The 72,089-nt window shown below is 43.9% G+C and overlaps 1 long non-coding RNA gene and 1 gene segment (V, D, J or C); one reads left to right on the forward strand and one right to left on the reverse strand.

Annotated features, from left to right (window-relative positions):
* Positions 1–5,383: 5,383 nt before the first annotated feature.
* Positions 5,384–36,313, forward strand: LOC308571275 (Ig kappa chain V region Mem5-like). The segment is given in 4 exons: positions 5,384–5,490; positions 5,838–6,135; positions 30,755–30,789; positions 35,756–36,313.
* Positions 36,314–57,659: 21,346 nt separating this feature from the next.
* Positions 57,660–61,775, reverse strand: LOC308571379. Its single transcript, XR_014001351.1, has 2 exons — positions 61,543–61,775; positions 57,660–58,791 (listed from the first exon to the last, which is right to left on the reverse strand). It is a non-coding gene; the product is annotated as an uncharacterized lncRNA (long non-coding RNA).
* Between the last annotated feature and the right edge of the window lie 10,314 nt (positions 61,776–72,089).

Genomic DNA, 72,089 nt, shown 5'->3' on the forward strand with positions numbered 1-72,089 from the left:
ACAGTGCCCTGGCTCTCTGAGTATCAATTCAAGAGAGGAGATACAGCTCTAATGGAGAAATCCACACATTATTTGAGATTTCAACAAGAACTGGACAAAAAAAATTATCAATTAATGAAAGACCTAAGCTGAGAACTAAGGACCTGAAAAGACAGGAGAGGGGTAACTTTGTGAGATGCTTGGGTTGCCAAGACAGCTCACTGCTTCTCTCAAGGGCACCAGAGGGGATTACAGAGGATTACAGTTCATCATAGGGATGCGGGTGGCGCTGTGGGTTAAATCACAGAGCCTAGGACTTCCCGATCAGAAGGTCGGCGGTTCGAATCCCCGCGACGTGGTGAGCTCCTGCTGCTCAGTCCCAGCTCCTGCCAACCTAGAAGTTCGAAAGCACGTCAAAGTGCAAGTAGATAAATAGGTATTTCTCCGGCGGGGAGGCAAACGGTGTTTCTGTGCTTTGCTCTGGTTCGCCAGAAGGGGCTTAGTCATGCTGGCCACATGACCCGGAAGCTGTACGCCGGCTACCTCAGCCAATAAAGCGAGATGAGCGCCGCAACCCCAGAGTCGGTCACGACTGGACCTAATGGTCAGGGGGTCCCTTTACCCTTTACCTTTGTAGGTATCATGTTTGAACAAGCAACAACCTTTAATCAAGATCCACTGAACTGAGAGGAGAAAGCCATTCAGGGGTTAATGTACTCTCCACTACAGGACAGCGTTCCTGAACTGTGAATTTAGTTCCTCCTCCCCTTTATCTCCTTGCTTCTGCTATAACAACTGATGGCTGATACAGTGGTACCTTGGGGTACATACGCTTCAGGTTACAGACTCCACTAACCCATAAATATTACCTCGGGTTAAGAACATTGCTTCAGGATGAGAACAGAAATTGTGCTCTGGCGGTATGGCAGCAGGAGGAGGCCCCATTAGCTAAAGTGGTGCTTCAGGTTAAGAACAGTTTCAGGTTAAGAACGGACCTCCGGAACGAATTAAGTACTTAACCCGAGGCACCACTGTATTGTTAAGCAAAATATCTAGTTCAAACCTTAAACTACACCTGTCTTCCTTCTGGTGAGACAAAAACCATGCTCTGCCTCAAGTAATACTACCAACCCATATTTTCCTCCTGTAGTATTTCCATATAAATATGCTGCCTTTTATATACCAGGTGCAAATTTTCTCTATTCTGGCGTTCCTTTGCATTCATGTAAGTGAATTTGGGATTGTGTCCTTTACTTCTAATGGAGTGAGATATAAGGTGGAATATCTATTATGCAGGAAACTGGAGCAGAAAATGATCTCTGCGTAACGTTTTCTTTCCAGATAGGCAAAACTATTTTGTAATTCAGGATCTCAGATCTTCACATTCATGTTTCTCATTGATTGCTGTCTGTATCTTCCTTGGGTTCCTTCTGTCTTAAAGCACAATCCCCACGGGAAGGGACTCTCATCCCTTGAACCCCTTCAAGTCATTTGCATAGATTTCCATCCCTGACACTTAATAACTCCCCCAATTTTATCCCCGTCATTCTGAAGCTGGGCTGCCTGGTGGTGATAATATCTGGGAGCCAAGAAAGAGTGTCATCCACAGCAGCAGCAACATGTTACGGATTTGTTTGATTTGGCTGGCCTCCAGTTTCTTTGCGGGTAACTTTGAAGAGCTGCGTTTTTCTCTCTGAATTTTTAAGGCAAATGTTGCAGATCCACTAACTTGTTTTATGCCTCTCCTTCCAGAATCCAGTGGGCAGATCATCACTCAGACACCGGCTTCTTTACAGGCAAGTCCTGGGGACAGAGTGACAATCCAGTGCAAAGCTGCCTCTTCTGTCGGCCGTTATATGGCCTTATATCAGTTTAAATCAGGTCAGAACCCCAAGCTACTGATTCATTCGGGTTCAACCCGCTTTGAAGGGACCCCTGATTGCTTCAGTGGCAGCTACAGCGGCAACGACTTCTCCTTCACTATCAACGATGTCCAGGCTGAGGACATTGGGGTATATTACTGTGGCCAGCACATCACACCTCTCCACAGTGATACACTTCAGTACAAAAACCAGCTCGTGGCCTAAGACAGCAGGAAGGAATGGCAGTGGGTGTGTTGCAGCAGCACCGCCCTTGCAGTTTGCTGAATGCGAGGGGGCTGGAATGGAGTATGAGAAAGGGGGTGAGGACCAATGGCTCTGTAGATCAACCAATAGGAAGACAGCCTGGGCCTGACTGTTCCAGGTGATCACACCTTTTCCTCAGACTCCTCCTATTATTATTGTTATTATTATTATTATTAACTGAAATTATATGACATATAATTTTTATATGTCAGACCATGTCTGAGCCACAAGAAGATGGCCCATTTTTTTATTCTGATTTTGTCATAAAATTATTTCGGAAGGGGAAAAGAAGCAAGCAAAGACATTTTAAAGAGGGAGGGGGGAGAACTTGGTAAATCACCACAAGACCAGTGTTTTTTTCTAAAATAATGTTTAGGGGTACTCTCATTTTCCTACTCATATTGAAATACTGCCCTTCAATCTTCATTCACAAAATGTTTAGGGGTATGCGTCTGTCCCCCCAGAAAAAAGCACTGCGTGACAAGACTGTCCCAGGACAGATTATATTGTTTTCCAACTAATTTATGAAAACTGAAGAAACAAAGGATTATCAACCATAAACAAGTGTACCTTAGTTGATATTGGCCTATCATATTCCCAGCATGCATTGTTGTTTTATACTCAATATTGGAGCTTCCTGTAATTTCTGTTCAGTCTTACTTCAGACCTTTTCCTTCATGTCGAGCTTTTAGATCACAATATGCATGATGCCATGATTCTAAATTGTAAATATACATTCAGGGCATACTTGAGTCAAAGCAAGCCAACAAGCACTCTCACATCCAGATTATTTCCTGAACTCCCCCAATATTTCAAATATTTACATCTCATCCTTGTTGCATGGACTTTGCAAAGGAGAGTCCAGGGGTGACTATCTTATATTCATGTCATTGGCATGAAGAGCAATTCCCATCCTCTGGCGTGGCAACATGGGATGACACTTGGCTTTAATTTTGTGCATGTCACATAACCAGGATATTTAGGTTCTAGGCATATAGCTACAAGTATTATTACTCCCTATTCAAAGAATGATTTTTCCTATTTTTTTCTCTCATGCTGCCTACCAATGTGCTTGATATCTGAATTGGCAGGACTTTAGAGATTGCTAGCTGACACCTCAACCGTGTCTCATAGAAATCCCCTGTGGCCACCTGCTCAGATCGCAGCGTTTTCGTTGCCACTTTGGCAGGTGACAAAGCAGCTGTCAGTTTCTGAACTGATATCCAGTCCTCGTCGCACATCATCACGGCTACATGTTGCCATGTCTTGACAAGATGGCTTTCTTCCATTTCAACACTCACCACCTTTCCTCCAAAGAGTTCAGGCTAGCACACTTAATTCTCACTCTCCCCGTTGTATCTTCACAACAACCCTGTGAGGTCGTCCACTTTAGCTGAGTGGGATTTGAAGTCCAGTCCCCCAGCTCCTAGGCTGATATTGTAACTGCTACGCTGCACTGTCTCTCCGGACATCAGTTCAGGAACTGACAGCTGCTCTGCCAATCAGCCAAAGTGTCAACTAAAACACTGGACTCTGAATATGTTGTGGGCGAAAACCTACTTACTACAGATACATTCACAGTACAGCCAACACCAACAATGGGAAGCTGTCTGAGCAATGCAACCTAGGACAGTTATCACTCAGAAAACAGCAGTTATGTTCTCTCACCTATTATGCCACCGAAAGGTCTTTGACAGAACCTTATTCAAAATTTGTATTCTCAGCATGCTTCCTTATTGCCTTGGCTGAGGGTTCCTATGGGCTTTTTGGCCATGACAATGCCTGCCATACCTTCCAACATTTCTCCGATCAAAATAGGGACATCCTATTCCATAGCAGTAGTCGTCGTTGCTGGAATATTTATATCCCCGCCATCTGACTGTGTTGCCACAGCCACCCTGGGTGACTTCCAACAGTGGAACCTCGGTTTTCAAAAGTCTTGGCTGTTGAACGTCTTGGAAGCTGAATGCCGAAAACCCGGAAGTGAATGCTTCGGTTTTCAAACACACCTCAGAAGTCAAGCAGCTTCCAAGGCACATTTCTCTATTTTTTCAATTGAATTCTCCAACCGCCCATTGAGCGTCGGTGGTTGAACGTTTTGGAAGTCGAACTGTCTTCTGGAATGGATTATGTTCGACAACTGAGGTTCCACTGTGTATAAAAACATAATAAGACATTAAAAATTTAAAACCTTTCCTATACAGTGGTACCTCAGGTTAAGTACTTAATTCATTCCGGAAGTCCATACTTAACCTGAAACTGTTCTTAACCTGAAGCACCACTTTAGCAAATGGGGCTTCCTGCTGCTGCTGCCGCCGCACCACCAGAGCACGATTTCTGTTCTCATCCTGAAGCAAAGTTCTTAACCTGAAGCACTATTTCTGGGTTAGCGGAGTCTGTAACCTGAAGCGTATGTTAACCCGAGGTACGGTAGTACCATTAAATTATTAAATTCAGAATATATACAGAGGTACCTCGGGTTACATACGCTTCAGGTTGCAGACGATGAGAACAGAAATCGCACGGCGGTGCAGCGGCAGCAGGAGGCCCCATTAGCTAAAGTGGTACAGGGCTGCCTTCAGGTGTCTTCTAAGCTTGTATAGTTACTTATGTCCTTGACTCTGGGGATCACATAACTGCCAAAATTCCTCTGATGGAAACAGGGACATCCTAAGGAAAAGCGGGATATGCCAGCATCAAATCAGAAACTGGGATGGTTTCTGGAAATCCAGGACTGTCCCTGGAAAGCAAGGGACCCTTGGAGGGTCTGTGTTCCCTCACCTTTCTGGTTCCCCAGGCCTGTTCTAGACTTCACAATGGTTCATATTTGCAGAGCACATATGAGAAAGCTAATCTCTTGGCATGCACATAGAACAAAGTTGTGCATATTTACAATGCATGCACTTAATGGACGGCAAAATGGGGAAACATGAAAGAATGAAGAGAGGCTATGTAGACTAAGTGTGGTTTTGGCATGATCAATCCTACATATGAGTATAAGTATGCTATAGACAGTGCTAGACAATTGTTAGACCAAAAATTATCCATTAATGAAGATGATTGTATCTGAGGAGGTGAGACCCTCTCTGCATATAATTAAGTTTGCTTGAAATCTCCCTTGCTTTTCTTCTGCTTCATGCGTTGCAACATCCACCACAGACATTTATTCTGCCCTGAAGCACAATCCCACAGGGAGGGACATTCTTCTACTCGTTTGCATAGATTTCCATCCTTGACACTTCATAACTCCCCCAGTTTTATCCCCGTCGTTCTGGAGGGGTTGTCTGGCGGTGAGAATATCCCAGAGGGAAAGGGAAAGGTTTCATGAACAGCAGCATCATGTTTCAGATTTGTTTGATTTGGCTGGTCTCAAGTTTCTTTGAGGGTAGGTTTTATGGCCGGGGTAGGCAACCTAAAGCCGTTGGGCCGGATGTGGCCCAATCGACTTCTCAATCTGGCCTGCGGAAGGTCAAGGAATCAGCGTGTTTTTACATGAGTAGAATGTGTGCTTTTATTTAAAATGCATCTCTGGGTTATTTGTGGGGCATAGGAATTCGTTCATCCCCCCCCCCAAAAAAAATATATAGTCTGGTCCACCACATGGTCTGAGGGACGGTGGACTAGCCCACAGCTGAAAAAGGTTGCTGACCCCTGTTTTAAGGGAAGTGTTGTACTTCCTGAGTTTCTCTGGGAAATGGGCTGCCTTCACCATCTTCTTTTCTCTCCTCCTAGAATCCAGAGGGCAGATTGTCATCACTCAGACACCAGCCTCCCTACAGGCAAGTCCTGGGGACAGAGTCACCATCCTGTGTAGGGCTTCCTCTTCTGTCAACAGCAATATGGACTTCTATCAGTTTAAACCAGGGCAGAAACCCAAGGTGCTGATTTATTCAGGTTCAAGCCGTTTTGGAGAGACTCCGGATCGTTTCAGTGGCAGCCACAGCAACACTGACTTCTCCTTCACAATCAACGGTGTCCATGCTGAGGACGAGGCAGAATACCACTGTTTCCAGCGCCAGAAGTTCCCACTCCACAGTGATACACTTCAGTACAAAAACCAGCTTGGTGGCCTAAGACGGCAGGAAGGAATGACAGTGGGTGTTCTGCATCAGCGGCATTCATTGGCCGAGCATCTTTTTTGAAGTCAGTAGGTGTGGCGATCACACAGGGTCCCCGGACGTTTGACGGTCTATTGATCCCTGTGCCACAACTGTGCTCACTTCCCCGCTGCCACCAACCTGTTACTCTTGGGTACAACACTGAGTCCAGACAGTTGTTAAAAGTGAACAAACAAAAAAAAAACAAGTTTATTTTACAAACATTAACAAGTTTATGGTTTCTCAGACAATATTCCTGTCAGTATCTTAACTTTAGTTTCTTTACCGGCCTATACCTTCCCAATACCTTCTGACTGATTATCTCAATGGTTTGACTGGCTCCTCTTAACAAATTCTCTTACTCTCTCACAGCAAACTAGTCCAACCCACAGACTTATCTTCTCTTTCTCTTCTAACTCCAGACTGTCTTCTCAACAACTCTAGTAAAGGGACCCCTGACCGTTAGGTCCAGTCGTGACCGACACTGGGGTTGCAGCGCTCATTTCGCTTTATTGGCCGAGGGAGCCGGCGTACAGCTTCCGGGTCATGTGGCCAGCATGACTAAGCCGCTTCTGGCGAACCAAAGGAGTGCACGGAAACGCCGTTTACCTTCCCGCCTGAGTGGTACCTATTTATCTACTTGCACTTTGACGTGCTTTCAAACTGCTAGGTTAGCAGGAGCAGGGACCGAGCAACGGGAGCTCACCCTGTCATGGGGATTCGAACCGCCAATCTTCTGATCGGAAGTTCAAGAGACTCAACAACTCTAACTCCCTAAAAACCTCTGTGCTTAAAACTTATACACAGTTAACTCTGCCCCCTGGGTTCCCATTGGTTAGTCATTTTACAATTAGTTAACCCTTTCCCTATGAACCCAGTATGATGTCATACACATAGGAGGGCAAACGCCACAGAAGGTTCCAGGTTAAATCCCTGATATTTCCAGCTACAGCACAAGGATGTGATCCCTGATCTAAAATGCTGGAGAGTCCTCTCAGACTTGGAGTACATGGACGGGGTGTGTGTGTGTGTTAAAAACTTCACCTGCCGGATCCAGTTCCTTACTCCTAACCTAGTTTGAAGAACATTTCTGGAGCACTCAAAAGCTTGCTTGCATGTTATGTGTTGACATTTGGGGTTGCCTATCTGCCCCAATTCATATTCAGAAAGCTATTTTTCATCTACTGTGTATATTGTTATGCTGCCTGCTAACATGATTTTTTTAAAAAACCATACTGATGGTACTTCTGAGCTTTCCAGCTGACATTTCAAGCATGTCTCACAGAAATCCCCTGTGGCCAGTTGTTCAGATTTCAGCGTGTTCGCTGCCACTTTGACAGGTGGCAAAGCAGGTGTCAGTTTCTGAACTGGTTCCCAGTCATTGCCACGGGGCAGGAGGGGGCATACATTAGATTTGGTTCATATTTAAAGGTGAACCTACCAGATTAGCACTTTCCCAAACTACATGAGAACCGAAACACAAGTATGCTTAAGAATCTGCACTTACCTGAATTTTCCATAAATTTCTCCCACCAAACCACGTATACAAAAAAAGTATATATTGGGGGAAAGTAAGCACCAAATCAACATACTAGTGAGAATAACATACAAAAGCACATTCTGCTTAGGGGAAGTTGCCAGAAAAACAATGTACATTAGTCAAAACTCTTTAACGGCTTTACCACACTGGCTCTGAGAATATTAGTTCAGAAACTGACATCTTCTCTGCCAATCTCAACTCAATGCCACAAACTGAATTGTATTTGGAAGAGAAGGCGCAGTTGCACTCAGAGTATACAGTTGTACCCTGGTTGCTGAACCCCTTGGAACTTGTACGTTTTGGCTCCCGAATGATCAAAAACCGAAAGTGAGTGTTCCGGTATCCAAACGATTTTTGGAAGCTGAACATCCGGCACAGCTTCCGATTGGCTGCAGGAGCTCACTGCAGCCAATCAGAGGATGTGCTTTGGTTTCCAAATATTTTGGAAGCCGATCTGACTTCCAGAACGGATTCCGTTCGACTTCCAAGGTATGACTGTACTAGAAGACTGTATTGACTGCACTTTAGAGATTGCTGGTTGACACCTCAACCACGTCCCATAGAAATCCCCTGTGGCCGGCTGCTCAGACTGCAGCTTTTCATTGATACTTGGGCAGGTGCCAGAGCAGCTGTCAGTTTCTGAGGTGATATCCAGTCCTTGTCACAGGTTACCATAGCTACCTGTTGCCATGTCTTGACAACACTCGCGTAGTTCCAACAGTCGCTCCAACCTACCATAGCTTCAGTGCCATCTTGAAGAGCTATCCAAGATGGATTTATTCTATTCTAACACCCACACACCACGTTTCCTCCAAAGAGATGAGGCTAGCATGCTTAATTCTCCATCTCCCCATTATATCTTCACAACAATCTTGCGAGGTTGGCCAGGGTGAGAGAGTGTGATTAGCCCAAGCTCACCCAGTCCACTCCTTAGTTGAGTGGATTTGAACCCTGGTTCCCCAACACCCTAGGCTGATATTGTCACTGCTTCAGGCACAAAACTGGAGCTGGCCTGAAAATATATCAAGGCAATATATTATTTCTGGAAAGATGAATTATTTTGTAATTCAACAGGTCAGATCTCACTGTCTTGTATTTCAGAAAGTGAGGCCTTCTCATTTACTGCTGTCTGTGGGTCAGCAATGGGGCAGTGTGCCTTTGGGGCTGAAGTTAAACTGTTGGAAGGTTGCAGTGCCTCGTGGTTCCCTCTGCTTCATGAGCTGGAACCTCGACCACAGACATTTCTTGTGCCCTGAAGCACAATCCCCACGGGAAGGGACTCTCATCCCTTGAACCCCTTCAAGTCATTTGCATAGATTTCCATCCCTGACACTTAATAACTCCTCCAATTTTATCCCCGTCATTCTGAAGCTGGGCTGCCTGGTGGTGATAATATCTGGAAGCCAAGAAAGAGTGTCATCCACAGCAGCAGCAACATGTTCCGGATCTGTTTAATTTGGCTGGTCTCCAGTTTCTTTGCGGGTAACTTTGAAGAGCTGCGTTCTTCTCTCTGAATTTTTAAGGCAAATGTTGCAGATCCACTAACTTGTTTTATGCCTCTCCTTCCAGAATCCAGTGGGCAGATTGTCATCACTCAGACACCGCCTTCTTTACAGGCAAGTCCTGGGGACAGAGTGACAATCCAGTGCAAAGCTGCCTCTTCTGTCAGTAACTATATGGCCTTATATCAGTTTAAATCAGGTCAGAACCCCAAGCTACTGATTTATGGGGGTTCAACCCGTTTTGAAGGGACCCCTGATCGCTTCAGTGGCAGCCAAAGCGGCAACGACTTCTCCTTCACTATCAACGGTGTACGTGCCGAGGACGAAGGGGAATACTACTGTGGCCAATACAACAGCTATCCTCTCCACAGTGATACACTTCAGTACAAAAACCAGCTCAGTGGCCTAAGACAGAAGGAAGGAAGGAATTACTGTGGGTGCTCTGCAGCAACAGCAGCATTCTGCGGTAGAGCATCTTTTTCCAAGTCAGATTGTTCCAGGTTACATCCCTGGCACTATCAGCAACAGCAAAAGCGAGGAACCCCTGGCAAATACCCTTTTGAGCCCTGTCAGACTTGGATTACATTGACAGAGAGTGATATGGATGAATCCAGTACCTCTCTCCTAACCTAAATCCGAAGAAGAGTTCTGGAGCACTCAAAAGCTTCCATGTTCTGTGTTGCATGTCATGTGTTGATATTTGGGGTTGCATAATTGCCCCAATTCATATTGGGCATCAGTTTCTGAACTGAGACTCAGTTTTTCTCGCAGGTTAGGATGGGGGATAAATTAGATTCAGTTCTTATTTAAAGGCGAATTTACCAGATTTGCACTTTCCTGAACTATGTGAAAACAGTGACACAAGCAGAAATTCACGCAGAATTTCCCCCGTGAATTTCTCCCACCAAAACAAAGCATATATTAGGGGAAAGTGAGAATAAAATTAACATAAAAGTGAAAACAACATGCAAAAATGCATTTTGGTCAGGAAAAATTGCTAGCAAAAGTGTGTACATTAGTCAAAACTGTATGCAAAAATATATTAATGGGGAGAAATTTACAACAAAAAGCTGAGGAATTTCCATTTCCTTTTTCTTAAAAAAAAAAAGGAAGGTTCTCATATTGCTTCAGGTCATCCTCTCCCTCCCCCCCTTCTAATGTCTCACAACAAATGTAACTGATTTGTGAGAACAAATGTACAACCTGAAAAGAGAGACAAGGCGTGTACTTTTGTAAATTGAGAAAATCTTCAATAATTATTATTTTTTAATTGCTTCAGCAGCGTGAAGAACTGAATTCATGGTTGGAAAACTGAGAAGCAGAGAGAGAAGAAATTGAAAATACCTTCCATTTCTAATCACAGGTCATCCTGGCTTTGTGGCACATATTTTCAAAAGTCTAATGATCACGCCAACCAATCAGTGGTTGGTGCCATCTTGTTTGTTAATCCAAGAGGCTTATTCAATTTTAGTGCGTATACACACACAGAGAGAGAGAGAGATGTTGGGGTGGTATATTGTCAGGCATGAACAAGCTGGCAGTAAATCACACCACGTGAGTTGGCGTTAACTCTTTATTAGCAAAAACCCAATCTGCACAGACCTCGCAGAGTGTCAGGCCGAAAGAGCACAGCCACCTATCCTTGGAAGGTCTTGCTCCCATGAAGCAGCTGCTGAGACTGAAGGTCCCCAACTCTCTGCAGCTGTTTAAGTCTCCTCCTCTCCAAGGTTTTCCCCAAGCCACTGGAGACTGCTTCTGCACATAGCCAATATCTCTGTTCCACCCTTTTCATGCCTCTCCTGCTTCTGGGAGACTGCAAAGAGGGGAGCTTGCATCAGCAGGAGACACCTTGGCTTCTTCACCAGCCTCACTCTTGGCCTCTTTCCTCCCATCCTGCTTCATTTTCTGCCTTTGAGTCTGATTCTGGACTTCTGTCTGCCACAGACTCTCCCAGCTCACTCAGCCCTGTTGCCACCTCCACATCCGACACCTCCTCTTTCCAGTCCTCCCCGTCTTCTCCATCTGACCACTCGTCATTGTCTCCTCACCACTCCCCAGGCTCTAAGCCTTCTTCCTTTGAACCCTCTTCTTTTGGTGGTTCCCCAGCTTACCTTGGCGTGATGCTGTATAATATTGGCATGGTCACGTAGCCTTGGCAGTGTCTTCGGAGGCTTAGCGTTGTTATCACTGAAGCCAAGGAGCCTGCATTCGCTCCATAGGACGCACACACATTTCCCCTCAATTTTTGAGGGGAATTTTTGAGGGGAAATGTGTGTGCGTCCTATGGAGCAAAAAATAAGGGTAAGTTCTTAACCTGAGGTACCACTGTAATTGTTATGTTGTCAGCAATGGGAGTTGCAGTGTCACTATAACATGGTGTCAAAGACAGGAATAGGTTCAAGTCTGGCTGGCAGACAGCAGGTCTGAATACTCTCCAGAAACTGGGCTTTGCTCCTCAAGCCCTTCTAAACTTGGGCCTGGGCCAAGCAAGATCTGTGGTCAGGCAAAGAATCACGGACACAGAGACACAACAGGACGAGAGGTATGTTGTGGCCCTGGCAGCATACCTCTATTTTCTTGTATCAAGAAACATAAGAAGGGTCTTTACTCTAGCCAGAAGCTTGGCCTTGCCCTCGCCGGTTTTGGAAGGAGCATTTGGAAAAGTCCCGTATGCTCGGAGACTTTGCACCTGCCCATTAGGGGAAATAGGAGGCCCCGAACATTTATTTTTTTAGATGTCCTTTTTATGACGTGGTACGCAGAGATACCATTGACCCCCTGCTGGTGAGGCTTGCTGACCTTCCAGATAAGTCCAAACTCAATTTTCTCCCCTTAGGCAAAGACCACAAGACGACCTGGATGGTCGCCAGATTCTGCACGCAGATTTGCAGGCGCAGACCACCCCCGGAAACAAATTAGTTCGCCGGGAAAACAGTCGAAGTCGCCCTCCAGGGTGTCAGGGCCAATTTGTATTGCACAAATTTTTAGGTCTTTATGTGTATATGCGAAGACAGGAGTGTCTGGCGTGCTCTGGTCCATGGGGTCACGAAGAGTCAGACACAACTAAATGACTAAACAACAACATGTGTATATGTGCTTATCTTAGGTTTTAATTTTTAAGCTGTTGTTGTACACTCTTTTACATGTCTATTTTATTTTTGTGAAAGCTGTCCCAGTTGTGCTTTTCGATGCTGGTCTTTGACCGTAATAAATTATGATGATGACAGGAATATAGGACACTGGTTTATCCTGAATCAGACCATTGGGCCCATCTAGTTTAGTATCACCTGCACTGGGGGGCAGCAGCTCTCCGAAGCTTCAGTTGGGAGGTTTTCCCAGCCATACGTGGTGTCAGGGAACTGACATCAGAGCTAGAGGCGGAGGGAAGGCTCTCAAATGATGCTGGAGAAGGGCCCAGCAGGGAGAGAGGCAGCTCCGCAGATGGGGAAGCCAATCAGCGCAACACCAGGGATATAGAGGGGCTGATGGGGGAATCGGAGAGAGGGCTCCAGGACTCTTCACCAGACACCAGCGGGGAGAGCACGGGTCCTCCGCTACCCACGCCCACCCTGCGCAGAAGACTTCCGCGCAGAGAGAGTAGGAGGAGACTGGGTGTCAAACAACTTTTATGTTGGAAAAGGTTTAAGAAACGCCCACTGACGCATTCTGCTAGCGACTGAGGCAGCCACGAAGTGAAGGGCTGTCCAGACTGAAAGGTTTAACAAGGCAACATAACCAGGAGAGGCAGCAACTTACGCACGAGCAACCCCATACCCATTACACGTGGAGATGTAGAGTAGATGCGTCTGAGGGTGCACTGAGCAATCTGTTGGGCAATCTGTTTTCCAGTGCCTATCATGGACTTCAGGTTAAGCTGCCGATTGTCATGGATAGCGTAGAATGAAATTCCCTTCCTCATTTCTCTTTACAACATGAAATGCTGGCTCAGCAGCAAGACCAGCACACAAGAAGAAGAGTTTGGATTTGATATCCCGCTTTATCACTACCCGAAGGAGTCTCAAAGCGGCTAACATTCTCCTTTCCCTTCCTCCCCCCACAACAAACACTCTGTGAGGTGAGTGGGGCTGAGAGACTTCAGAGAAGTGTGACTGGCCCAAGGTCACCCAGCAGCTGCATGTGGAGGAGCGGAGACGCGAACCCGGTTCACCAGATTATGAGTCCACCGCTAAGAAGAAGAAGAGGAGGAGGAGGAGTTTGGACTTGATATCCCGCTTTATCACTACCCAAAGGAGTCTCAAAGCGGCTAACATTCTCCTTTCCCTTCTTCAGCCCACAACAAATACTCTGTGAGGTGAGTGAGGCTGAGAGAATTCAAAGAGGTGTGACTAGCCCAAGGTCACCCAGCAGCTGCATGTGGAGGAGCAGGGAATCAAACCCAGTTCACCAGATTATGAGTCTACCTAGAAGAAGAAGAAGAAGAAGAAGAAGAAGAAGAAGAAGAAGAAGAAGAAGGAGGAGGAGGAGGAGGAGGAGGAGGAGGAGGAGGAGGATAGTAGTGGTTTGGACTTGATATCCCGCTTTATCACTACCCAAAGGATTCTCAAAGCGGCTAACATTCTCCTTTCCCTTCTTCCCCCACAAGAAACACTCTGTGAGCTGAGTGGGGCTGAGAGACTTCAGAGAAGTGTGACTAGCCCAAGGTCACCCAGCAGCTGCATGTGGAGGAGCGGGGAAGCGAACCCGGTTCACCAGATTAAGAGACTACCGCTCTTAACCACTACACCACACACAAACATCTGCACTTAGCTTGCTTGTAAATGGGTCTTGACTCAAGGAAAGGAAGGGTGGTTGGTTGGGTTGGGTTTTTGTTTTTGTTGTTGTTTGCATGGATCAAGGCCTCAGGACTGTGAAAAGACCCAGCCCCTCTGAAATACCAGGACAGGACAATAATGCAAGCGAAGACCACCAGGCACCCTTTCCTTGAAGTGTGAGGTTTGAAGAAGCAGAAGTAATAAAGTGTTTCGCAATGCAAATAATATGCTGCCCTCATTTGCTTTGCTCCACCCATATTCCATTCCTATCAGCTCTGGACAGTGATAATAAATCCTTGGGTGCCATTCTGGGGCTTCATTGGCTAGGACCTTGAAGGCTAGGCAGTGAACACCATGCAGATTTCAATGCTTTTCCCCATAAGTCTCTTTCTCTGGATCCAAGGTAAGAGGAACAGTTAAAATGGATTTGATTATTTTTAATGCATCTGGTATTTGATATTTGTCAAAGATTTCTTGTTGGCCTTAATTTCTCTGAAAGACTGTTCCAGTGCTAACTGTTATCATGTGGGGAGTCATATAGATTTTTCTCCCTATATCTAGATGCCAGAGGAGACGTTGTGGTGCTGACTCAGTCTCCAGAATCACTCTCCCTATCCATTGGAGATATGGTTACAATTAAATGCCAGACCGTTCTCAACATCGATGATGATATCAACTGGTACCAGCAGAAACCAGGACAACCTCCAAAACTCCTCATCGCCGAAGAGCATAAACGCCAAAGTGGGGTTCCGGATCGGTTTAGCAGCAGTGGCTACGATACATATTTCACCTTCACCATTAGTAACTTTGAAGCTGATGATGCTGGAGATTATTACTGCCAGCAAAGCGACCGCCTTCCTCTGCACAGTGATTCAAAGCAATACATAAACCCTTCCTCAGAAGCTTGCATCTGATATATCAGCCACTTGTTAAGCAGGGGGCAGGTAGGCTCTTCTTAGCTCTGTCACGTGCGAATGAACCACAAAACTCTCTGAACAGTAACTTCTCCGGATGTCCTTGCAGCTGCCAATGAGGCATGAATCCCTTCAACACCCCCCCCCCCCCGTTCTACCTTAAAACATTTCACAGGGCACTTGTGAACTTTTGAGAAGAGCACTGTTCTCACACCAAGGATCGCTGCCTGAGAACATGCACACATGAAGCAATGTACCCAGGTTAATACATTGGCAGGGTTTTAAGATTACTGGTAATTTTATTATGATTCAAATGGTTAAAACTTTACAATGGACATGTAGTACATTGATACACAATGGAACCAAAGAAGTCAATCTGCTTAGTCTTGTTTTTGTTTTTATTGCTGTTTGTTTTATTCTTATTATTGTTGGGAAATTAATAAAATGTTATGAAAGAAAGAGAGAGTGAGAGTATGCACACATGAGCATATGCATTTTTATTTTCATTTTTAAAAAGTTAATTGTCCAGCTCAATTTCAAGCATGTGTTGCACTCACCCCAATCTCTGAGCAGGGAGAGACTCCAGGAGTGTCAGTGCTAACTTCCGGGTTTGGTTTCCTTGAAATGAAGGTCAAACAGGAATGCTGTGCTGTTATGACATTGATACATACCATCTCAATATCCATGAGAGGTGCGAGATGCCAGGGATCTCAGGCGTGCGTTACCCAGGACGTGTGTTATCTTTTGAACACATGAGGCACAGCAGAGACTGTGGTGTCTTTATCATATATGGTTTACTTACACCTGAGCCTTGAAGGAAGAGAATCCCAGCATTAGATGCCAAGAAGGTCATTTGCTCTCTCATAAGCACAGCAGGCTTGGGTCTGCAAGCAGAGAAATGACCGCTCCCCGCATTAAATGGGGGGCGCCCTTTGCGTGGACGCGTGCAGCCCCTGGACCCGGTGTGGCTCCATCAGCACAGGCTTGGCTTCACCTTCCCCCAGGTGGGATACCTGGAGGTCTCCGCCTATCTCAGTCAGTTGTCCAATCCCGCCTGGGGGAAGCGTTGCCAGGGAGACCAGGCCAGGTAGGGGAGGAATTACCTGCCCACACAATAGAGGGAGGATCTTACCTGGGAATCCTCAGTTGGCTCCAGAGCTTCTCCCACCCTACCCACCCTCAGTTAATGTCTTATTTTGCAGGTTAACCTTTTCTTCACAGGTATGCGGGCACTGCTACGTCAAGGTCGCTGTTGAAGGGCCAGAAAGGAATTCCCCTGCATTGGCAGGTTTTGCCTTTCCCGTAGCAAAACGTCACAACTTTGGCGGTATCAGGCCTTGGGCAGAATCCTTTAGGCTATCATCCTGAATGGGGGGAGGGGACGTGCAGCGGTGACCCACGCCCCCTTCCTCTTTGCAGCGGCGATACCAGGGTTCCCCGTTAAAGGTGTTTCTGAGGGGAGGCTTTGACCGTACGCCGAGAGGTCGTCATTGCTCTCCCCTGTGACGGCGGTGTAGCAGGGGCAGCTATCTCTGCTTGAACATATGTTCTCCAGAGCTGGCCTATCCCCCCCCCCCGGATAACCCTGATGTTCCCTACATCCCCGGGGAGGGATAACGCCCAGTGCCTGAGTCAAGGTCTACCCACATCTGAAATATAATAACATTGTGGCCAATTTAATCCCATAGCATGTTGTCTTGAGTCGTTATTCCACATGGGGGGGGTGCCCAGGGTTTGGGGGACTCCACCTGCCCACGCAATGAGCCATGGTCTCTGTGTCTTTGTCCCAGCCATCCCAAATAGTGTTTTCTTCCTCCACCTTCTCCTTGCTAACACTAATAACTAACTCTTCCCAGCCTACCTCGTCCAAAACTGAAATCCCAAACCTTTCTTGGCCCTGCCCACTAACACACAGCTGGAGGAGGAGGCAGCTGATCAAGGCTGAAAATGACATTTCAAAGGAGGAAAAATGTACGCTGTCATGGAAGGAGTAGTGATCAATTTTATGATTGTCAGATTAATGAAGTTTGCCAATGATTTCTGAATTGTTTTATCATTGTTATTGGCATATGAAATAAACAACACCTTATGGCAAAGAAAGTGCCCAGTTTTTCTTTTCCTTTTAGGGCAGTGATAAGATATATAAGATGCTGTTATATTCTGAAACACACCCTGTGGATCATTTAAAATAATTGTGGGAGCATGAAGATGGAGATCGAAGACTCTTCCTTATCATCTGTGTGGGACAAACCACCATTTTGTTCTCTCCCAGCAAGAAACAAGGGGCTTAAAATTGATTCGTAAGTGATTCAGATTTGGATCATAAATAAACTTGGATCGCCTTTTTATTTATAATTTAAAAGGTCAGAAAACAGGAAATTATTTATGCAGAAACAGGTGCTGAAAACAATCTCCATGTAATATTTACTTTCTGGAATGACTGAACTATTTGTTAATTTGAGAGAGCAAATCTTTGCATTAATTGGCTTCTTGGGTTCCTCCTGCTCCATGAGCTGGAACGTCCACCACAGGTGGCGGTTCTGCCTTGAAACACAATCCTCGCAAGAAGTGACAGTCACCCCTTGCAACCCCACTATTCATTTGCATATATTTGCATCCCCGGCACTTGATAACTCTCCCAGTTTTACCCCTGTCATTCTGAAGCCGGGCTGCCTGGTGGCGATAGTACCTGGGAGGCAACAGAAAGAGTTACATTAACAGCAGCATCATGTTACCGATTTGTTTGATTTGGCTCATCTTGAGTTTCTTTGAGGGTAAGTCATACGAGGTGTGGGGTTCTGTCTGAGTTTCTCAGGCCAATGTTGTGGATTTTACAGTGCGCTTTTTGTTCCTCTCCTTCCAGGATCCAGGGGACAGATTGTCATCACTCAAACACCAGCTTCCATACAGGCAAGTCCTGGAGACAGAGTCAGCATCCAGTGCCAAGCTTCCTCTTCCATGAGTAATGATATGGCCTTATATCAGTTTAAACCAGGACAGAAACCCAAGCTTCTTATTCATGATGCTACGAGCCGTTTTGAAGGGACCCCAGATCGCTTCAGTGGTACCTACAGTAACACTGACTTCTCCTTCACCATCAGCAGCGTCCATGTCGAGGATGAAGCAGACTATTACTGTGGCCAAGACTACAGCACTCCTCTCCACAGTGATACACTTCAGTACAAAAACCAGCTCGGCAGCCTAAGACAGAAGGAAGAAATGGAAGTTTGTGTCTTGCATCAGCACCCACCTTTCAGCTTGCAGAATGGGAACAGGTGGGATGGAGATGGGAACTGGGCTGAGGGTCATGGGCATCTGTCAACCAACAGAAGGGTAGCTTGGACATGACCTTCTCTGAGGCAAGCCAGAGCCACCACTGTGAGGGAACAGGAGAAAGAAAACTGGACACCAACGTCTGTGGAGCAGCTCAATCCAAGATGGCTCCTGATCTGAAGACGCTCCTTCCCCAAAGTTTTTAGGTCGCTGTTTCCTCCTGGCATTCTGGGCCACATCATGTACAGAAATAGGCCAATCCCATACAACTGAGTTGAAAGAGGTCATGGCTTCAAGTTCTCTTCAGACTTCAGAAATGCTTCCAAATCATCATTGCCCCTTTTCTGAGCATTGACAGATTGAAGTCCACTGATGAGATTCGCCTCATTGGCATGGGATGAAGTCCCCATCCTCTCCCATCACTGACTTGCGATGATGCTTTAGGCCTGTCTGTGTGAAACAGCAGAATGTTTATTTAGGTTCTTTGTATATTGTTGCAAGTATCACTTCACTTAAAAAAAAAAAACTAACACACACAAACACACACACACACACACACACACACACACACACACACACACACATGCTTCCTACTAACTGGCTAGAAACCCAGATTGCTGGTACTCTTGAGATTTGCAGCTGACCCTTCAAGCATATGTCACAGGAATCCCCCGTGACAAACAGTTCAGACTGCTGCATTTTCGCGCCGCCTTTGCGGGTGGCAAAGCAGCTGTCAGGTTTTGAACTGTGACCCAGCCATTGTCACAGCTTGGGTTGGGGAAGAGTTTAGGTTCAGTTCACGCGAAGTTGATTCTGCAAAGCAGTTCTCCAGCCCAAAAATGTATACCAGGGGTCAGCAAACTTTTTCAGCAGGGGGCTGGTCCACTATCCCTCAGACCTTGTGGGGGGCCGGATTACATTTTTTTGGGGGGAATGAACAAATTCCTATGCCCAACAAATAACTCAGAGATGTGTTTTAAATAAAAGGACACATTCTACTCATGTAAGAACACGCTGATTCCCGGGCCGTCCACGGGCCAGATTTAGAAGGTGATTGGGCCACATTTGGCCCTGGCCTTAGTTTGCCTACCCATGATGTATACAAAGGTGCATGTATTATGAGAAAGTGTGAATAAAATGTGTGGATGACGTACATTGCATTACATTATTCAAAGCTGTACAGTGGTACCTCGGGTTACAAACATCTTGGGTTACAAACACTTTGGGTTACAGACTTCGCTAACCTGGAAGTAGTACCTCGGGTTAAGAATTTTACCTCAGGATGAGAACAGAAATCATGTGCCAGTGGCACGGCAGCAGTGGGAGGCCCCATTAGCTAAAGTGGTACTTCAGGCTAAAAATGGTTTCAGGTTAAGAACGGACCTCCAGAACAAATTAAGTATGTAACCAGAGGTACCACTGTATTCTAAAATGAATTTATAATGAGAAATTAGCACAAAAGTCTAGTGGATTATCATGAGGATTAAAAAAAAAAAAAAGCTTAACCAATTGGAGAAGAAGTTTGGCAAACTGAATTCAAGATGGAAAAATAGGGAAACAGAGAAAAGCAAAAGCAGTAGAACCACCATTCCCTAACCACAAGTCACCATGGCTTCATATTGCCACATTTGGACAAAATTCCTACAGTCCCATAAGGTCATAAATTAAGTGCCATTTTGTAGGGCTAACAAAGATGCTTTCTTCAGTTCTCTCTCTCTCTCTCTCTCTCTCTCTCTCTCTCTCTCTCTCCCCCCCCCTCTCTCTCTCACACACACACACTGCTCTCTCCATTCTCCAACCATGCCTATTCCTCTGCATTTTTTCCGCACCTGACCAAACGCCTCTCTCTCGTGAGATCCAATTGGCTGAGCTGGAGCAACCAGCTCAAACCTCCTCCCACGCTGAGTTTCTCAGGTAGAATGGTGCAACTGGAACAACTCGGGGCAGTTTAGGCATTGGGTAGGCATAGTTTTGGAGGGAGGGGAGGTCTGCTGCTCCAGAGAAGCGGACACGGAGCAATGGATCCAAACTACAAGAAAGAAGATTCCACCTAAACATTAGGAAGAACTTCCTGACAGTAAGAGCTGTTCGACAGTGGAATTTGCTGCCAAGGAGTGTGGTGGAGTCTCCTACTTTGGAGGTCTTTAAGCAGAGGCTTGACAACCATATGTCAGGAGTGCTCTGATGGTGTTTCCTGCTTGGCAGGGGGTTGGACTCGATGGCCCTTGTGGTCTCTTCCAACTCTATGATTCTATGATTCTATGTAGCCTCTGCCTGCCCCTCCGGAAAGTAGGCGATCCCATTAAAGGGATCCAGGTGAGATGCCTCTGTCTGGACACCCAGACTCTCCAAGTACAACCCAGAAGGTTAACGACTCTTTGATGTAGGTAGATAACTCCCTCTCTTCCGGTTGACCCCATATTAGGTACTTCTGTTGGGGGGACCAGAAGGGGTGAGGTCTACCTAATGCCTGTGCCAAACCTCTTACATCTGTAGTCAATAAAGTTGTGTCCTGATTTGACCCAAAATAGAACTTGTCGTGCTTCGTTATTTGTGGTTTAAGACAGTCCGTCGGGTGGGGGACGCCTGGGTGCGCAATGAGGAAACCAACAAATGCCTATAACTTTTTAATGCTTTGGCAAAATCGATTAAAAATCTTAAGCACAGTAAAACCTTCTATGAGAACGACTCTTTACATGAATTGACTCCCAGGTGTTTCTCCTGGTTTGTGAGCTGGAACCATGAGGTGAAGATGGCATCATTTCTGTTGCCATTTTGGCGGGTGGCAAAGCAGCTGCCAGTTTCTGAACTGACACTCAGCCGTTGCCACAGGTCCGCATGGCATGATATCACCAGCTCTTGACAAAACTCCCATAGTTTAATGTTGTATCAGTCCAAGACGTTTTGGCACGTGAGACGAACCACAAAGTGGTCCCCCTCTGCTTGCTCTAGCTTTAGGGACATGGTACTGTTGCTGTGAACCAATGCATGATTCTAAAATAAGTAAATACCATTTTTAAACTTACTTTACAAGTTCTTGCCCGATCCTTTGTGAAGTGGGAGAAGAAAGGGAGAGCCAACTTACTTCAGAGCTGGATTTGTTCAAAACAAGGTTTTGCAGCCTAATTCCTGTGCTTTTAATTTTGCACTGTGGATGGGATTTTGAAACTGTGGTCAACCCAAACACAGGGGCACCTGGAGGGGCAAATTGCAATTTTTGTATCCTCTTTTCCCCATTAAAACCCATCCTGCAGAAAGCCACTAAGGGGTTAATGTACCTGGGGGTAAGGGGCTGGTTGGCTTTCCTGAGATCTGAGTTTGGCTTCTGTTTACTATCCTAACCAATATTTTCTCCAAAAGTGTTTCAGTATAAAGATATTATCTTTTATGTTGCAGAGTGCAATTTTTCTCTGTTCTGGTGTTCTTTTACCTTTGCTTCAGCGAACTCGGGGTTATCTCTTGATTTCTAATTCTGAGAGCCAGAAGAGGGGATATTTTTCACCCAGAAAACTGTAGCACAAAATCTCTTCCTATTATTATCTTTCTTTTTGGAAAGATCAAACTACAGTGGTACCTCAGGTTACATACGCTTCAGGTTACAGACTCCACTAACCCAGAAATAGTACCTCAGGTTAATAACTTTGCTGCAGGATGAGAACAGAAACCATGCTCCGGCGGCGCGGTGGCAGCAGGAGGCCCCATTAGCTAAAGTGGTGCTTCAGGTTAAGAACAGTTTCAGGTTAAGTACGCACCTCCGGAACGAATTAAGTACTTAACCCGAGGTACCACTGTTATCTTACAATTCAGGATGGGAGAACTTCTCTTGAATTGTTCTCCTTCAGATTACTGCACATCTTCCTGAGCTTCCTTCTGCTTCGTGACCTGGAACTTCACCCACAAGCGTTTTTTCTGCCTTGAAGCACAACCATGAAGCAACACTTATCCCTTGCACCCCTTCTCTTCATTTGCATAGATTTCCATGCTGAACACTTAATAACTCCTCCACAGTTACCCCTTTCATTACCAAGCTGGACTGCCTGGTGGTGAAACCATCTGGGACACAGGAGAAAGTTTCATAAACAGCAGCATCATGTTACAGATTCCTTTGATTTGGCTCATCTTGTGTTTCTTGGACGGTAAGAGAGGTGTTGTTCTGTCCGAGATTCATTCTCTCTCTCTCTCTCTCTCTCTCTATATATATATATATATATATTGATTTTGACATATAAATCATAAAATGTACCACAAAACTTATCACTTATACAATCTTTTTAGACTTCCATCAGCACCTCTGATGATCCACCGTTTTAACCACTTCTTATGCATTTCTTAACTTTATATTGCCTTTACATCTCTTAACAAATCATCCTTCCCCTTCTCCATTTTTGCAATACTTCCAATAATACTCCCCACAAAACTTTTTGCAAACCTACAAACGTCGTCTGATCTTCACAAATACTTTTCAAGTAGTCCGTAAATTTACTCCAGTCTTCCGTGAATTTATGGTCCCGCCGGTTTCAAATCCTTCCTGTTAGTTTATCTAGTTCTGCATAGTCCATTAACTTCATTCTCCATTCTTCAATCGTCGGTAATTCTTCTTGCTTCCATTTTTGGGCCAGTAATATTCTTGCTGCTGTTATTGCATATAAAAAGAGCTTACATTCCTTGTTCTGTCCGAGTTTCTCAGGCAAATGTTGTGGACTCACCTGTGTGCTTTATTCCTTTCCTTCCAGAATCCAGGGGGCAGATTGTCATCACTCAGACACCAGCTTCTATACAGGCAAGTCCTGGGGACACAGTCACCATCCAGTGCCAAGCTTCCTCTTCTGTCACTAAATACACAGCCTTGTATCAGTTTAAATCAGGACAGAAACCCAAGCTACTGATTTATGATGCTACAAACCGTTTTGAAGGGACCCCAGATTGCTTCAGTGGCAGCTACGGCACCACTGACTTCTCGTTCACCATCAATGGTGTCCACGTCGAGGATGAAGCAGAATATTACTGTGGACAACGCCAAAGCTTTCCTTTACACAGTGATACACTTCAGTACAAAAACAAGCTCAGTAGTCTCAGATACCAAAAAGAGACAGCAGTCAGTGTTTTGCAGCAGCAGCACTTAGTGGCAGAACATCTACTTTGCAATCAGAAGGTTGCAGATTAGATGCCTGGCATCTTCAGGTCCAAGCCCTCCAACAATTCACCGATGAAAATAGGGACATCTTAAGGAAAAGCTTGGGCTCCATGATCACTGCAGATGGTGACAGCAGTCACGAAATTAAAAGACACCTGCTTCTTGGAAGAAAAGCGATGACAAACCTAGACAGCATCTTAAAAAGCAGAGACACCACCTTGCCAACAAAGGTCTGTATAGTTAAAGCTATGGTTTTCCCAGTAGTGATGTATGGAAGTGAGAGCTGGACCATAAAGAAGGCTGATCACCAAAGAATTGATGCTTTTGAATTCTGGTGCTGGAGGAGACTCTTGGGAGTCCCATGGACTGCAAGAAGATCAAACTGATCCATTCTTAAGGAAATCAGCCCTGAATGCTCACTGAAAGGACAGGTCCTGAAGCTGAGGCTCCAATACTTTGGCCACCTTTTGAGAAGAGAAGACTCCCTGGAAAAGACCCTGATCTTGGGAAAGATGGAGGGCACAAGGAGAAGGGGACGACAGAGGACGAGATGGTTGGACAGTGTTTTCGAAGCTACCAGCATGAGTCTGACCAAACTGTGGGAGGCAGTGGAAGACAGGAGTGCCTAGCATGCTCTGCTCCATGGGGTCACGAAGAGTCAGACACGACTAAATGACTAAACAATAACAAAGGAAAAACAGGACATTCTTGGACCAAATCAAAAACCTGGATGGCTTCTTTAAATCAGGCACGCCCCTGGAAAATAGGGACACTTGGAGGGTCTGGTTGTGACATCTAGGGTTGCCTAAATTGCCCTAATGCAGATTTTGAAAACTAATCAAGCCTCTAAGAGTCCTAAAAGGAGTTCAGGGAAGCATGGATGGAGGCATCAGATAAATGATGTGTTTAATGAGGACAAAAAAGAATAAGAGTTTTGAAACAACAAGATCCAGGCTGGAGAAAGATTTATTGGGGGATAAAAGAAAAATATTATCAAAAATGTATAAATTTCTGTTGGAATGGCATACTAAAGATGAAGAGGTTAAAGTGGTAATGATAAAGTGGGCTAAAGATTTGGGTTATAATATCCAGTTAGAATCATGGGAAAGTCTATGGAATGAAAGTATTAAATTCACCGCATGTAGTGCCTTAAAAGAAAATGTTATGAAAATGATGTACAGATGGTATTTAACACCAACCAAACTTGCACAAATGTATAGGTCAAGAGCTAAGGAGTGTTGAAAATGTAAAGAAAAGGAAGGGAATTTTTTCATATGTGGTGGACATGTACAAAGGTAAAAACCATTTGGGAAATGATATATAATGTGTTAAAGAAAATATTTTAAAATACATTTGTCAAAAAACCAGAAACATTCTTTCTGGGTATTGTTGGTGAAGAGATATCAGTTAGAGATAAGAAACTGTTTATGTATGCAACAACTGCAGCAATAACTCTTTTAGCCCCAAAATGGAAGGAACAAGAAATTCCAATGAAAGAGGAGTGGCAGATGAAGATGATGGACTTTGCGAGATTGGCAAAGCTGACTGGGAAAATCCGAAACCAATGAGATCAAGCATTCCAAAAAGATGGGAGTAAATTTATACAATACTTGAAGGATCATTGTAAACATTTAAAAACACTGGCAGTGTTGTAAGAAGATTTGCAATGTTAACTATACTTAGCTTTCTATATTTATTTAAAATTTTGACATATCAGATGAGAGAATGTAAATTGGAAAATGCACAAATGCTATGATATAGAGGTTAACTTTGAAAACCATGAGGCAGGCAGGAGGGGAATCAATAGGCTCTTAAGAGCGGTGAATAATGATGATGTGATTAAATGTTATAAAATGGAAAATGAATAAAAATATTATTTTTAAAAAGGGAGGCACAGATGGCTCATTCCTCCCATTGCTTATTTCTCTAAGCATGGTGCTGTATATTATTGGCATGGTCACATGACCTGGGCCATGTCTTGTGCCCAAACATGGGGTTGGGTGTGATTCTGAGCCAAAACTCTGTGGGGTCCACAACCCTATCTCATCCTCTTATTTATTTTTTCACACACTGGGCTAGCATGTTCCCAAGCATTCTCCCACAAGTGGGGCTGTCTGATTTGGGGTGTCCCAAAACAAAACACCCCTAATTCTTGACTTCCCATCTAGGGCTCCCAGAGATTTAAAAAGCGTTGTGCAAAACCAACACTTTTGCGCAATACAATGACGGAAAATAAATATTCTCTTTGAGAAGAAAAATTGTGAATCTCAAAAGGGACAATCTCCCCCCAAAAGAAGATATATGAGATCCTCTTATTGTGGACTACAGGGACATAGTGACAGCAGTTCCTTATTAAGTTTACTGGCCGAGCTCATTTTCAAACCTTAAAGGAAGTAAGGAACTTGGAATAAGTAACCTACCGTATTTTTCTGTGTATAAGATGCCCCCATGTATAAGACGACCCCTATTTTTTTGAGCCCAAAATTAAGAAATAAATATTTTAAACATTCCGTGTATAAGACGATCCCCAATTTTAAACTTTAAAAATTTGGGGGGAAATATAGTTTTACACATGGGAAATACAGTACTTTGTCCTTGTAATGTATAGAGATAGAGAGCAGATAGCAGTATCTTATTTGCATAGCCCAGAAGTCTTTCAAGAGAACAGCTGTGGGGGTGGGGTGGAATCAGCAAATGCAGTTAAAATTAAACTTTTTAAAAAAATTATAATTTTTTTGCTTGTTAAACAGGGGGCAGGTAGAGAACAGCAGACTCTTCTTAGCTCTGTCACATATGAGTGAACCACAAAACTCTCTGAACAATAACTTCTCAGGATGTCATGGCAAGCTGATGAAGCACAGATTACTTGAGCAACCTTCCAGCACTGCAATGGCTTTTAAACATTTCACTGGTGAAAATAGGGACGCTTGTGAACTTTTGATAAGGGCACTGTTTGCACGCCAAGGATCGCCACCTTAGATACATGCTTTAAAAAATAAAATAAAAACAGCCAACTCAATCTTATGCACATTTACTCAGACCTCAGTCTCACAATTTGATGGGATACCAATAAAAAACAGTCATTTGCAAACTAATCAGACTCCCTCCTGGATAATTTCAAATTATTATTATTTTTTAAAAAATAATATTTATTAAACAATCAAAAGCTTTAAAATTTAAACATAAAATACAAAAACCAAAAAAAGGCTACAAAAATGGGAGAATACAAAACAAAACACATAGAAGTACACAATAAAAAACAGTTAACAGAATAAAAAAAGAAGAAGAAACACCAAAAAAGAAAACAAAAAAAGATTAGTATTTTCATAACTTACACCTCATTCACTAGTTTCTTGACCTCCTCACACCTCCCTTTTTGTATTCCAGTTCAGATATTTAGTCCAGCAAATCCTTACCCTCTATCATTCATCCTTACTCAACATCTTAACCTATAATAAATATATATTTTCCACCATTGTCATCCACATTTACATATTCTTATTAATCTTTTAACTAACACCACTTATTTTCAATCCAACATCCCTTTAACATTCATTAATTTTACAGTATTTCTGTAGATAGTCTTTAAATTTTTTCCATTCTTCTTCCACCACCTCTTCTCCCTGGTCTCGGATTCTGCCAGTCATCTCAGCCAGTTCCATGTAGTCAATCACCTTCGTCTGCCATTCTTCCAGAGTGGGTAAATCTTGTGTCTTCCAATACTTTGCAATGAGTATTCTTGCTGCTGTTGTAGCATACATAAAAAAAGTTCTGTCCTTCTTTGGCACCAATTGGCCGACAATGCCCAGGAGAAAGGCCTCTGGTTTCTTCAGGAAGGTATACTTAAATACCTTTTTCAGTTCATTATATATCATTTCCCAGAAAGCCTTAATCTTTGGGCACGTCCACCAAAGGTGAAAGAATGTACCTTCAGTTTCTTTACATTTCCAACATTTATTTTCGGGCAAATGATAGATTTTTGCAAGCTTGACTTAATTTCAAATTAAAACAAGTGCAGCTTACAGGATACATATATTTCTAAGGATTTCTTTCCCTGCTTATCATCCCAGCTGAAAGAAAAATAGGGGGAAATGTACTTGGTATACATACTTAATTTCACACCTTACGGTGTAGCAGCTTGCAAGACCATCTTTAATACTGGGAATTTTAAAAAGATATTGTTTTTATAGAACTAATGCATTTTTATTCTAAGGCTGTGTCCTTATACAGACTCACCTGAGAGTACAGTCCTCTGTCTGTCCATACAAACGTACCAGACAGCTAAATCATACAAGACACACATCATATTCTCCAAGTAGGCAAGTAAGTTTAGATTAGTATTTTTTTACGTGTGTACATTTTATTTCCCCCACCGCCATTGGTGTGCATTTTTGAGGGAAGACTATTTTCTTCCATGCCATGAGTCTTTCTGGAAATGTTTCATCTGTTGGCCAAGCCCAGTGGTAAAGATTATATGACTCCAAAGTGTACAATTGAACACTAAGGCGAAGAAGATCATGAAGGGAAGTCAGCGATGTCATTGGCAGGGGGTTGGACTCGATGGCCCTTGTGGTCTCTTCCAACTCTATGATTCTATGATTCTATGATTCTATGTGCTGTTGATGAAATGAATCCACGCAGGGACACTCACACAAAAGAGAAGTGGCTCATCTCTCTCATACAGACACACGTCAGATACTCACAAAGGCCTAGTTTGGATAGCAAGTTAAACTATGGTTTGGCATTCCAAGAACAAGCCTTGATTTCATAAGCTCACCCCATCCTCTCTCCTTCAGCATAGCTGTGAGGAGGGATTGGAAAATTTGACTTCCATTTTAACTAATCGCATTTGTGCTTTTATATCCAAACCCAGACAAACTGTGGTGAGTATTAGCTATGGTTCTTCTTCATCATCATCATCATCATCATATATTATTTGTACCCCGCCCATCTGGCTGGGTTTCCCCAGCCACTCTGGGTGGCTTCCAACAAAGATGAAAAATACATTAAAATGTCACACATTAAAAACTTCCCTGAACAGGGCTGCCTTCAGATGTCTTCTAAATGTTAGGTAGTTGTTTATCTCTTTGACATCTGATGGGAGGGTGTTCCACAGGGTGGGTGCCACTACCGAGAAGGCCCTCTGCCTGGTTCCCTGTAGCTTTGCTTCCCACAGTGAGGGAACCACCAGAAGGCCCTCGGCGCTGGACCTCAGCATCCGGGCAGAACGATGGGGGTGGAGATGCTCCTTCAGGTATACTGGACTGAGGCCATTTAGGGCTTTAAAGGTCAGCACCAACACTTTGAATTGTGCTCGGAAACGTACTGGGAGCCAATGTAGGTCTTTCAAGACCGGTGTTATGTGGTCTCGGCAGCTGCCCCCAGTCACCAGTCTCGCTGCCGCAAACCAAAATTAAAGCAGCAAACCATGGTTTATAAAGTTGGCTTGTTTTCCTATCGTTTAGGCAAGCCACAGTTTAGGATTCAGACATAACAATATACTACAGTTCATTAAAAATGGAAGTGAAAGTTTTCAATCTCTTCCTCGCAGGTGTGCAAGAGGAGGATGGAGAATTGCATGTGCCTCAGGTTTAAAACATGGTTTAATCCTAGGTAGATCTAGGGCCTACTTGGTGTCTGCTCCCAAATGTGGTTAGACTACAACTCCCATCATCCCTAGCTAGTTGGACCAGTGATTGGGAATGGGAGCTGTAATCCAACCAAATCTAAGGACCCAAGGTAGTTTTAGAGTGTATTTAGCAACAACAGTTTACAGCCTTTCTGACCTTTGGCAAAAAAATAATAATAAGTCCATTCAAGTCATATTTCTTAAAATCTTTTATCATGGATGTATGTAGGAAAGTCCTAATGAGAATTTTGGCTATCATAATAAAGAACAAGGAAATATAAAGAACTCTGAAACTTGCTTGGCGCAGTCTTATTTATGTGTATTCAGAAGTAAATCCCATGAATTCCAGTGAGATTTCTGCCAAATAGCCATGTTTAGTTTTGCAGCCCAAGTGGAGAAAATAGATGTTTTTCTTTGTTAAAGCGTGTTCTCCTTCATGGAGAGCACGTGTTGCGGTGGGGTCTGACAGGCCACCCCACTGTTGCTGGGCAGGTTAGTATGGATGACCATCCACAGTGATTGGGCGGTTGGGTTACTGGGCAAATTTTGGTGTTGCCATTTTGGGGGACGGACCATAGGTTATAAAATCAAGTCACGCAGCACTGACTGGGCTCTTTTGCTGCGTGCATCAGATCACCCGCCCACCCTCCCTAATCTAGGGCTATTGCGTTGACTTTGCTATGGGTGTGATGGGTGTGATGGGCAGGGGCGCCTGGTAGGAATTTTGTCCATTTGGCTGATTGGCTGGTGCCATTTGGTTTTTGCCTACTGCGTAGTAAATTGTCACAACTTGTAAGGTTGTGGTTAGTAAAGGTAAAGGGAGACCTGACCATTAGGTCCAGTCGTGACCGACTCTGGGGTTGCGGCACTCATCTCACTTTACTGGCCGAGGGAGCCGGTGTACAGCTTCCGGGTCATGTGGCCAGCATGACTAAGCTGCTTCTGGTAAACCAGAGCAGCGCACGGAAACATCATTTACCTTCCCGCCGGAGCGGTACCTATTTATCTACTTGCACTTTGACATGCTTTTGAACTGCTAGGTTGGCAGGAACAATGGGAGCTCACCCCGTCGCGGGGATTCAAACCGCCGACCTTCTGATCGGCAAGTCCTAGGCTCTGTGGTTTAACCCACAGAGCCACCCATGTCCCAAGGTTGTGGTTAGGCATTGGTTAAAAATTAGTTGGTGGAGGGGTAAGGGTTGGCGGTGCCTGCCCCTCCAATGCTGCTGCAGAAAGAGAATTCCATTAAAGGAATCCAGCGGCTTGCCATTCTTTCGTCCGTACCCCTGAATGGGGCTTGGGCCGTGCAAACCCCTGGGAGCATGCGGGGAGAGGTGAGGGTCTGGTGCCCGGCTCCATGCTCCCTCCAATATTGTTTTCCCTTACTGGCTTTCGCTGGAATCTGGAAGTCAGTTCTGTCCCGGGGAGGGAGAAAGTCAGAACCAATGCCTAAGCAACCACTCACATTGATGTATTTTAATAAAGTTATGACCAAAATTATGCCCAAAACCTTAAACAAAAATTATGTGTGAATTGTGAATTATTTAGGGGTGGCTTGAGGGGACCTTGACACGCAAAAGACAAGGCAAGACCATCTTGTAGTCAGTTCAGCTGGTCCTGTGCCTAGTGCCTCATTTTTTGGTGCTCTGCAATGCTCTAAGGAGCAAAAACTCTAAGTTCTGGTTTGCATAGCATTTTTTGAAAGCTTTGCTCCAGGGGTCACAGCTGAAAGAAACTTGTTTGTTTGTTTTTTGTCAAGGGAGCAGGTCTTGCTAAAGCACTGTGTTACACTTTCGGTGCCGGGACCAAGCTAGAAGTGAAACGTAAGTCTGATTTTCCTGCTGCTGCTTTGGGGTGCTGAGTGTGGGAAGTCTATGTTTTTACTGTAATTTTTGATCAGTGTTGGAAAGCAGTGAGGCGAACCCTCTACGCATGATGGGGAACGGGATAACAGTGTATTGCAGTGGAATTTAGAGTTGCTCGACCGGTGAAAAATGTCAGCATGTGGGGCAAATCCATGGGGCAAAAGCTGTGGGTCACTCTCAGCAATGGGATCAAGGGGGGGAGTGTGCCTTATTGTTCTTTTCTTTCTCCCCTCCGTCCCCCAACATCTTGGGACTGTGCATGAAAATAATGCCAGCGGAATTTCTAGCCAAAGTTGAGGTGAAGATTAGAATGACTTCTGTAATAGATTGAGCTGGTATGAACTTGTGGAAGCACATACTTCACCTGACTCAGTTGGAGGAGCGTGAGTCTCTCAATCTCAGGGTGGTGGGTCCGAGCCCCACATTGGGCCAAAGATCCCTGCTTTCCATGGGGTTGGTCTAGATGACCCTCGTGGTCCCTTCCAACTCTACCAACTCTTCCAAGTCTATGATTCTATGAGTATGAGAAGACCACAGCTGAAATTCTGGACTCTACAGCAATACATTAATTTGCGAATCAGGTATTTCCAGGGAATGTCATGTTTGCCCAGAGTTAACTCTGTCAGAGGTAGAATTCTGATCACAGGTGCAATAAGGAAAAGAAGTAAAATTATTAATTATTATTATTATTATTTATTTATTTATTTATTTATTTATACCCCACCCATCTGGCTGGGTTTCCCCAGACACTCTGGGCGGCTTCCAACAGAACACCAAAATACAATAACCTATTAAACATTAAAAACTTCCCTAAACAGGGCTGCCTTCAGATGTCTTCTAAAAGTTGGATAGTTGTTTATTTCCTTGACATCTGGTGGGAGGGAGTTCCCCAGGGCAGGTGCCACTACCGAGAAGGCCCTCTGCCTGGTTCCCTGTAACTTGGCATCTTGCAGCGAGGGAACCGCCAGAACGCCCTCGGCGCTGGACCTCAGATGAAAAGTTTTCAAAGGGTATAAAGTGGGCCTCTTATCCCTGTGGAGTCAGATGTATCAACCTGAGGTTGCAATAATTTGAAAGTGTACGTTGCAACAGGTAAAACGTGTAATTCCTTCAAGGATCTGAGGACAAAAAGTGGTCAGAGTTAAACCCATTGTAAGTTTAGACAGTGTTGTGTCATTTGTGCGTTTACCTTACAGGAAAAGGCCCTGTCTTTTGTGGGACGGGGATTGTTTTGCAACAGCTTCAAATCAGCTTTAATTGTGCAGATTTTGCTGGGATGTGTTTGGAATCCTTTGTGGGTTTACTTTTCAGTTCAATGGCATTTGCTTCCAGGTAGGTGAGCTTAAGACTGCCACCTAAATAGACGTCGTTTTTCTCTGTTAAACGACTACACTTAACGTTCCACTTTGTAGGCACTCAGTTTGTCGTGAGACTGGTACCTTGTTTCCAGATTTCTAGGAGTGAAAACGCTTTGCTTACTCGTAAAAACTTTGAAATCTTCCCTTCAGTGGCCACAGTTGGGAGGGACTTGGGTTTTTGCCGAGGGCATGAGCAATGGCAAACCACTGTGGCTCACTTTTGGTGGTGGGACCCATTTAGAAATCAAGCGTAAGTTTGTTTTCTCTCTCTGTTGCTTTGGGGTACAGTGTGTCGGAAATCTATATTTTCATTTTTGTTGAGTGTTGGCGAGTTTCTGGGCATTGGGAGAAAAACTACACAAGCTGGGGAACAGACGATGATGACAGAAAACTGAGGTAGGGTTTGGGATTGTATTTTTTTCCTAACTGAAGCTGCTAAGAGCTCCGTTGGGTGGTCAGTAAAAAACGTGCGGGAAATGCTGCGATTCACTCTCAGCAATGGGACCAAACGGGAGATAAAACAGTGTGCATTTTATTGTTCCCTTGTGTCACCTCTGCCTCTTTCCCCACCATGTCCTGAGCTCCGCATGAAATTGATGCTAGCAGAATTTCTAGCCAAAGCTGCAGTAAAGATGGGAATAACACCTCTAACTGGTTTAATTTGGTATAAACTAAGTGATTTCCAAAGGAGAGCCAATTTAAAGAAACAGTTTAAAGGTTTTCAGAACTTAGGGGGTCGTCCCAGAAGCTAAATTGGGTTGCCTCTAGACAAACCAATAACAATTCAGACTTGCTGTTTTAAAAAACTGCTAATTGTTGAAAACTTGATGAAGAAACCAGATCACAGACAGAGAAGTGCAGAAAAAAAGAACTGAATATTCAGTTGAAACAAAATTCCCCCTTTCTGCACGTTACCAGGTTTTTACACTGGGTGTTCAGCAGTTGCTAATAAAAACATGTATTCTTCATTAGAAAGCACTTTATTTAAAATAAATTACAGTGGGGAGGGAATGGGGTTTTTTTTGCACTATCAAGCGCTTGGAAACCAGCCCAGTTCATTTCAGGGGAATTTATTCAATGTAAATGGGCACAATTTGGAATATTTTGGTACCCTTAAGTCCCAATGGATGGCTGGGTGGTAAAAATTAGGTAATTCCTGGGCTTGACTGCATAGAATCAATCCTGCCATCATATGTAGACTTATTGGGGGGGGGATTCAATTAGACCTGCATAGTATTGGGTTGTATGGCACCACTGGGTATCGATTTAGCACACATTCATCTGAATGAATGGAAAGGAATCCCTTTGGAGCAGTGAGCCTTGATTTATGCACTTGATAAAGTAGCAAGAACACAACAGATGATTTCTGGACTTGTTAATTTGAGAATACATTAATTTGAAAATACAGGTAATCTAGGTGAGATCCTATTTGTAGTTAAGTCTAGCATTGTAACTAAGATGCTAGAAATACTCTATCATTGATTTCCACAGGGATTTTAGTCTGGCTGTTCTGAAAAAACCTATGTTAGAAACAGATATAGATATAGCTCTATAGACTACCGTAATTGGAGGACCTTTGCCCAAATGGCACAGCAAAGCCCTTTTCCCCTTCTTTTGGCTGTGGCGTACCATGCATATTGATGGTGCGGTGCAAATATATTGATTGATCAACAAATACATTGATAAATCAAAATCTGTTCTATCATAGATAAGTCAAGAGGAACCTAAAAAAATAATAATAAGCAGGAATTTTGTCAATGTGCTCTGTCAGAGGCAACTGGGATTGAAGATGCTATTAATTTATAGCAGAGACAGAATTCTGCAATAAGGAAAGTTGGGGGGGGGAGAAAAAGAGTGAAATTTCAAGGCTATTTTCAAAGTGAATATAGTATTTATTTTGTCCCTACCAATCTGATGGTGCAATACTTTGCACAGATCAGTTACAGCAAGTAAAATGAAATGTATGTCCTTTACGAAACTTAGAGCAGAAGCTGATCAATGTTAAGCCACTGTATGCTTAGCACATGCTTAATTATTTGCCGTTGAAATTAATAGGGGGACTTCATATTTTACTGGTTTGGGCCATTGTTAGTTACTTGGGCATTTCTGAAGTAATCAAGAAAGGAGAAACAATGTAAAATATGGTAAAAAAGTTTTATGATGGAATATAGAATTTAACTCTCCTATGTGATTCATGTATTGGTGCTTAGAGAAGGGTTTAAACAGCGCATTTCATCTATAAGATACGAAATGTAAAAACCATGTACGAAGAAGTAAAGAAATATCTGCACTTACACTCTAGCCAAATTTATAACAATGCACCACACACCAATTATCCAAGCCAAAGTAATGCAGAATATTTCTAATTTTGCAGCTTTCTGTATGCGTTCTCCCCCTGAGCTCAAATTCTCTGTCCCTGCTGCCCCACATTAGGACAGGACTGTAATGCCCTTTGCAGCACCCAGATATGAATATTGGCCCGTGGAGTCTTTTCTCCAGTTTTTACTTTACTCAGTAAAGACTGAAAGATACGACTAGGAAAACATTCACTTTAAAAATGTGTTGAACTATTTCTTTTACAACGACACCTGCCAAACTTTAGATCAGTTTTCTGCACTGCGTCTTCTCTGAGGGTCTGCTGAGCCCAAATTTTACTTTCCTGCAGTACAAACACTGTCACGAACACTGTAGGATTTTGAATTTCTATGGTTTTCAGAACAACCGTGTCCATGTTTGCACGGCAATGAGACATTCTCAATTCAGCAGGGTTTTTTCTGTACCTTTAACAGCTGTTTAATCTGCAGACATTATCAGCAAGAATAAAAGCATTATACCTCCAATCAGTTTCTGAATGTTGGGCTGCTCCATAATAATAATAATAATAATAATAATAATAATAATAATAATAATAATAATAATAATTTATTTATACCCCGCCCATCTGGCTGGGCTTCCCCAGCCACTCTGGGTGGCTTCCAACCAAATATACAGTAATACATCAAACATTAAAAGCTTCCCTAAACAGGGCTGCCTTCAGATGTCTTCTAAAAGTCTGGTAGTTGTTTTTCTTTTTGACATCTGGTGGGAGGGTGTTCCACAGGGAAGGCGCCACTACCGAGAAGGCCCTCTGCCTGGTTCCCTGTAACTTGGCCTCTCGCAGTGAGGGAACTGCCAGAAGGCCCTCGGAGCTGGACCTCAGGTTTGGGTAGAATGATGGGGATGGAGGCGCTAAAGGTGTGGGGGAAGCAGTAATAATGATGATGATGATGATGATGATGATGGCAAATCTGAGCCTGAATGCAATTTGCATTTCTGGTCTGATCAAGGTGGCCAACTAGGGGGTGTCATGAAACAGCAGCAAATACTTCACTTATTTATTGGGGGGGGTGAAGAAGTAGAGGGGAAACTTGTGGATTTTCGTTGCCTCAAGCACTTGGTACCTTCACAATTTTTTGGACAGCGGCGCCATTTGCAGCAAAATGTTTTGAACTAGCGCTGTGGTCTTTCACTGGCCCTCTGGTACACCTGAATGATGCAATATTCCGTGTTCTTGTTCATTTACGCAGGAAAAGAAGATTCCACCCCATCGGCAACCATTTTCCCACCCTCGCCGGAGCAACTTAAAACGGATTCAGCCACTGCGGTGTGCCTGGTCAGCACGTTCTACCCAAGCAGCCTGACCGTGGTCTGGAAAGTGGACGGCACTCCCGTCACTGAGGGTATTCAAACCAGCCCCCCAGCGTCGGATACAGACAACACCTATAAGCTGAGCAGCACCCTCACACTCCCTACATCAGATTTCAACACCCACGAATCATACAGTTGTGAAGTGACGCACAAAACGTTGTCCAGTCCTCTTGTGAAGAAGTTTAGGAGGTCTGAGTGTTCCGGATAGGCCCCTCTATAAAGCAGGCTCTTCTTTTACTGGTCATTTATAGTCATTCCCCTGTTTACCACCCCTATCAGAAATCCCCCTAGTATTATGACTGTAGGAAACATCTCATATTGCATGTCCTTTCTCTGCAGTCTGTAACTTCTTCCACGTCCTTTTCTCTCTTACTGATATCACATTAACCTTGGGAAATAATATAAATGCAGAAATAAACGCATTATGTTGAAAAGCATGGTGTCTCCCTCCGCTTCTTGTTTTCAAGGTCGCAATCAATGGAAATCAAGCAAAATCAGATGAATTATAATTCTTGATGGGGTGGTGGGTTGAGGGGAGAGGGCAGGTTGCTGTTTGCTATTGATCCTAAGGCATAATGAATCAACCATAAGGAATCAATATGACGGAAACCATAGGCGTGGTTGGTAAAAGGTCTTAAAACATCCACCTGCTCTGAAAGGACTTTTCAAGGCCCAGCAAATATGGCCTCCTATGGTCACTACATTCCTTTATCGACTGAACGGGTGAGAATTTGTTGGTTGGTGCCTTTGGTTGCCATGGTGCACAGTTAGAGGGTAAATGGCCTAAACATCCCTAAATGGCCTCGGTCCTGTATACCTTAAGGAGCGTCTCCACCCCCATCGTTCAGCCTGGACACTGAGGTCCAGCGCCGAGGGCCTTCTGGCGGTTCCCTCATTGTGAGAAGTGAGGTTACAGGGAACCAGGCAGAGGGCCTTCTCGGTAGTGGCACCCGCCCTGTGGAACACCCTCCCACCAGATGTGAAGGAAATAAGCAGCTATCTTATCTTTAAAAGACATCTGAAGGCAGCCCCGTTTAGGGACGTTTTTAATATTTAATGCTGTATTGTTTTTAACACTCAACTGGGAGCCTCCCAGGGTGGCTGGGGAAGCTCATCCAGATGGGTGGGGTATCAATAAATTATTATTATTATTATTATTATTATTATTATTATTATTATTATTATTATTACATTTACAGTGCCAACCTATATCCATTTATTTCAATTAAATCCACATATCCTGGAGCTTGCACTTTCTCTCTCTCTCTCACTCTCTCTCTCTCTCTCTCACACACACACACACCCTACAATGTCCGGGGTTCCCTGGAGGAGCGGGGATGACTCTGAGATCTCTTCTGCACTGTATATTTCAAGTACAGTGGTACCTCTAGATACAAACGGGATCCGTTCCGGAGCCCCGTTCGCATCTAGAGGTAAACGTATCTAGCGACGGCATGTCTGCACACGAGCGCGTCACTTTTCCCTGCTTCTGTGCATGCGCGTCACGTCATTTTGAGCGTCTGTGCATGCGCAAGTGGCGAAACCCGGAAGTAACGCAAGTGGCGAAACCCGGAAGTAACGCTCTCCGTTACTTCCGGGTTGCCGCGGAGCGCAACTCGAACGTGCTCAACTCGAAGCGTATTTAACCCGAGGTATGACTGTAGTTTCATAGCTCTGCTTCCCACATAGAACTCTGGGAAATGTGGTTTGTTAAGGGTGCTGAGAGCTGTCAGGAGACCCCTATTTCCTTCACAAAACTACAATTCTCAGAGTGGTTTGACGACCAGCCCTTCTTCCCAATGAACTCTGGGAACAGTAGCTCTGTGAAGGGAAGAGGGCTCTCTTAACAAATTTCAGAACCCTTAACAAAGGACAATTTCTTGTCTCTAACGCTAGGGCGTTAATACTTTATGTGGGTAGCTGCTTGTGTGTGTTTGTGCGCCGTCATCCACACACGAGCGCTTTCCATTATACGCCCCCAAAATCTATATTGATGCTTCCCATCCACACTAGTGGGGGGGCTTAATGTGTTTTACAGCGGTACCTCGGCTTAAGTACTTAATTCGTTCTGGAGGTCCGTTCTTAACCTGAAACTGTTCTTAACCTGAGGTACCACTTTAGCCAATGGGGCCTCCCGCTGCCTCCACACAATTTCTGTTCTCATCCTGAAGCAAAGTTCTTAACCCGAGGTACTATTTCTGGGTTAGCGGAGTCTGTAACCTGAAGCATCTGTAACCTGAAGTGTCTGTAACCTGAGGTACCACTGTATACAAAAATTATATACAAATTACTTTGTGCTCATCATAACTTCTGGAAACCTGAGGTCTGTTGTGGGTATGCATGCAGGTATTTGTGTGTGTGTGCGCGCACATTTAAAATATATATGAAATAAAACATTTACACAAAGGAACAGAAAAACCATCACCACCACCTATGGTAATAAATAACCCAGGCAATGATTTTGAGTCACTTGTGTGAAAAATCCTTTCCTTCCCACCTCCTGTATCTGCAAGGCAAACTTCCTTTTTAATAAAGGTGCTTTGCACAACAGCAGTTCTGCGTGAAAGAGCTGTTTTAGAAATAAAATAAATGAACTTCAAACCTGCCTTCAGCTACAAGTGGTGAAGAAAGCCACCCTGAATTGTTTCGGCTATTGCCGGAAACATGATGGAAAGGTGTGCATGAAATTTCCGTGAAATGTCACTGCACACTAAAACTAAAACTTAAATCTGCCACACAATGCATTCCTGTGTGTCTACCTGTGGATCAGGAAAATTCTAATTTGGTGACTAAAATGTGTGGGCTGCTCCTTGGATGAGGATGGCATCATGTGGATGCCACACAAAAAACAGAGGCCCAAGCAGTTTCAAATCCACAAGGTCAATGTGGACAAGCCCTGAATATGTCTGGCACAGGGGTTTTCTCGTTGGCCTCCCTGAATGTCGCCTTGCACTTGCAGTGTTCAGACAGACACTAACATTTTCACCCTTAGGAGGAATGCATCCTGAATTGGACAACACTCCTCAGGATCTGTTGGCCTTCTCCCAGGGATCAGTTTCGTAGCTGATATTCCCCCTTTTCCATTTTAAGCACCGGCAACCTGGTTCTACTCCAGTTAAAATATTTATATTAGATATAATATCTGGTTGTTGGATAGAGGTTATAATAGACGAAATATGAAAAGTCATTTGATGGGGGAAGATAAAGTAGGAATAGTGATGAATTGGGTTGTTTTATTATTATTATTATTATTATTATTATTATTATTATTATTATTATTATTATTGCTTTGTTTACATTTGTCTAGCTATATAAGTGCATTTTAAAAGGGTGCTAGTTACTGAGGAGGACAGTGGCACAATTTTAGCCAACCTATTTTTAATTTTACTGCTTTTGCCAAATGAAGAGACAAAATTGTGAAGTACGCTGCTTCTCCAGAGTACCAGCTGAATAGAGCTCAGAGTCTGTAGCTTTCACAATAGGCAGAATACATGCGGCATTTAATTAGAACCAAATACAAAAGCTTCATTTGGTGAGTTGAAATTCTTGCTAGTTCATCTCCTTTACAACACTGAGTATCAGGAATCCACCAACAGGACTAAGGATGCAATAATCATCTTAATTAAAGGTACCCCTGCCCATACGGGCCAGTTGTGTCCAACTCTAGGGTTGTGCGCCCATCTCACTTAAGAGGCCGGGGGCCAGCGCTGTCCGCAGACACTTCCGGGTCACGTGGCCAGCGTGACGAAGCTGCTCTGGCGAGCCAACACCAGCGCAGCACACGGAAACGCCGTTTACCTTCCCGCTAGAAAGCGGTCCCTATTTATCTACTTGCACTTAGGGGTGCTTTCGAATTGCTAGGTGGGCAGGAGCTGGGACCGAAAGACGGGAGCTCGCCCCGCCGCGGGGATTCGAACCGCCGACCATACGATCGGCAAGTCCTAGGCACTGAGGTTTTACCCACAGCGCCACCCGCGTCCCAATCGTCTTAATTAGTTGTGGTTAATTAATTCCCACAAACAGTGGCACATAAAACTGATGGTATCACCACACCTTTAAAATTAAACATTTTATAATGTTGATATACGATCTTTCAAAGAAGCTGAACATTTGATAAATGAAAGAGGCTAAACTGGACGCCTGAACCTAGTCTTTACTTTGCCTAAGAGTATTTTTCTTGATTCCCAGTGATTTTCTATAGGTCCACGAGTTTTAATATTTTCTTTTCTGACAGCAAATTTTCATCTCCTTTTGCAATGTTGTGTGTGTGGTGTCCTCATTACGGCGGTGACGGCCATAGTTCTCATTTCTCAACTTTCTATTTCTCCTGTTCTGATTCAGGTGAAGCAACGTAAGTGAAGAACTGGTGCCTGGAATCTGTTATAGACTGGATCAATAAAGGGAAACTTAGGCCCCGTCCGCACTATGTGTTTAAAGCAGTTTCATACCACTTTAAACATCATGGGAACTGTAGGCTTAAGGGGGTTAAGGGCGCTGAGTGTTCTTAGGAGACCATAGTCCTCTCACAGGGCTATGATTCTCAGAGCGGTCCAAAAATCAATGCCTCTTCACAGGGAACTCTGGGAATTGTAGCTCTGTGAGGGGAGAAGCTGTGACTTTTTTAAAGTGACACGCTACAGTGTTAAATGTAAAATGTACATGGGGACTTAATCAGTGGCGGAGCAACATGCTGCAGCCCTGGAGCGGAGAACAGGTGGGGGCGTGGCTGGCGCGCATCCTGCAGGCGTGGCACATGGCGTGGGGGTGTGTGGGGCGTCCCAGGAGGGTGTGGTGAGTGGTATGCGTCTCGGGGGCGGTCGTGATGACACCCTTTCCCAAAATGGTACCCGGTGCAGCACGCTCCCCTGTCCCCCTTCATACGCCAGCGGCCTTAATCGCAGCAAGATGGAGAATATGTGGGAAGGCAATTCTTCTGCTCCTGCTCAGGGAGATGTTATTCAACCTATTCTTGAAAGGACTGCACTCCAACTGTAGGATCAGAGCCACTGTCTAGGGCTCCTTTCAGAACACCCTCCCTCAAGCTGGTACCATGATGTTGAACTATTAACACTCATTATCCCCATTTTGGCGTTGAGCCTACTTTGGCATTAAGCCTATGAGTACTGTAGCAGTATTGGCATCAGTATTATTAGTATTATTCTCTGACTACTGGACAAGCTAGGGACGTGGGTGGCGCTGTGGGTTAAACCACAGAGCCTAGGGCTTGCTGATCAGAAGGTCGGCGGTTCAAATCCCCGCGACGGGGTGAGCTCCTGTTGCTCAGTCCCTGCTCCTGCCAACCTAGCAGTTCAAAAGCACGTCAAGTGCAAGTAGATAAATAGGTACCACTCCGGCGGGAAGATAACCGGCGTTTCCGTGCGCTGCTCTGGTTCACCAGAAGCGGCTTAGTCATGCTGGCCACATGACCCGGAAGCTGTACGCCGGCTCCCTCGGCCAATAAAGCGAGATGAGTGCCGCAACCCCAGAGTCGTCCGCGACTGGACCTAATGGTCAGGGGTCCCTTTACCTTTACTGGCCAAGCTGACTGGATCTTTGGAAGTTCAGCAACACATCTGGAGCACACCTGAGATCCAGGTAGCTTCTATGGCGAGGAGTGCCTTTCATCAGGTTAGACTGGTGCACTAACCTATTTTAGGCAAGGATAGCCACAGTCATCCATGCTCTGGGAGCTATCAGAATTGACTACTGCACAGTGTTGTATGTGGGGCTTCCTTTGAAGACTGCTTGGGCACTGCATCTGATTAGCAACAAGGCACTTGGCTGCTAACTGTGACCAGTCACTGGGCAGATACCTTCCAGGTACTTGAAGATCTTCTGGTCTGTTTCCGAGTTCAATGGGCTGGTGCTTACCTTAAAAGCCCTATGCTGTTTGATACCTGGGAACCTGAAGGAATACCTTCACCCTATTAAAAAAAGGGGGGTAAAGGACCCATGATAGTTAAGTCCAGTCACGAATGTCTCAGCGCTCATCTCGCTTTACTGGCCGAGGTAGCCAACGTTTGTCTGCAGACAGTTTTTCCGGGTCTTGTGGCCAGCATGACTAAGCCGCTTCTGGCAAACCAGAGCAGTGCACGGAAACGCTGTTTACCTTCCCACCGGAGTGGTACCTACCATATTTTTTGCTCTATAAGACTCACTTTTTCCCTCTTTTTTGCTTCCCTCTTTTTTGCTGCTTTCACTGCGCAGCGATCCCTCTTGCTGTTCTGGCTTCTGAGATTCAGAATATTTTTTTTTCTTGTTTTCCTCCTCCAAAAACTAGGTGCATCTTGTGGTCTGGTGTGTCTTATAGAGCGAAAAATACGGTATTTATCTACTTGCACTTGACATGCTTTCAAACTGCTAGGTTGGCAGGAGCTGGGACTGAGCAACGGGAGCTCACCCCATCACGGGGATTCGAACTGCCGACCTTCCGATCGGCAGGCCCTAGGCTCACCCTATTAGCATGTTGAGGCATGTTTCAGAAGATCTTTTCTGAGTGCTTCTACCAAACGAAGTCAGGGGGCAGGGGGCAGGGGGTTGACCAAAGCTTCGTTGTTGGTGGCAACCCCCGGCAGACTCACCTGGAAGCAACATGCTCGCATGTTTTGCTCCAGCCAAATTCCTTTTTAAAAAATTCTCCCCAGCCATAAAAGTTCTTACTGTTTTTAAACTTTTCTAGTGGTCTTCATAATATTTTGTTTCTATTGTGCTTCCATTTTGATAAAAACAAGCATGTCTGAAAGGGGATTCATAGATTTTAAAAACAAACATAACAGTCCTTAAGGTCCACAAATGACAACACTTTGGAGGTCCCAAGTCGCAAGGTGGTTAGATTGGTCTCAACTAGGGCCACCCGACTTGGTGGAACGCTCTGTCACAGTCAAGTCCCACAGGGCCTGCAAGACAGAGCTGTTCTGCCTGGCCTTTGGTTTGGACTCAGTCTGACCCTTATGTTTCCCTCCCCTTATGGTTTTGATCTATGGGCTACTATTAAAATGAGGCTGCATTTTAAATTGTATTTTAACCATAGGCGCCGACTCCATGGGGCCTGAGGGGGCCCGAGCCCCCTCAAAAATTCGTTTGGGGGGCTCTGCCCCCCCCAATAATCTCGGGCGCCCCTCCAGCAGAGCGCCACCGCCGCCCCTCCCCCAGCCCAAAATGCACAGGGTCGGGCTGCATGCCTCCTGCCCTCCCTCCCGAGCAAAAGCTCCACCCAATTTCCTTCGGAGCTGATTAATAGGCGCAGCACGCTCTCCCCTATTCGCTCACGAGGAGGCGGCACCACTTTATCTGCATATTCATGAGCTTATTTATTATTCATGAGCTTTCCCGCCCCCCCCCCCAATATTTTTAATAAGTCCGCGCCCCTGATTTTAAATTGGGGTTTTTTTTCTTCTCCCCCCTATTATGTTTTTATTGTAATTTTACTGGTGTTAGCCGCCTTGAGCCTGGCTCTGGCCAGGGAGGGTGGGGTATAAATAAAAATGTAATAATAATAATAATATTTCTGAGTCATAGTGCCTGGCAAAGGAAGAGGCAATCCATTGAAGCTCTCAGGCATAGGAGAACCACTTTCTTCCAGATCTTCCTTTCGGCTGGGCAAAAAAATTAATTGCTACTAACACATTATAATGCTTCAGGCAACGATCCTATGCCCACTTACTTGGGAGTACAGTGGTACCTCGGGTTACATATGCTTCAGGTTACATACGCTTCAGGTTACAGACTCCGCTAACCCAGAAATAGTGCTTCAGGTTAAGAACTTTGCTTCAGGATGAGAACAGAAATCGTGCTCTGACGGCGCAGCAGCAGCGGGAGGCCCCATTAGCTAAAGTGGTGCTTCAGGTTAAGAACAGTTTCAGGTTAAGTACGGACCTCCGGAACGAATTAAGTACTTAACCTGAGGTACCACTGTATGTTACATTGCACTCAATGGGACTAACTTCTGATAGCATTGTAGTGTTAGCTTTGCTTTTCTGTGGGTAAATATGAAATAATGTTTGTGACATGCTTGGAACACCTAAAATGCGTCTTCTTCTGGTTGAGCTACCATCAGCTTCGGCCCTCCTTCCAAAATTGGTCTGCTGTTTGTGATGCCTCCAGGTGCGTTGCGGTTTTGGGGTTTCGGTTCCTCATAACGGGGCCCCGACTGATACTGTTGCCTTGGTGATCTCTAAATTGGCCAATGCAGCTACTCCCTTGAGGCCTGTTTAGACTTCTGAAACAAGTCAGGTTGAAACCGTAACCTGTAGAAAATGTTGATTCTCTTATTCTCGGTATGGGACAGATGTCACTGGACTTTTTGGCTGGATGAGAGAGAGCTCCCCACACATTTCAGTTCAGATATAACATTATACTGTTATAGGTTTTTCCGAGATGCAGCGTTCTGGTGTTTAAGGCTGTTCTTGCAAAGCAACACATATATCCTTCCATTGCAGGCCAGGCAACCATTTTTATGGCGCTATTTCCCCCACTGCTTCAATTGCTAGCTCAGTTCAGCAAAATGGGTACTAAGATCAGATTTGTGAGTCTTTCAATGTATTGATTACCCTGAAGCCTGCTTAGATGTGGTGACAGAGCATTTAAATATGGGACGCAAGAGTTGAGAGTTAAGAACTTTTTTTTGGCAAAGTTGTTTGGCCTTTTTTTTTTTTTTAGTTTTGCCTGAAGTTGTTGAGCTTTTCTTGCAAACTCTCAAAAAACTATTTTTAAATTTGCCAAAATCTAGACTTACAACACTGGTTGCCGTATGTCCAGATTTGCTCCAGGACTCTACTTGCAGGGCTGAATCTCGGACTGATGGCAACCCTAATTTAGTGTCATGCTACTTCAGTCATAGCTTTCCCCAAAGAATCCTGAGAATTGCAATTTGTTAAGGGTGCTGTGTGTTGTTAGAAATTTCCCAGAAGCTACGGCATGCACTGATGCACTGACATCATCGTCTTATGTCATGCAACTTCCTGCAAGTGTATTCTAATATGACTTCATTGTGTCAATTAATATTACATATAGATATGCATCTGTAATGTATATACAGTGGTACCTCGGGTTAAGAACTTAATTCGTTCCGGAGGTCCGTTCTTAACCTGAAACTGTTCTTAACCTGAAGCACCACTTTAGCTAATGGGGCCTCCCACTGCCGCCGCGCCGCCGCGATTTCTGTTCTCATCCTGAAGCAAAGTTCTTAACCTGAGGTACTATTTCTGGGTTAGCGGAGTCAGTAACCTGAAGCGTATGTAACCTGAAGCGTCTGTAACCCGAGGCACCAATATGTTAGAGTAAAACAACAACAACCACCACCACCAGTTTGCCAGTCTTTCTTTTATTTGGGGAGGGAGGATGCTGAACATTACAGTTCACCCTTTAAACTCACTGAAATCACAGCACAAATCATGCCGATAGGAATAAAATAAGGATTGCTTCTGCTGGCCTGAAGCTGAACACATTTCCTTAGGAGGAAGCACCATTTTGTTGTAGAGAAGAATAATATATTTTAATGCAAAATGATGGTGAAGGAGGTGAGGACAGGTGACCCCACCTAGGCCCGAAGTCACCCCCCCCCCAAAGCAGGCTCAAAGCTTCTCAAAGGTTTTCAAAATCATTTTCTCAGCAGCTAAGCATCTGCTCGTTTGCTCTGCTGTTGCAAGGCAAAACCGTTACTTTTATCAGCACAAGAAGGCTTCAAAAAGCTCATGAATAGACTCTGTCAGAGCAGGCCTGAGAACTGAATCTTATCTCATTCGGTTGCAACATCTTGGACATGCTGAACCACCAGGGGTCCTCGACCCCTTGGCTCTCACCCCCCCTTTCCTGGGAAGGGTGCCAAGAGTTCAAGAGTCCCAAGGCAGCTTTCTGTTCATGCTCAGGGGAACTCAAGGCAGGACTCCTGAGGGAGGAGAAAGGGGAGGGAACTAGAAGGGGAATATACCCTATTTTTTGCACCATAACACTCACTTTTTTCCTCCTAGAAAGTAAGGGGAAATGTCTGTGCGTGTTATGGAGGTAATGCCTACGGGTGGCGGGGGGGATCTGCTGCAGTCGTGAGCAGAGGATCCATGGTTCCCCTTCCTTCCCTCCTCTGTGGTTACAAAGCATGGATCCACATGGATCCTCAGGATTTTTGCATTGGGCTACTCCAAACTCACTGTCAGATCACATGTCTGTGGCCACAGCATGAACCACAAAAATCATATATCCACTATTTCGTTTAGAATATTTTTTTTCTTGTTTTCCTCCTCTAAAAACTACGTGCGTGTTATGGTCTGGTGCGTGTTATAGAGCGAAAAATACGGTATACTCTGTGCATATGACTGTGAACTCGTGCATGCTTTTGTGAGTTATCACACTTGCTCCTTCTACCAGTTCATGGATGGTAGAAATAAAGCTTTTTCTCCGAAACTATTCCTTGAGTGTCTGTTGACTCCCATCTCCCGGGCGCAATATTTTCCCCACCAGAGGGCAAAGCCTCATAAGGCTACATTTCAACGATCACCTGTAACAGGTCAGCCTTTTCCTGACTGTAAAATGTCCTTTAAAAACAATAGGAGGAGAAATGGTTTTGCAGTGACCAGTGTCAGCTCTGACAGGGCTTGGCATGCTCATGGCAGGCCTGCTCTCGTCACCTGCCACTCTTTGGGCAGGGGTTACTGGGAACCCTGGGCTATGGAGTCCTTTTCGGTCCAGTGGTCTAGCTCTGAGTGCACTGTTTGCAAGAGCCAAACTCAAAATCTAAATGACTTAGATCATGCACAAGGAACATGAGAGAAAGTCAATAAACCAAGGAACTTAGGAAAAGAGAGACATAGGAGCATGGATGTTTACCTATTCAGGAGAGGGTGGAAGATACAGAAGCTCTTTCCTGAGTGCTCATACTGGCCCATTTACTGGAGCCCCATCACACAGATTATGGTTGGGTAATCAGCCCTGCCCTGTCCTTTGAGGTAGGACACCCAGGCCCCCTACCCAAGACTAGGAGAACATCTGGAGGGCCGCAGATTGGGGATGCCTGTCCTAGAGTATAGCGCATGAAAGGCCTACTCTCCAAATTTAACAGCATGATCCTATGCATGCCAGTTCAGAAGTGAAGCTCATTGACTTCAATGGGGCTTAAAGGTAAAGGTAAAGGTACCCCTGACCGTTAGGTCCAGTCGTGACTGACTCTGGGGTTGTGGCGCTCATCTCGCTTTATTGGCCGAAGGAGCCGGCGTACAGCTTCCGGGTCATGTGGCCAGCATGACTAAGCCACTTCTGGCGAACCAGAGCAGCACACGGAAACGCGCTTACTCCCTGGTAAATATGTATAGCACACTATCTGAGAAAAGAAAAGCTATGAAACTATGTCGCTAACAACTCTGCTAAGCCTGTATGGTTTTGTACCAGAGCATCTCCTCCCATGAGCAGATGCCAAGTTTTATTTGTCGATTTGTAGAGCTCTTTCTTCTCTGTACGCCAATAAAGGTTGATTGATTGATTGATTGATTGATTGATTGATGTTTAGGATTGCAGTTTGCTGCAGAAAAGGGGGGAAAGACAAGTGCATTCAAAGAACACATAATGGTTACCTTTTTTTTAGATATAAATTTTCTTTATTGAATTTTGATGATACAGAAAAAAGAAAAATACGTAAACAAACAGAAATAGGCTACTATTTACACAAACACCATTTATTTCCCCCATCCCTGTGACAACCCATCACCACTCCCCACCGCTTCCCTCCACCTTGACTTCCATGTATTTTCAGTTTGGTACAAAACATTGCAATCTTTTGGGTTTTGTATATTTTTTTTAAATAATTTTTTTTATTGGTTTTTCACAATTTATATAGACACAGACAGTACACAATACAAACATACAAACACAAAAACAAACATGTATAATTTCATATCCTTTTTTTCTTAAAACTTATTTCACTGACCTCCCCATACCTCCCCTTTCTGCATTCCAATTTCAAAATTTATTTCAGCAAATCCTCCCCCTTAATCTTATGTAGTTATTTCCTTTTCTTTTCCTTTACTTAATCTTTACCGCTGTAATCCACTTACTTTCTATAACCACAACATTTTAACACTCATTAATTTTACAATATTTCTTAAGATAAATTTTAAATTTCTTCCAATCTTCTTCCGCCGTCTCTTTCCCCTGGTCTCGGATTCTGCCAGTCATCTCCGCCAAAGCCATATAGTCTATCACCTTCATCTGCCATTCTTCCAGAGTGGGTAAATCTTGTGTCTTCCAGTACTTTGCGATGAGTATTCTTGCTGCCGTTGTAGCGTACATGAGAAATGTTCTATTTTTCTTTGACACCAATTGGCCGACAATGCCCAAGAGAAAGGCTTCTGGTTTCTTAGGGAAAGTACATTTAAGTACCTTTTTCATTTCATTATATATCATTTCCCAGAAGGCCTTAATCTTCGGGCACGTCCACCAAAGGTGAAAAAAAGTACCTTCAGTTTCTTTACATTTCCAACACTTATTGTCAGGCAAATGATAGATTTTTGCAAGCTTGACTGGGGTCATGTACCACCTATAAATCATTTTCATAATATTTTCTCTTAAGGCATTACATGCCGTAAATCTTATCCCGGTGGTCCACAACTGTTCCCAGTCAGCAAACATAATGTTATGACCAATGTCTTGTGCCCACTTAATCATGGCTGATTTAACTGTTTCATCTTGTGTATTCCATTTCAGCAACAAGTTGTACATTCTTGACAGATTCTTAGTATTGGGTTATAACAGTTCTGTTTCTAATTTTGATTTCTCCACCTGGAAGCCAATTTTCCTGTCCTGTTTGTAAACCTCCATTATTTGATAATAATGGAGCCAATCTCGTACTTTAAGCTTCAATTTCTCATAACTCTGTAATTTCAATTTATCTCCCTCTTGTTCCAAAATTTCCCAATATTTTGGCCATTTGGCCTCCATATTGAGCTTTTTCATGGCTTTTGCCTCCATTGGGGATTGTATTTTAATTTCTTTATAACTTATTAATGGTTTCTTTTCTGCTTTACTCCTTTAATCTAAACATATCAGCATATTCTTTTTTGAACAGTGTTTATCCATATATTATTCGAAGCATTGTCTAAGTTTTTGATTTGAATGCATTCTTATGTATGCTGTTAGCTTTGCCATTTCCATAAATTCACTTAATTTATGTGACCAGCCATCTTTTGTAGGTATTGTCTCATTCTTCCATTTGCTGGCAAACACAATCCTGGCAGCTGCTGTAGCGTATAGGAAAATTCCTTTCTTTTTCTGGGGTATATCTTTCCCCAGTAGACCTAATAGAAATGCCTCTGGTTTCTTTTGTATAGACACTTTTAGCATTTTTAAAAAGTTCTTCGTGAATTGTACCCCAGTATACCTTAGATTTTTCGCAAGTCCACCAGGCATGGGAAAATGTTCATTCTACTTTCCTGCATTTCTAGCAAAGGTTAGATTTCTGTTTGTAAATTTTGGCAAGCTTAGATGGTGTTAGGTACCACCTGAAAAACATCTTCTTAAAATCCTCTTTTATCACATAACAAGCGGCGAACCTAATGTCTTTACGCCAAAGTCTTTCCCACCTTTTAAAATACTTCACAGTACCCAGTAATATACCGTATTTTTCGCCCTATAGGACACACTTTTTCCCCTCCAAAAATGAAGGGGAAATCTAGGTGCGTCCTATAGGGCGAATGCAGGCTTTTGCTGAAGCTTGGAGAGGGAGAGCAGTCGGTGCGCACCGACCCCTCTCGCTCTCCAGGCTTCAGGAACACATCCGCAGCCTAGGCAGCCCTACGGGAGGTCCTGCAGGGATGTCTAGGCTGCAGATAGCAGCCTGCCACCCGGTGGGCGGGGCGCCCTGAAGCAGAGCACCCTGCGCGCCGGACAGACATCCGCAGCGTGGGGAGCCTTGCAGGAGTTCCCCGCAGGGCTCCCCACGCTGCGCATAGCAGCCTGCCGCCCGGCGGGCGGGGCGCCCTGATGCAGAGCGCCCCTCGCGCCGGGCAGACATCGGCCAGCCCCACAAGCTCAGGGGACAGCAGGGAGGCGCAGCGCCGCCATCCCGCTGTTCCTCGACCTGGTTCGGTTCCCCCGACCTGCTTTTGGGGGGGAAATAAAGGGGGGGGGAAATCCTTTATTTTCCCCCCAAAAAACTAGGTGCGTCCTATGGGACAGAGCGTCCTATGGGACGAAAAATACGGTAGCTGCTTCTGGGGAATCATTGTATGTTGGCAGTGCACATACTATATACCTTTTAAAGCACATTCCAAGCACATTGTTTTCCTCAGAGAATTGTGGGCGCTGAAGTTTAGCCCTCACAGTGTTTCAATTCCCAGCATCCCTTTACAAATGGAAGTACCGATTGGGAGCTGATGGTTCTCTCTGACTAGAACCACAACAAAATGGTTCCCTGGCCTACAGTGAAAGGAGATGTGTTTTGCTTTGCTTTGCTTTGCTTTGCTTCGTTGGGTGAAAAATTGGATAGCCTTACATACCAGAATGTCACAGTGCAGAAACACTATAACTTTAATGTTCAGGGTTATAGTGGACATTTATCTGTATGGACTATAAAAGTCCAGTGACATCTGTCCTCTACTGAGAATAAGCCAACTTTCTTAAGAGTGCACCAACATTTTCTGCAGGTTACGGTTTCGCCCTGACGTGTTTTGGAAGTATAAACAGATGTCGAGGGAGTGGGCCCACCGGCCAGTTTTAGTGATCTCCAAGGCAACAGTATCAGCTGGGGCCCCATTTTGAGGAACCGAAACCCCAAGCCACAATGCACCTGGAGGCATCGCAAGAAGCACCCAACGGGCTGTTTTCCGTCTCGGAAGAGGAGCTGAGGCTGACTGCTTGACAACAAACATTGAACCAGGAGAAGAAACAGAAGCATTAGTGTCTCAGGTGTTCAGAGTATGTCATAAACATAATCTCCCAAGTGTCTTTATTCATAGAAAGATGAAGCTAACAGGGCGAGCCTTTCCATCTCTACTCTGAAGTTAGTCCCCTCGAGTCCAGTGGACAGGCATGGGACTGAAGCCTGAATTACAGCAATGTGAGTGTAACAATTCTTTGCAGCCCAGGAAGACCGGAAGTGGTACCTATCCTGCCTAAAACTCCTAATGGGCTGTCTATTACTAATCTGGCAGCATCATGATAGGTAGAAAAAGAAAAAAACCTGCCCAGGTGACTATCAGGTATACAGTAAATGCATTTTTTTTGTTTTTTTTTTTGTTTGAAGGTTTGTAACATATTGAGCACTAAGATCCCAAAGACATTCATAAAATGATAATAAAAAGCAATATAGTGGTACCTCTGGTTACGTACTTAATTCATTCCGAAGGTCCGTTCTCAACCTGAAACTGTTCTTAACCTGAAGCACCACTTTAGCTAATGGGGCCTCCTGCTGCTGCTGCGCCGCCAGAGCACGATTTCTGTTCTCATCCTGAAGCAAAGTTCTTAACCCGAGGTACTATTTCTGGGTTAGCATAGTATGTAACCTGAAGCGTATGTAACCTGAAGCATATGTAACCCGAGGTACCACTGTATATCCAAACAGAAACCCACCATTTTCCAAATCTGTTTTGTGCCTTGTGGTCTTTGTTGGCAATCAATCCTGGATTTCTCTATTGATGCAAAGAAGGTGGGCCATACAACTATACTGGAAAACAAGACAGAAGGGTACACTATATTTCTGGTTTGCTTTGCAGTGAATTCTGTTCACTTTAGAGCAACTGCCTTCAGTTCAGGAAAATAAAAGGTAAAAAGGTAAAGGAACCCTGGATGGTTAAGGTGACTATGGGGTGTGGCGCTCATCTCGCTTTTCAAACTGACGGAGCCGGCATTTGCCCCACAGACAGCTTTCCGGGTCATGAAAATTAAAGCCCAAAGTAAAAGGCTCACCTTGTCTGGAACAACTGCAAGAGCTCTATATTGGGGAAAGGTTTGAAGGGGCAACGTTTTCCATCATTGCTATTCCACTTCCATAATCCCGTTTCAGCATTTATCAGGAAACACAATTGTAATGGGTATGAGTTACTTGTGCGTAAACTGGTGCCTTTCTCGGTTAATTTGCCTTGTTAAACCTTTCTGACTGCACAGCCCCTTCTCATTGTGGCTGCCTCAGTCACTGGCAGAATCCGTCAGTGGGCGTTTCTTGAACCTCTTCCAACATAAAAGTTGTTTGACACCCAGTCTCCTCCTCCTCTCACTGCGCGGGAGTCTTCTGCGCAGGGAAGGCGTGGGTAGCGGAGGACCTGGGCTCTCCTCACTGATGTCCAGTGAAGAGTCCTGGAGCCCTCTCTCCACTTCCCCCCGTCTGCCCCCCTTCATCCCTGGTGTTGCGCTGATTGGCTTCCCCCTCTACTGAGCTGTTTCTCCCCCTGCTGCTGGGTCCTTCGCCAGCATCATCTGGGAGCCTCCCCTTCGCCTCTCCCTCCGATGTCAGTTCCCTGACAACAATGTATTTCTGGAAGCACCACCAAGAGTGATGGCACTGTCAGTTTCAGTGTATATCAAATGCAGAAAATGACAGATGTTGCCCGCTGTCCATTTTCTTTTTTGAAAAAAGAATTTTGCATTGCTATCAAAAGTTTGCCTTTTGCTCTTTGGGGTTCTGTCTTGTAAAACAATATGTAAAACAGGGGTCAGCAATCTTTTTCAGCCCTGGGCCAGTCCACCGTCCCTCAGACTATGTGTTGGGCCAGACTGTATTTTGAAAAAAAATATGAACAAATTCCTATGCCCCACAAATAACCCAGAGATGCATTTTAAATAAAAGGACACATTCTACTCATGTAAAAACATGCTGATTCCCGGAACATCTGCGGGCCGGATTGAGAAGGCGATTGGGCCTCATCCGGCCCCCCAAGCCTTAGTTTGCCTACCCCTGGTGTAAAAGGACAGTGGCTGGCCTTGTTTGTTCATTGTGCGTTTATTACTATTTGTGTACAACATACTTTGCAGTTCTTCTTGAACTGATCTGTACAATAATCTTGCAAAGCTGCTCATTACTACCACATTGTTATTCCTCATTGATATGCAATTCATGGATGGCATGAACAGACACTTTGTCCCACTGAGGCCAGTGGCGCTAAGTTACTGTGAATGCAAGCACCATAGTTTAAGCCAGGCATGGGGACTCTGTGGCCCTCAATACTGATGGACTACGAATCCCAGGAGCACAGCTAGGGACTAGGGATGATGGAAGGTGTAGTTTAACAACATCTGGAGGGCTAACAGTTCCCCCTAGGCTGCAGCCTAGCAAGATCTGGCACACAATGTTTACTACCCTGTAAGAGAGGGCAACTGTGGTCTTATTGGTACAGTGGTACCTCTGGTTATTTCTTGGGAGGAAAGCAATGACAAACCTAGACAGCATCTTAAAAAGCAAAAACATCACCTTGCCGACAAAGGTCTGTAGAGTTAAAGCTATGGTTTTCCCAGTAGTGATGTATGGAAGTGAGAGCTGGACCATAAAGAAGGCTGATCGCCGAAAAATTGATGCTTTTGAATTCTGGTGCTGGAGGAGACTCTTGAGAGTCCCATGGACTGCAAGAAGATCAAACGCATCCATTCTGAAGGAAATCAGCCCTGAGTGCTCACTGGAAGAACAGGTCGTGAAGCTGAGGCTCCAATACTTTGGCCACCTTGTGAGAAGAGAAGACTCCCTGGAAAAGACCTGATGTTGGGAAAGATGGAGGGCACAAGGAGAAGGGGACGACAGAGGATGAGATGGTTGGACACTGTTCTCGAAGCTACCAGCATGAGTTTGACCAAACTGTGGGAGGCAGTGGAAGACAGGAGTGCCTGGCATGCTCTGGTCTATGGGGTCATGAAGAGTCAGACACGACTAAATGACTAAACAACAACCACCACCTCTGGTTATGTACTTAATTCGTTCCGGAGGTCTGTTCTTAACCTGAAACAGTTCTTAACCTGAAGCACCACTTTAGCTAATGGGGCCTCCCGCGCTGCTGTGCCGCCGCGATTTCTGTTCTCATCCTGAAGCAAAGTTCTTAACCAGAGGTACTATTTCTGGGTTAGCAGAGTCTGTAACCTGAAGCGTATGTAACCTGAAGAATATGTAACCTGAGGTACCACTATATATGAAGCACACTGGAATATCAGGAGTCTATCCATTTAGCTGCCTTCACTGCGGGTTTGACTCAGCACTACAAGAGTATGTTTCTGAGCACAATTCAAAGTGTTGGTGCCGTCCCCCTAAACCAGTGGTCAGCAACCTTTTTCAGCCATGAACCGGTCCATCATCCCTCAGACCCAGTGGCATAGCGTGGGGGGTGCCAGGGGTGCCAGCCGCACCGGGCGCAACTTCTGGGGGGGCGCGCTCGCTGCCTCCGGAGTCGCCGAAGAGCCTCGGGCGCAGGCTGTAGCTGGCAGCGGCTCTCAGCGCTCGCTGCGGTCCCCGCGCGTCAGGGCCACGGAGGGCGCGCCAGGCAGCCCCTCCTCACCGACGGGCAGCGTTCGCCTGCGAGGCTCGGCCAGCGCGCTGGGCTGGCCGCGTGGAGTCGCCGAGGAGCCGCCGCCGCCTGCCATGCCGCCCTGGCTGCTTCAACCGCGTCCGACAGCCGGCTCGAGGCTCCTTCCGGCCGGGTCTCCCGACGGGGCGCTGCGGGCGGAGGCTCCGGCACCAAGCGCCACGCCGCCCAGGCTCGGGTCGCTGTCTGGACGCGCGCTGCCCGCCAAACGCGCCATCAGCGGCGCTTTAGTGCCTGCGCGCCAAGACCGCCCACCCGCCCCGACGGGGCCCCCCACCCGCGCCGGAGGCCGGCCGACGCACTGGCCCCAGAGCCGCCCCCTCCCCGCGCCAGAAAGAAGCCCCCTCCCTGCGCCAGAAAGAAGCCGCGTCGGGACTAGCCGGGCCGGGGAGGGAGACCGAGAAGGCTGCGCCGCGACGCCCAAAGACGCGCGTCTTGGCGTATTAATGACCATGGTTAGGTGTTAGGGGGCGCAAATTACTTGCCTTGCCCCGGGTTAGGGGGCGCAAATTACTTGCCTTGCCCCGGGTGCTGATAACCCACGCTACGCCGCTGCTCAGACCATGTGGTGGGCTGGACTATATTTTTTTGGGGGGGGTGAACGAATTCCTATGCCCCACAAATAACCCAGAGATGCATTTAAAATAAAAGCACGCATTCTACTCATGTAAAAACACGCTGATTCCCAGACCATCTGCAGGCCAGATTGAGAAGGCGATTGGGCCACAGCTGGCCCCCGCGCCTTAGGTTGCCTACCCCTGCCCTAAATGGCCTCACCCTGTGTACCTGAAGGAGCATATCCACCCCCCATCATTCAGCACTGAGGGCCTTCTGGAGGTTTCCTCACTGCGAGATGTGAAGCTGCAGGGCCTTCTTGGTAGTGGCGCCCGCCCTGTGGAATGCCCTCCCATCAGATGTCAAACAGATGAACAACTATATGACTTTTTGCAGACATCTGAAGGTAGCCGTGTTTCAGGAAGCTTCCGATATTTGATGTTTTATTATGTTTTTATGTGTGTTGTAAGCCACCGAGTGGCTGGAGCAACCCAGCCAGATGGGCTGGGTATTGTTGTTGTTGTTGTTGTTGATAGGGTTCAGCTTTTAGGAAAGTAATGATAAAAGGTGCATCTTCCAACTTGCTATATGGCAGTATTCCTTTATGCTCTTTTATCTTCGGCTTATTTCATTCATTTTTTAAAAAAAGCGCATTTTCACACAGAAAGTTAACTTTATGGTTCTTGTACTCTTCAGTTATGTTAAAACATCTTTCTTGAAGCATTGTTTTTCTATAAAGAAGGTACAATATGTTCAAAAATGGAAATGAAGCCACACACCGTGTACTGAGGAAGTGAGGAGTTTTTGTGCAGGAGGCCCATTGTATTCAAGCAGTGTGGTAACCAACGCTTAGCCAGCTCACAGAACTGAGAGCACAAACAACAGAATTAACCACCCACAAACAACAGAATTAAAAATAGTTTTATCACCCTGCAAGGTAAAGAGAGTTTGCTAGCGGCAGTAGCCTTGTCAGACGTTGAAAAGATAAAGCGAAACTCCACTCTTTGCTCAGAGAACGTATTTCACAAGTTTGCGGAACATAGGGTTCTTTGAAGTAAACAGTCATCTTGGTTACAACCACATACACACAATTACCTTTCAACATAAATTCAAATGAAAAACTGTGTTGTTTTTCAAAAGCATTATTACTCTGCATTCGTGGGAATTCAGATTAGCAAGTTTTGGGAGGAGCAGGACCAGCGGCGAGTTTTCATTTCGAACGGCATCACTCTGGAAGAGCACCCTCCTTTTCCTTAAAAACGAGAATCTGGAGAAAGAAATGATCTGCCCAGTCACTAAGCTGTTGCAGGATTTTGGACTGGGTTAGCTTGGAGCCCCCTCTTGTGGTCTTTGAGATTATCAAAGGGTCAGGAGCCAGGCTGAGATAACCCAGGGGGAAAGGTAAAGGGGACCCCTGACCATTAGGTCCAGTCGTGACTGACTCTGGGGTTGCGGCGCTTATCTCGCTTTATTGGCTGAGGGAGCCGGCGTACAGCTTCTGGGTCATGTGGCCAGCATGACTAAGCCGCTTCTGGCAAACCAGAGCAGAGCACGGAAATGCCGTTTACCTTCATCAGTTGTACATGTTTGTATGTAGTATATCAAGATAATGGAACTTACCGTATTTTTCGCTCTATAGGATGCACTTTCCCCCCTCAAAAATTAAGGGGAAATGTGTGTGCGTCCTATGGAGCGAATGCAAGCTCCATGGCTTCGGCGATAGCAACGCGAAGCCTCCGAAGCACAGAGGGAGTGCTCCCTCCACGCTCCAGAGGCTTCGCATTGCTTTTGCTAAAGCCTGGAGAGCGAGAGGGGTTGATGCGCACTGACCCCTCTCACTCTCCAGGCTTCAGGGATAGCCTTCTGAAGCCTTTGGAGCGCAGCGGGAACTCGCGCTGCGCTCCGAAGGCTTCGGGTTCCTTTTGCTGAAGCTGGGAGAGCAAGACTCTCCTGGCTTCAGCAGAGAGGGAGAGCTATGTGGCGCCCCTTCAGCCAAGCGGGAGGAGAAATGGAAGGGGCTCCGTTTCTCCTGCCGCTTCACTGAAGGGGCGCTGAGCAGAGAGGGGGAGAAATTTTTTCCCTTGTTCTCCCCCTCTAAAACAAGGTGCGTCCTATGGTCCGGTGCGTCCTATAGGGCGAAAAATAAGTTTTGTCATGGTGGTTTCTGCAGAAACAACTGATGAAGCCCAGGAGTGCGAAACAAGGCATTATTCTGGAAATCCTTGTCAAGATTCTGTGGAACTGCAGCAAGCTCCCATTTGGATTTTATGAACATACAAAGACATACGTGGAACAGAAACGAGCAAATATTTGGACTCTCTGAATGAACTGATCTGCTGGGACTTCCATTTACTTTGTTGTACTTTATGTGTTGATTGCGAGCAAGAGAAATATTTGATACTGTGATAAATACAGAAGAGCATTGTTTATGTGAATGCACAGCCGGTTACGTTTTGTGGGTTTGTTGAATGTATTTTACGTAACGCTAGGTTTGATGTTGTTTGCCTGAAGCAACCGGGCACAGGATTGGATCCTGTTAAGCGTCAGGATCCAATCTTGCATGATGCCGGTTCACCACTACTGACTGTGTTTCTAAAACAGGATTTTGAAAAACCCATAGCCCTGTCCACGAATTGTTTCAGGCACCAATTTGGGGCAGATGAGGCACAGGGCACTTTGACCCAATCCGGGGACCAAAGGACAGATCAGGAAGGCATTTAAGAACAAACACGAACACACAAATGGCTGGCATTACAGCTCTTTAATTTCAGTGCCTAAAACAAAAACGACGAGTCGTACATTTCTGACACGGTTATCATGCAAAGCACTTAAGAGATGAGCGACAACAGGTTTTTTGTTTTTAAAAAAGTGCCTTGCTACATTAATACAATCCTTCCAGTAAGGCTTGTTCTTTGGACGTGTTTCGAAGCAGCATTCTGTGAAAATGTCGTCATGCAAAGGGAGGCCCAGGAACTCTTTGAAACTCCAACTGGGCCCAAAATTGTTAAACTGGGCATTAACCCAGTGCACCTTCACCTGTACGGATGGCTAGGCAGCCTCAAATTTCAGCCATCCATTATTGGGGAAGTTGGGGGGGGGGGGCTGAAACATTTCCAAATTATATTATTTTATTATTTCATATATTATTTTAAAAGTATGAATTCTTTGCGTGGAATGGGCGTCGTGGCTGATCCCATGCTGTACAAATTCCATGGAGGCCAACAGCACAAATTATCAGCAAAATATCTATACTGAGACTAAACATTCCCTGTTAAAAACAGTTATGGTAAAAATCATTGAAAGGCATAAATTATAGAACCGAAAAAGATTCTTATAAGGCATCTGTGAATACCAACTGGGCACAAACCCTTCTGCGTCAATGCATATTTTTTTTGGGGGGGGGGGTGTTTATGCAAATACCACCAAATGCAACTTCTATTTTCTCCCCCCGCTAGACACACTCCGAGCCACCAGATGGTTCAAGTACTGTATAAAATATCCTTTTTGGTACAATGTTTTGTATAAAAACCAAAGTGGAAAAAAAGGTTTAAGATGCTCAAAATGATTGATTTTTTTAAAAAACGATTTACATGAAAAATAGTAAAAAATATAATTTAAAACAACATTCATTTCCAGTATTAGTGAGATCTGCTGGACCTTCGGTTACATTCACCAAGATCGGGACAAACAGGCTTTAAGGCAAGATGTCAAATTGGCAGCAAAGTGATAAACTGTATGCAGTGGGCTGAAGGCAGAGTAGATTTGGGGGCTGGGTGGCAGTCAGTGGACTGGCTTCTCCCGGACGCTGACAGAACCATCTTCCATGCCAAAGTAAACCCGTTCCGCCATATCGATAAACAGGCCTGTTTCCACCACCCCTAGAAAAGCAAAGCAAAATCATATCTGAATGCAACTGAAGTATTAATAACCCTGAAAATACTGGACTTGTAAGATACAAGTCATAGGTTTGTAATTTCATCCCACTGGGGGAAGAATGAATTTCTGAACTGTGCTATCTTTGGGCCTGTTTATATTTAAATTTTTAAAAAATAAAATTAGAGAGAGACCAGAAATGCACGTTTTGCTAAATGCTAGATCATACTGATCATACTGGATCATAAAGGATCATACTGATCCTTTATATTGGTGGTTCTCAAAGGGTGTGGGAGGAGAGGGTGGCAAGCGTGGCAGGAAGATTCAAGAACAACCAAAGGAACATTTAACCAGTTCAACAAATTCAATAAGTTTGATTTGCCAATTTATTATTGTGGGTGTTTTGTTGAAGTGGCCAAAATGACGGCAGCTATCAGAGGTCAAACAAATCAAAATTTGATAAAAGAATGGAGCTGCGTGAATGAATATACGAAAAAACACTGCTCCGGTACAGAAATACTGATATGTAAAGAATGAAGTTGGTAAGGGGAAAAAGTTACAAATGCTAGTAAAATCAGAATATTTGTCAAATACAATAATGAGGCATCAGATCAAGGCCTACATTTTAAAATGAGCTTACAAAATATATTTGTAAATGTTTTATGCCAGGCATAAAGCAGCTGGCTGGGTGCTTTGGCAGATGTTTATCTTCCTAAACAGGGCCCCTCTGATCTATAAGCAGTGCCTCAGGGTTGTAAAAGGAAATTACAGGCTGGGAGCAAAAGGTCACACTGACCATACAAATTACAGAATACAATCAAGCTGCAAAGACACAATTAAGAGTTGGTAAATAGTAAGTTTTATTGTTTAACAGAAGACTCGAGCCATATTTTCATAAGGTTAAAGGGCAAGAGCTAAATAGAAACAGCAGATGGCTTGAAAGGGGGGTGTAGATCTAAGGGGTTGCTTTCGAAGCTGTTTTATTAAGTTCCTTTTTTACTTTGAAAAGGCCTTTCCTTCTAAAAATCTATCTATGTTATGTATGAAATATATTGGCTTAAATGTAATTATGCAAAGGATCTAGAAAGTAAGAAATGTTAGATTCTTATGTTAGATTCTTATTTCATTGATGGTGTGTGAGAAGGTGAACCCAAGATCTCTGTTTAAGATAAAATTTAATTAGCCATCTGTTTTGGAGTGAATAGGGCAATAGGGCAAAAGGTGATCTGGTAATTAAGGTGCCTGGTCGAGGCAAATGTAAGATATATGGCTACTTGTCTGCCATTTATGGATAGAAGGAAATATAGCTCTTTGTCTCCCATAAAAGGTAATAGGAAATGGGTGTATCTTTTATGATTGGTTCTAGCAAGAGGCAGCCAAAGGAGGAGCAAGGGGGCTGGGCTGAGGAAATATAAGTGCTGGCCATCAGGGCTGGAGGGGGCAGAGCTTTGGTATCCATATACCACTGTGTCTCTCATTTATTTGTCTGACAAATAAATTATTATTTTAATTTCTCTATTGCTGCGTTGAATATTTCATTCCAGCTAAGCGTTAACCACAAGCAGGGTGCTACAATATAACAACACAACTGTAAAGATAAGTTATAGAATCAAGGTCAAGCAACGATGGAAACAAGTCAGATTTTAACTCACATTTCGAGTTATGTCGAACCAATGGGGGTGGAGTTTGTGTGAGTTGGTGGGATGCTTTGTGTTACTAACATGTACATATGTGTAAACGTTTGTTTCTGTTATTTTGCAGAGATAAAAACTTCAATAAAAATTAATAATAAAAAACAGGAACATTTAAAACATTTCAGTGCAGTATATTGTAGCACAGCGTCGAAATATTTTTTATTATTTGCAGAATATAGATGGATATCTTTTCAAAATGAGGGAATGAGCATCAGGCGATACTGCGAGCTCACAACTTTTGTTCAGTTTGCATACACACTTAAGGTGCATATACATACTTAGATATATGTAAGAGGCTCATTCATAATTATATTTTGGGAATGATTTATGTTTTACACTTTCTGGATGACTCGTCTTCTTATTATAAAGCAGTCACATTCTATGTTATGAAGCAAGCACTGCTAGGAGCTGCTTCTTTCTGTTTTCCAATGTATTTCCTATCAATAATAATAATAATAAATGGTGTGGCACAAGCAAATTTTTTTCCTGGAAGTGTGGTCCAGAGAAATAAGTTTGAGAACCACTGCTTTATATAATGGTAGAAAAATGTTATCCACATGTGCCATTGTCCTACACCTCAAGATGGTTTTTCTGTTATTGTGTTTACAAAATATTCGTTTTGAAACTCTTAATAAAGTTACAAAAAGTAAAATAAAATAAATGATGCTACAATATATCTTAACACAGGAGATCTGAGATAACCACATATAGAGCAATCTACACCAATGGCGCCACCTGCTGTCTAACAGTTGAAAACACAGCATTAACGCCTCCACTAGGCTTTCAGTAAAAGAAATATTTCTAAGAATTCATATTTATCACTGTACTAAGACGATGTACAGTCAGGGGCAAAAATAAGTTCCAAAGCACTTAATTCTGTTCTAGTGTTATTCAGGCATTAGGCATATATTTTCCTTCATTTATAAAGAAGAGGACTGGACCCACTAATTAATAACTTTTTAGAATTTTAAATTCCACAGTTGTACAGCTGTTAATACGCCAGCTACAAGGGATTCTTTTTAAAACCCTCATGAAATATGCTTCTGTCGCAAGACTACCTACCTGGTATCATCTTGATTGCCACATTCGCTTCACACCAGTTATGGACTTTATCAAATTTCCAGTCCAACAAGAAGTTCCCATTGTCAGTCACGACAGGGCCCTAGCAGCGAAGAGAATAGGTAGAGACTCGTTTTTTAAGAAACAAAAATCAAAACGGGCGAAACAGAAACAAAACAAACCCCAATTTTCAAGTGAAAACTTAAGCACCCTAAAACTGAGTCATCATGAACCTGAACAGGAGAGTTCTGGGATATTATATACAATGAATTAAAAAAGATACTCAAATTCCCACATACAAAAAGACCGGAGGCCTTCCTATTAGAATGTATAGTATTTAAGGAGTATTAAAAAAAATTGCTGTGACGACAAAAATCTCCTGGCAGACCTCGGATGATTCTTGTAATATATAGGTGATAAATAACAGAACATCGTGAAAATATTTATAATGGGTGGAGGAAGGGTGTCAGCACCCAGCCTAGACGGCTCTGGTTGCCCTAACAGATGATCTCCATAGACAACTGGATCGAGGCGGGTCAGGACTGCTGATCCTTTTAGATTTGTCAGCAGCCTTTGACATGGTCGATCATGATCTTCTGGACCACTAAAAAAGGGTGCCATAAGTTTCCTTCCACGACTGTTATGACTGTTTCGAGTGCCATACCTTTCAGGAGAGCATTTGCAAGCTTTTGGCACCATTTTTGAGTGAGTTGCCAAAACTCAGATTTTTGCTGAAATTGTGACCCCGGGGCTTAGGGATTTTTTCAAAAAAATATTTTCAGCCGGTTAAGTTTTTGAGGGCTGATTTCTTGTCCTGTGATAAAAAGCCTTCTGTTTCGAGTGCCAAACCTTTCAGGGGAGCATTTTCAAGCTTTTGGCACCATTTTTGAGTGAATTGCCAAAACTCAGATTTTTGCTGAAATTGTGACCCCGGGGCTTAGGGATTTTTTCAAAAAAGTATTTTCTGCCGGTTAAGTTTTTGAGGGCTGATTTCTTGTCCTGTGATAAAAAGCCTTCTGTTTCGAGTGCCAAACCTTTCAGGGGAGCATTTTCAAGCTTTTGGCACCGTTTTTGAGTGAATTGCCAAAAGTCAGATTTTTGCTGAAATTGTGACCCCGGGGCTTAGGGATTTTTTCAAAAAAATATTTTCTGCCGGTTAAGTTTTTGAGGGCTGATTTATTGTCCTGTGATAAAAAGCCTTCTGTTTGGAGTGCCAAACCTTTCAGGGGAGCATTTGCAACCGGTTGGCACCATTTTTGAGTGAATTGCCAAAAGTCAGATTTTTCTTGAAATTGTGACCTCGGGGCTTAGTGATTTTTTCAGAAAAATATTTTCTGCCGGTAGAGTTTTTGAGGGCTAATTTCTTGTCCTGTGACAAAAAGCCTTCTGTTTCGAGTGCCAAACCCTTCAGGAGAGCATTTTCAAGTTTTGTCACCATTTTTGAGCAAATTGCCAAAAGTCAGATTTTTGCTGAAATTGTGACCCCGGGGGTTAGGGATTTTTTCAAAAAAATATTTTCTGCCGGTGAAGTTTTTGAGGGCTGATTTATTGTCCTGTGATAAAAAGCCTTCTGTTTGGAGTGCCAAACCTTTCAGGGGAGCATTTGCAACCGGTTGGCACCATTTTTGAGTGAATTGCCAAAAGTCAGATTTTTCTTGAAATTGTGACCTCGGGGCTTAGTGATTTTTTCAGAAAAATATTTTCTGCCGGTTAAGTTTTTGAGGGCTGATTTCTTGTCCTGTGACAAAAAGCCTTCTGTTTCGAGTGCCAAACCCTTCAGGAGAGCATTTTCAAGCTTTTGGCACCATTTTTGAGTGAATTGCCAAAAGTCAGATTTTTGCTGAAATGGTGACCCCGGGGCTTAGGGATTTATTCTGCCGGTTAAGTTATTGAGGGCAGATTTCTTGTCCTGTGATAAAAAGCCTTCTGTTTCGAGTGCCAAACCTTTCAGGGGAGCATTTTAAAGCTTTTGGCACCATTTTTGAGTGAATTGCCAAAAGTCAGATTTTTGCTGAAATTGTGACCCTGGGGCTTAGGGATGTTTTCAAAAAAATATTTTCTGCCGGTTAAGTTTTTGAGGGCTGATTTATTGTCCTGTGATAAAAAGCCTTCCGTTTCTAGTGCCAAACCTTTCAGGGGAGCATTTTCAAGCTTTTGGCACCGTTTTTGAGTGAATTGCCAAAAGTCAGATTTTTGCTGAAATTGTGACCCCGGGGCTTAGGGATTTTTTCAAAAAAATATTTTCTGCCGGTTAAGTTTTTGAGGGCTGATTTATTGTCCTGTGATAAAAAGCCTTCTGTTTGGAGTGCCAAACCTTTCAGGGGAGCATTTGCAACCGGTTGGCACCATTTTTGAGTGAATTGCCAAAAGTCAGATTTTTCTTGAAATTGTGACCTCGGGGCTTAGTGATTTTTTCAGAAAAATATTTTCTGCCGGTTAAGTTTTTGAGGGCTGATTTCTTGTCCTGTGACAAAAAGCCTTCTGTTTCGAGTGCCAAACCCTTCAGGAGAGCATTTTCAAGCTTTTGGCACCATTTTTGAGTGAATTGCCAAAAGTCAGATTTTTGCTGAAATTGTGACCCCGGGGCTTAGGGATTTTTTCAAAAAAATATTTTCTGCCGGTTAAGTTTTTGAGGGCTGATTTATTGTCCTGTGATAAAAAGCCTTCCGTTTCGAGTGCCAAACCTTTCAGGGGAGCATTTTCAAGCTTTTGGTACCATTTTTGGGTGAATTGCGAAAAGTCAGATTTTTGCTGAAATTGTGACCCCGGGGCTTAGGGATTTTTTTCAAAAAAATATTTTCTGCCGGTTAAGTTTTTTAGGGCTAATTTCTTGTCCTGTGACAAAAAGCCTTCTGTTTCGAGTGCCAAACCCTTCAGGAGAGCATTTTCAAGTTTTGTCACCATTTTTGACCAAATTGCCAAAAGTCAGATTTTTGCTGAAATTGTGACCCCGGGGGTTAGGGATTTTTTTCAAAAAAATATTTTCTGCCGGTGAAGTTTTTGAGGGCTGATTTATTGTCCTGTGATAAAAAGCCTTCTGTTTGGAGTGCCAAACCTTTCAGGGGAGCATTTGCAACCGGTTGGCACCATTTTTGAGTGAATTGCCAAAAGTCAGATTTTTCTTGAAATTGTGACCTCGGGGCTTAGTGATTTTTTCAGAAAAATATTTTCTGCCGGTTAAGTTTTTGAGGGCTGATTTCTTGTCCTGTGACAAAAAGCCTTCTGTTTCGAGTGCCAAACCCTTCAGGAGAGCATTTTCAAGCTTTTGGCACCATTTTTGAGTGAATTGCCAAAAGTCAGATTTTTGCTGAAATGGTGACCCCGGGGCTTAGGGATTTATTCTGCCGGTTAAGTTATTGAGGGCAGATTTCTTGTCCTGTGATAAAAAGCCTTCTGTTTCGAGTGCCAAACCTTTCAGGGGAGCATTTTAAAGCTTTTGGCACCATTTTTGAGTGAATTGCCAAAAGTCAGATTTTTGCTGAAATTGTGACCCTGGGGCTTAGGGATGTTTTCAAAAAAATATTTTCTGCCGGTTAAGTTTTTGAGGGCTGATTTATTGTCCTGTGATAAAAAGCCTTCCGTTTCTAGTGCCAAACCTTTCAGGGGAGCATTTTCAAGCTTTTGGCACCGTTTTTGAGTGAATTGCCAAAAGTCAGATTTTTGCTGAAATTGTGACCCCGGGGCTTAGGGATTTTTTCAAAAAAATATTTTCTGCCGGTTAAGTTTTTGAGGGCTGATTTATTGTCCTGTGATAAAAAGCCTTCTGTTTGGAGTGCCAAACCTTTCAGGGGAGCATTTGCAACCGGTTGGCACCATTTTTGAGTGAATTGCCAAAAGTCAGATTTTTCTTGAAATTGTGACCTCGGGGCTTAGTGATTTTTTCAAAAAAATATTTTCTGCCGGTTAAGTTTTTGAGGGCTGATTTATTGTCCTGTAATAAAAAGTCTTCTGTTTGGAGTGCCAAACCTTTCAGGGGAGCATTTGCAACCGGTTGGCACCATTTTTGAGTGAATTGCCAAAAGTCAGATCTTTCTTGAAATTGTGACCTCGCGGATTAGTGATTTTTTCAGAAAAATATTTTCTGCCGGTTAAGTTTTTGAGGGATAATTTCTTGTCCTGTGACAAAAAGCCTTCTGTTTCGAGTGCCAAACCCTTCAGGAGAGCATTTTCAAGTTTTGGCACCATTTTTGAGTGAATTGCCAAAAGTCAGATTTTTGCTGAAATTGTGACCCCGGGGCTTAGGGATTTTTTCAAAAAAATATTTTCTGCCGGTTAAGTTTTTGAGGGCTGATTTCTTTTCCTGTGATAAAAAGCCTTCTGTTTCCATCGCCAAAGCTTTCAGGGGAGCATTTGCAACCGGTTGGCACCATTTTTGAGTGAATTGCCAAAAGTCAGATTTTTGCTGAAATTGTGACCCCGGGGCTTAGGGATTCTTTCAAAAAAATATTTTCTGCCGGTTAAGTTTTTGAGGGCTGATTTCTTGTCCTGTGATAAAAACCCTTCTCTTTCCATCGCCAAAGCTTTCAGGGGTGCATTTGCAACCGGTTGCCACCATTTTTGAGTGAATTGCCAAAAGTCAGATTTTTGCTGAAATTGTGACCCCAGGGCTTAGGGATTTTTTCAAAAAAATATTTTCTGCCGGTTAAGTTTTTGAGGGCTGATTTATTGTCCTGTGATAAAAAGCCTTCTGTTTCGAGTGCCAAACCTTTCAGGGGAGCATTTGCAACCGGTTGGAACCATTTTTGAGTGAATTGCCAAAAGTCAGATTTTTCTTGAAATTGTGACCTCGGGGCTTAGTGATTTTTTCAGAAAAATATTTTCTGCCGGTTAAGTTTTTGAGGGCTAATTTCTTGTCCTGTGACAAAAAGCCTTCTGTTTCGAGTGCCAAACCCTTCAGGAGAGCATTTTCAAGCTTTTGGCACCATTTTTGAGTGAATTGCCAAAAGTCAGATTTTTGCTGAAATTGTGACCCCGGGGCTTAGGGATTTTTTCAAAAAAATATTTTCTGCCGGTTAAGTTTTTGAGGGCTGATTTATTGTCCTGTGATAAAAAGCCTTCCGTTTCGAGTGCCAAACCTTTCAGGGGAACATTTTCAAGCTTTTGGCACCATTTTTGAGTGAATTGCCAAAAGTCAGATTTTTGCTGAAATTGTGACCCCGGGGCTTAGGGATTTTTTCAAAAAAATATTTTCTGCCGGTTAAGTTTATGAGGGCTCATTTCTTGTCCTGTGAGAAAAAGGCTTCTGTTTCCATTGACAAAGATTTCAGGGGAGCATTTGCAACCGGTTGGCACCATTTTTGAGTGAATTGCGCAAAGTCAGATTTTTGCTGAAATTGTGACCCCGGGTCTTAGGGATTTTTTCAAAAAAATATTTTCTGCCGGTTAAGTTTTTGAGGGCTGATTTATTGTCCTGTGATAAAAAGCCTTCTGTTTCGAGTGCCAAACCTTTCAGGGGAGCATTTTCAAGCTTTTGGCAGCATTTTTGAGTGAATTGCCAAAAGTCAGATTTTTGCTGAAATTGTGACCCCAGGGCTTAGGGATTTTTTCAAAAAAATATTTTCTGCCAGTTAAGTTTTTGAGGGCTGATTTCTTCTCCTGTGATAAAAAGCCTTCTGTTTCCATCGCCAAAGCTTTCAGGCAGCATTTGCAACCGGTTGGCACCATTTTTGAGTGAATTGCCAAAAGTCAGATTTTTGCTGAAATTGTGACCCCGGGGCTTAGGGATTTTTCAAAAAAATATTTTCTGCCGGTTAAGTTTTTGAGGGCTGATTTCTTGTCCTGTGATAAAAACCCTTCTGTTTCCATCGCCAAAGCTTTCAGGGGTGCATTTGCAACCGGTTGGCACCATTTTTGAGTGAATTGCCTAAAGTCAGATTTTTGCTGAAATTGTGACCCTGGGGCTTAGGAATTTTTTCAAAAAAATATTTTCTGCCGGTTAAGTTTTTGAGGGCTGATTTATTGTCCTGTGATAAAAAGGCTTCTGTTTCCATCGCCAAAACTTTCAGGGGAGCATTTGCAACCGGTTGGCACCATTTTTGAGTGAATTGCGAAAAGTCAGATTTTTTGCTGAAATTAGGGATTTTTTCAAAAAAATATTTTCTGCCGGTTAAGTTTTTGAGGGCTGATTTATTGTCCTGTGATAAAAAGCCTTCTGTTTCGAGTGCCAAACCTTTCAGGGGAGCATTTTCAAGCTTTTGGCACCGTTTTTGAGTGAATTGCCAAAAGTCAGATTTTTCCTGAAATTGTGACCCCGGGGCTTAGGTATTTTTTCAGAAAAATATTTTCAGCCAGTTAAGTTTTTGAGGGCTGATTTCTTGTCCTGTGATAAAAAGCCTCCTGTTTCCATCCCCAAAGCTTTCAGGGCAGCATTTACAACCGGTTGGCACCATTTTTGAGTGAATTGCCAAAAGTCAGATTTTTGCTGAAATTGTGACCCCGGGGCTTAGGGATTTTTTCAAAAAAATATTTTCTGCCGGTTAAGTTTTTGAGGGCTGATTTCTTGTCCTGTGATAAAAAGCCTTCTGTTTCCATCGCCAAAGATTTCAGGGGGGCATTTGCAACCGGTTGGCACCATTTTTGAGTGAATTGCCAAAAGTCAGATTTTTGCTGAAATTGTGACCCCGGGGCTTAGGGATTTTTTCAAAAAAATATTTTCTGCCGGTTAAGTTTTTGAGGGCTGATTTATTCTCCTGTGATAAAAAGCCTTCTGTTTCGAGTGCCAAACCTTTCAGGGGAGCATTTTCAAGCTTTTGGCAGCATTTTTGAGTGAATTGCGAAAAGTCAGATTTTTGCTGAAATTGTAACCCCAGGGCTTAGGGAATTTTTCAAAAAAATATTTTCTGCCGGTAAAGTTTTTGAGGGCTGATTTCTTGTCCTGTGATAAAAAGCCTTCTGTTTCCATCGCCAAAGCTTTCAGGCAGCATTTGCAACCGGTTGGCACCATTTTTGAGTGAATTGCCAAAAGTCAGATTTTTGCTGAAATTGTGACCCCGGGGCTTAGGGATTTTTCAAAAAAATATTTTCTGCCGGTTAAGTTTTTGAGGGCTGATTTCTTGTCCTGTGATAAAAACCCTTCTGTTTCCATCGCCAAAGCTTTCAGGGGTGCATTTGCAACCGGTTGGCACCATTTTTGAGTGAATTGCCAAAAGTCAGATTTTTGCTGAAATTGTGACCCTGGGGCTTAGGAATTTTTTCAAAAAAATATTTTCTGCCGGTTAAGTTTTTGAGGGCTGATTTATTGTCCTGTGATAAAAAGGCTTCTGTTTCCATCGCCAAAACTTTCAGGGGAGCATTTGCAACCGGTTGGCACCATTTTTGAGTGAATTGCGAAAAGTCAGATTTTTTGCTGAAATTAGGGATTTTTTCAAAAAAATATTTTCTGCCGGTTAAGTTTTTGAGGGCTGATTTATTGTCCTGTGATAAAAAGCCTTCTGTTTCGAGTGCCAAACCTTTCAGGGGAGCATTTTCAAGCATTTGGCAGCATTTTTGAGTGAATTGCCAAAAGTCAGATTTTTGCTGAAATTGTGACCCCATTGCTTAGGGATTTTTCCAAAAAAATATTTTCTGCCGGTAAAGTTTTTGAGGGCTGATTTCTTGTCCTGTGATAAAAACCCTTCTGTTTCCATCGCCAAAGCTTTCAGGCAGCATTTGCAACCGGTTGGCACCATTTTTGAGTGAATTGCCAAAAGTCAGATTTTTGCTGAAATTGTGACCCTGGGGCTTAGGAATTTTTTCAAAAAAATATTTTCTGCCGGTTAAGTTTTTGAGGGCTGATTTATTGTCCTGTGATAAAAAGGCTTCTGTTTCCATCGCCAAAACTTTCAGGGAAGCATTTGCAACCGGTTGGCACCATTTTTGAGTGAATTGCGAAAAGTCAGATTTTTTGCTGAAATTAGGGATTTTTTCAAAAAAATATTTTCTGCCGGTTAAGTTTTTGACGGCTGATTTATTGTTCTGTGATAAAAAGCCTTCTGTTTCGAGTGCCAAACCTTTCAGGGGAGCATTTTCAAGCTTTTGGCACCGTTTTTGAGTGAATTGCCAAAAGTCAGATTTTTGCTGAAATTGTGACCCCGGGGCTTAGGGATTTTTTCAGAAAAATATTTTCAGCCGGTTAAGTTTTTGAGGGCTGATTTCTTGTCCTGTAATAAAAAGCCTCCTGTTTCCATCGCCAAAGCTTTCAGGGCAGCATTTGCAACCGGTTGGCACCATTTTTGAGTGAATTGCGAAAAGTCAGATTTTTTGCTGAAATTAGGGATTTTTTCAAAAAAATATTTTCTGCCGGTTAAGTTTTTGAGGGCTGATTTATTGTCCTGTGATAAAAAGCCTTCTGTTTCGAGTGCCAAACCTTTCAGGGGAGCATTTTCAAGCATTTGGCAGCATTTTTGAGTGAATTGCCAAAAGTCAGATTTTTGCTGAAATTGTGACCCCATTGCTTAGGGATTTTTCCAAAAAAATATTTTCTGCCGGTAAAGTTTTTGAGGGCTGATTTCTTGTCCTGTGATAAAAACCCTTCTGTTTCCATCGCCAAAGCTTTCAGGCAGCATTTGCAACCGGTTGGCACCATTTTTGAGTGAATTGCCAAAAGTCAGATTTTTGCTGAAATTGTGACCCTGGGGCTTAGGAATTTTTTCAAAAAAATATTTTCTGCCGGTTAAGTTTTTGAGGGCTGATTTATTGTCCTGTGATAAAAAGGCTTCTGTTTCCATCGCCAAAACTTTCAGGGAAGCATTTGCAACCGGTTGGCACCATTTTTGAGTGAATTGCGAAAAGTCAGATTTTTTGCTGAAATTAGGGATTTTTTCAAAAAAATATTTTCTGCCGGTTAAGTTTTTGACGGCTGATTTATTGTTCTGTGATAAAAAGACTTCTGTTTCGAGTGCCAAACCTTTCAGGGGAGCATTTTCAAGCTTTTGGCACCGTTTTTGAGTGAATTGCCAAAAGTCAGATTTTTGCTGAAATTGTGACCCCGGGGCTTAGGGATTTTTTCAGAAAAATATTTTCTGCCGGTTAAGTTTTTGAGGGCTGATTTCTTGTCCTGTGATAAAAAGCCTCCTGTTTCCATCGCCAAAGCTTTCAGGGCAGCATTTGCAACCGGTTGGCACCATTTTTGAGTGAATTGCCAAAAGTCAGATTTTTGCTGAAATTGTGACCCTGGGGCTTAGGGATTTTTCAAAAAAATATTTTCTGCCGGTTAAGTTTTTGAGGGCTGATTTCTTGTCCTGTGATAAAAACCCTTCTGTTTCCAGCGCCAAAGCTTTCAGGGGTGCATTTGCAACCGGTTGGCACCATTTTTGAGTGAATTGCCAAAAGTCAGATTTTTGCTGAAATTGTGACCCTGGCGCTTAGGAATTTTTTCAAACAAATATTTTTTGCCGGTTAAGTTTTTGAGGGCTGATTTATTGTCCTGTGATAAAAAGGCTTCTGTTTCCATCGCCAAAACTTTCAGGGGAGCATTTGCAACCGGTTGGCACCATTTTGGAGTGAATTGCGAAAAGTCAGATTTTTGCTGAAATTGTGACCCCGGGGCTTAGGGATTTTTTCAAAAAAATATTTTCTGCCGGTTAAGTTTTTGAGGGCTGAGTTATTGTCCTGTGATAAAAAGCCTTCTGTTTCGAGTGCCAAACCTTTCAGGGGAGCATTTTCAAGCTTTTGGCACCGTTTTTGAGTGAATTGCCAAAAGTCAGATTTTTCCTGAAATTGTGACCCCGGGGCTTAGGGATTTTTTCAGAAAAATATTTTCAGCCGGTTAAGTTTTTGAGGGCTGATTTCTTGTCCTGTGATAAAAAGCCTCCTGTTTCCATCGCCAAAGCTTTCAGGGCAGCATTTGCAACCGGTTGGCACCATTTTTGAGTGAATTGCCAAAAGTCAGATTTTTGCTGAAATTGTGACCCCGGGGCTTAGGGATTTTTTCAAAAAAATATTTTCTGCCGGTTAAGTTTTTGAGAGCTGATTTATTGTCCTGTGATAAAAAGCCTTCTCTTTCGAGTGCCAAACCTTTCAGGGGAGCATTTTCAAGCTTTTGGAACCGTTTTTGAGTGAATTGCCAAAAGTCAGATTTTTGCTGAAATTGTGACCCCGGGGCTTAGGGATTTTTTCAAAAAAATATTTTCTGCCGGTTAAGTTTTTGAGGGCTGATTTATTCTCCTGTGATAAAAAGCCTTCCGTTTCGAGTGCCAAACCCTTCAGGAGAGCATTTACAAGTTTTGGCACCATTTTTGAGTGAATTGCCAAAAGTCAGATTTTTGCTGAAATTGTGACCCCGGGGCTTAGGGATTTTTTCAAAAAAATATTTTCTGCCGGTTAAGTTTTTGAGGGCTGATTTCTTGTCCTGTGATAAAAAGCCTTCTGTTTCCATCGCCAAAGCTTTCAGGGGAGCATTTGCAACCGGTTGGCACCATTTTTGAGTGAATTGCCAAAAGTCAGATTTTTGCTGAAATTGTGACCCCGGGGCTTAGGGATTTTTTTTCAAAAAAATATTTTCTGCCGGTTAAGTTTTTGAGGGCTGATTTCTTGTCCTGTGATAAAAACCCTTCTCTTTCCATCGTCAAAGC

The sequence above is a fragment of the Podarcis bocagei genome (assembly GCF_964188305.1).
Source record: "Podarcis bocagei genome assembly, chromosome: 13".
NCBI lineage: Eukaryota > Metazoa > Chordata > Lepidosauria > Squamata > Lacertidae > Podarcis > Podarcis bocagei.